The 72,089-nt window shown below is 44.8% G+C and overlaps 1 protein-coding gene across 7 annotated transcripts; it reads right to left on the minus strand.

Annotated features, from left to right (window-relative positions):
• Positions 1-26,619: 26,619 nt before the first annotated feature.
• Positions 26,620-54,749, minus strand: PANX2 (pannexin 2). 7 transcript variants are annotated; one of them, XM_075124470.1, is made up of 5 exons: positions 53,171-53,293; positions 47,691-47,762; positions 45,585-45,655; positions 31,067-32,518; positions 26,620-28,486 (listed from the first exon to the last, which is right to left on the minus strand). In XM_075124470.1, the coding sequence occupies exons 3-5, from the start codon at positions 45,595-45,597 to the stop codon at positions 28,125-28,127; spliced, it is 1,827 nt and encodes a 608-aa protein (XP_074980571.1). In that variant the 5' UTR covers positions 45,598-45,655; positions 47,691-47,762; positions 53,171-53,293; the 3' UTR covers positions 26,620-28,124. The 7 variants fall into 7 exon arrangements, with proteins under 7 accessions (XP_074980571.1, XP_074980569.1, XP_048692813.1 ...); XM_075124468.1 differs by having other exon boundaries at positions 45,585-45,652; positions 47,651-47,762; XM_048836856.2 differs by having other exon boundaries at positions 47,651-47,762.
• Between the last annotated feature and the right edge of the window lie 17,340 nt (positions 54,750-72,089).

Genomic DNA, 72,089 nt, shown 5'->3' on the forward strand with positions numbered 1-72,089 from the left:
CCACCACCTCCCTAGACTCTAGGGGAGCCCCCCAGCCGGTGGGAAAGGCCAGGGCAAGAAGAAGGGGAAGGGCCCTGCTAAAACCACCAGGCCCTCCGTGGCAGGGGCCACTCCCACTGCTGCAGCCCCACCACTGACCACAGCATCCCTCCCCGCTGCCCCCTCCACCGGCTCTGCGGGTGTCCCTCCCTCACCCCCCAGGACGTATGCCCGGGTGGCGGCAGCCCCCCCGCCTGCCGCCTCGTCATCTCTCCCACCCACTGCCTCCACCACCATCAACAGTGGCCGGGGCCCCTTCCCCACCATGACAAGGAAGCACGGTGTCCGATGCCTCCTGGTGCCCGCCTCACTCCATGTGGAAACCTACGTGCGGGCGTTGGCGAGGGTGGTGGGCCCCTCGGCCATTGTGGCAGCCTCCAAAATGTATGGGAAGTTCGTCTTCTTCTTAGCATCGGAGGCTGCCACCCAGGAGGCGGTGGAGAGGGGCCTGGCGGTGGGGAGGGGGGTTTGTCCCCCTAGAGCCGCTGGAGGACCTGGGCGTCCGCCTGGTCCTGACTTCTGTCCCTCCTTTTCTCCCCAATGCTGCCCTGTTACCCGCCCTTTCCACCCTGGGGAAACCTGTTTCTTTCATCAGGCCTGTCCTGTTGGGCTGCAAGGACCCCACCCTCCGTCACATCTTTTCCTTCCGCTGGCAAATGCAGCTTCTACTGCCGTCAGCGGCGCGTGACGGAGAGGCGCTTGAGGTGTCCTTCCTAGTCCCCCACCAGGGGGCCCATTACTGGGTGTATTTCTCCACGGGGGAAGCCCAGTGCTACCTCTGCCAGGCGTCAGGGCATGTCCGGAGGGACTGCCCCTTAGCCCGGCAAGAAGGGGCACCTGGGATCCCCGAGATCTGGCAGGACATCGGCCCCATCATTGCCAACGCCCCTGGCAGCCCGATACCCGAACCCGTGCCCCCTCCTCTTTGGACCACCATTTCTCCCGCTCAGGCCCAAGGGGCACCTCCCCTACAACGCCCAGACAAGTGGGAGAGCCCCGCCCTCGCTGCTGACAATCTGGCGGAGCCTATGGAGGAGGGTGTGGCAGAGATACCACCAGGCATGGGAGAGAGCCTGCCCCAGGGAGAATCCTCCCTCCCTTATGCCACCCCACCATCCACTCCGCAAGCCCCTGAGCCATCTCCTTTACCCCCTGACATGACCCCTGCTAACCAGCCCCCAGATGATGCCATGGAGGGCTGGGCCCTAGTCCAGGGGAAGCGAGGCAAGCGGAAGGCTCGAGCTCCACCTCATCTGCCCGAGCCGGAGGCCCCCCGGAAGATCAGGAAGGGGGGCACCGATGCCAAACCTTCCGCTTTGCCCATGAGTGTGTCCCATCCACTGGTGTCAGCCGGGAAAGACATGGTAGCACCGGAAGGTAGTGTCTCCCCTCCACAGGAGACCCTCCCCTCCGAGACCCTCGAGAAAGCCCCTTCTGTCCTGACACTACCCGAAGCCCCCGTGAACCCCGAGGCAACCGTCGTGGTGGGTGCCAGTGGGGAGAACCCCGGGGCGACGGAAAGTGTCCTCTCCTCCATGTTCAAGGAGATCAAGGCCCTAGATCTGACCCCGGTCGCCCAGGGGGAGGACGACCTTTCGCCAGCAAACATCAATTTGGGCAACCTCACTCCACCCCTCTTTTCCCCATGCTCTCTCCCCCTAACTGCTGCTTCCGCTCCCACCTCCGAGGAGCCCCTGGACTCCTCCGTCGACCTGGCCGCTGATGGCATCCTGCTGACGACCACCGAGCCTGATCAGGTGACAGCCGGCGCCACGCGGTCAGAACACAAGCGGCCAGGGGCACCCCCATTGGTGCGGAGCAATTGATTTCCTTCCCGGGCGGGGGCCCAACAGAAGATAATCCACCTTCTGATGCTGTAGCCACTAAATCCACCATAGAGCCCACGCCCGGTATCACTGAGAGGTCCCTCCCCACCCCTTTAACCCTCGAGCCTGATCAGGAGGTGCCACCATCCAGCTGCTTGCCTCCCGAAACCCAGAATCTCGCCTCTGCCCCTGCTCCTGTCCCTACCCCTATCCAGTCTACCTCCTGTGATGTTATCGCCGCCCCCGGGGCTGTCTTCTTCCCTTTTCCAACCGATGACCCCCAGGGAGCGGCCTTTGCATTCTCCTGCCCTGACCCATTAGGGGCTATTATTTTCCCTCCACCCTATCGCCCCAGGGCTTGAGGCGGGCCTAGAAGCTCCAGCCCATCAGGCACCCCATCGGGGGTCCGCACCCTGCTTGCCCGTTTTAGTGGACCACGGGGCTGCACCAAGGGCCCCACCAGGGAACAACCGGGAAACCGTAACCCCACCCCCCCATGAGCTGCGAGGAGAGCTGTGGAAGTTTTTAGAGGATGTCCATGGCTCCTGCAACAAGGTACAGCTTGCTCTCCAGCGATGGGGGGGATTTTTTTCAAATCCTCCGGGCCACAAGGGCCCTCATGGGGGAAGGTAAAGGGACGGGGAAGCAGGATGCCGCGGCCTACTGGCGGGTCCACATCTTCCGTGACCAATTATTCACCTGCGGGATGGGTCAAGGACTGTTGCACGGCCTGCTGGGGGATGCGAGAGTCCCTGCCAGTGAGGATCTCCCCCAGCCCTCCCCATGACACCTCTCACCATTGCAACATTGAACACCTGGGGCTGTAGGATGGCTCTCCGCAGGTTCCAGGTGCTCTCCTTCCTTCGGGAGGGAGGGTACTCTGTGATTTTCCTGCAGGAGACCCATACGGATCCAACTGCCGAAGATAGTTGGCGGCTGGAGTGGGGGGACAGGGTCTACTTTAGCCATTCCACGATTCGGCAGGCTGGAGTGGCGACCCTGTTCTCCCCCGACCTACGCCCCGAGGTGCTAGGGGTTGCCGAGGCCATGCAGGGTCACCTGCTGCATCTCCGGGTCCGTATAGAGAGGCTCGTGGTTAACCTCATTAACTTCTATTCCCCGACATCGGGCCCGGAGTGGCTGCAATTGTATCAGCAGACGTCCGCCTTCCATGGCACCTTAGATTCTCACGAGTGCCTGGTCCTGGGAGGGGATTTTAATACCACCCTCCAGGAGCGAGACCGCTTGGGGACCGAGCAGTGCCCAGCCGCTGCGGACACCCTCCGGGAGATAGTTGAACATCACTCCCTAGTGGACATCTGGCCTGACCACCACCCGGATGACACTTCCACGTTCACCTTTTTCCGGGTGGAAGCCCATCGGTCGAGCCACTCCCGGTTGGACCGCATTTATTTATCACGCTTCCATCTCTCACGAGCCCACTCTTCCAGCATTCGGCTGGCCCCATTTTCTGACCATCACCTAGCCACCGTGACAGCCTCTCTCTGTGCGGAGAGGCCGGGGCCGGCCTATTGGCATTTTAACAACAGCCTATTGGAGGATGAGGGCTTCGTGATGTCATTCCGGGAATTCTGGCTGGCCTGGCGAGGGCAGCAGCGTGCCTTTCCCTCGGCGCAGCGATGGTGGGACCTGGGGAAGGTGTGCACCCAGCTTTTCTGCCGTGACTACACCCAGGGCACCAGCCGACGGAGAAATATGGCGACAGAGCAGTTGGAACGGGAGGTCTTAGAGCTGGAGAGGCGTCTGGCTGCCAGCCCCAAAGACCCGCTCCTCTGCGGAGCGTGCTGGGAGAAGCAGGAGGAGCTCCAGGCCCTTGAGGACCATCAGGCCCGGGGTGCCTTTGTTCGATCCCGCATCCGCCTTCTTCGGGAGATGGATCATGGCCCCCGCTTCTTCTATGCCCTGGAGAAAATGAGGGGGGCCAAGAAACACGTCACCTGCCTCCTGGCAGAAGATGGCACCCTCCTCACGGAACTGGCGGAGATGTGCGGGAGGGCCCGAGCCTTCTACGCAAGTCTTTTCTCCCCGGATCCGACCAACCCTAGCGCTTGCAGAGTGTTTTAGGAGGAGCTCCCTACGGTGAGCGCGAGCGACCGAGACCGGCTAGAGTTGCCTCTCACTCTGGCCGAGTTCTCGGAAGCCCTCTGTCGTATGCCCACTAATAAGTCTCCAGGCATGGATGGGCTGACCGTGGAGTTCTACTGCGTGTTTTGGGACGTCCTCAGCCCAGACCTAGTCACCATCTGGGCCGAGTCTCTGCAGAGCGGGGTTTTCCCTCTTTCGTGCAGGTGAGCTGTGCTCACCTTATTGCCGAAGAAGGGGGACTGCTGCAATTTACGAAATTGGCGTCCCATCTCGCTCCTCAGCACGGACTACAAAATCGTAGCGAAAGCAATCTCGCTGCGGCTAGGGTCTGTGCTGGCGGATGTGATCCACCCAGACCAGACCTACACTGTCCCGGACCGCAGTATCTTTGATAACCTATTTATGGTTCGGGACCTTTTGGAACTTGGGCGTAGAGACGATCCGTCGTTCGCCCTCCTGTCCCTAGATCAGGAGAAGGCATTTGATAGGGTGGACCACGGGTACCTCCTGAGTACTCTGCAGGCATTTGGCTTCAGACCCCAGTTTGTGGGTTTTCTCCAGGTGCTGTACACTTCCGCAGAGTGTCAGGTTAAGCTCAACTGGACCCTGACCGAACTGGTCAGCTTTGGGCAAGGAGTATGGAAGGGGTGCCCCCTCTCGGGCCAGCTGTACGCTCTGGTGATCGAGCTCTTCCTCTGCCTCCTCTGCAGGAGGTTGACAGGGTTGGTGCTGCGGGAGCCGGAGCTGCAGCTGGTCCTGTCGGCGTACGCTGATGACATGCTCCTTGTGATCCAGGACCCTGGCGACTTGGCGCGGGTGGAGGCTTGCCAGGCCATCTATTCAGCAGCCTCCTCCGCCCAGGTCAACTGGGTCAAGAGCTCTGGCTTGGCGGTAGGAGACTGGCGGCAGGTGAGCTCCCTCCCACCTGCGCTTCAGACCATCCGGTGGAGCATGGGTCCGCTGCTCTATCTCGGCATTTACCTTTCTGCCACGCATCCCTCTCTGCTGGAGAATTGGGAAAATTTAGGGGGCGGGGTGATAGAGCAGCTCCAGAAATGGACGGGACTACTCCGATGTCTCTCCCTCCGAGGGAGAGCGCTGGTGCTTAATCAACTAGTCCTGTCCATGCTCTGGTACCGGCTCAACACCCTGGTCCCGGCCCCAGGTTTCCTGACCAACCTCTGGACATCGATTCTGGGGTTCTTTTGGTCAGGAACGCACTGGGCCCCTGTAGGGGTTTTTCATCTACCTCTGAAGGAAGGAGGACAGGGCCTGAAGTGTCTACACATTCAGGTCCGTGTCTTCCGCCTCCAGGCCCTACAGAGGCTCCTCTATGGTGCAGGCAGTTCGGTGTGGAGCACACTGGCGCACGCCATCCTGCGCCACATCCGAGGGCTCCGACATGACCGGCAGCTCTTTTATCTCCGTCCGGGAGGTCTTCCGCGAGACCTCTTCGAGCTGCCGGTCTTCTACCAGGACCTCCTCCGGACTTGGAAACTGTTTTTAATGACCAGGTCCATGGCGGCCACCGAGGGGGTAGATCTCCTCGCGGAGCCCCTGCTACACAACCCCCAGCTCCGTGTGCAGGTGGCGGAGTCCTGCTCGGTGCACCAGAACTTGATCCTGGCAGAAGTCATGAGAGTCGGAGACCTCCTGGACTGTGACCGGGGAGACTGGCTGGATCCCTTGACGCTCGCCCGGCACATGGGGCTCTCCAGACCTCACACCCTCCGGCGCGTACTTCAGGAGGCAAAAGCCGCTTTGCAGCCCGCTGCTTGAGCTTACCTCGACCAGGTCCTGCTCGAGGGCACGCCCCGCCCACCCTCTACCCCAAGCCCGCCGGACCTTTCAATTGGACCCCTGCCCCGCAGACCCAATTGACCCCCTCACCCCTTCACTGTGAGCCGGCTGCATGAACTGCAGCCGGTACGCTTCCAAACCGCGCCAAGGAAACATCTATACATGCTCGTGCTCCACACCCTTCACGCTCTCACCCTAGTGTCCTGCCCCGACACAAAGTGGCAAGACCTTCTGCCACCTTTGGAGGGTGAGCAGCCCCGGTGGGCCAGCCTATATTCCACCTTGGTTCCGAGGCCCGTCGGGGACATCAGTTGGCGGCTCCTTCATGGAGCTGTGAGCATGGGCACGTACTTGGCGCGGTTCACCCCCGTCCCAGATACTTGTCCCTTTTGTGGTGTGAGGGAAACCCTGGCGCATGTATATTTGGAGTGCGCCAGGCTGCAGCCCCTGTTCCAGCTCCTCACAAATCTATTACATTTTTGGTTGCATTTTTCCCCTCACCTTTTTATTTATGCACTCCCTATCCGTGGCCTCACAAAGTCGCGGGATCTCCTAGTTAACCTCCTCCTGGCCCTGGCTAAAACGGCCATCTATAAAACCAGAGAGAGGAGGTTGGCTGATGGAGTTTCCTGTGACTGTGGGGCCATTTTCCAATCCTCGGTCCATTCACGTATCCGGGCGGAGTTCCTCTGGGCGGCGTCCACCGACTCCCTTTATGCTTTTGAGGAGCGGTGGGCGCTGTCCGAGGTTCGCTGCTCGGTGTCCCAGTCCGGGTCCCTTTGTCTGACCCTTTGATTGGGGGAGAGAGTAAGGGACCCCAGCCCCAGCCATTGCCACTGCGGACACCACCACCTTAGAGCGGTCCTTTCACACGTGGGTGCACGTGCTCCCCCCCCTCCAGATTGTCCACCCCACAGCCTGCCCCTCTTGTTGGGTGCTTTCAGAGGAGGGAATTGTTGGTGACACTCGGGCGTGGCGCCTGGTAACTCGAGGGGGTGGAAGACCATGAGAGTTGAGGAAGCCCCCCGCTCTGGGCCCAGGCAAGCTTGAACACTTCCCTTCCCTGAAGCTAATGAGAAAACAATTGTGATTGGTTGCTGTGTTACAAAGTAAAAACAGCAGCATATGCAATGTGTAAGTGTGTTATGCAAATAAAAACATCTCTTGCTAAAAAAAAAAAAAAAGTACTCTCCTATAGCCATCTGGCCCGACCCTGTCACAGGTGCCACAAGTACTCCTTTTCTTTTTTTGTATTTGTGTGCCTGATTTTGTACGTAAGTAGATTTTAAGTGAGGTGAAAGTGGCCTTGCATGGAAGTACGCAAGACAAATCAGACTGCTGAAAGGAGTACTGTAGTCTGGAAAGTTTGAGAGCCACTGCTCTAAGGTGTTTATACAGTGCCCCCATTGCCACAGTATCTCTACTGCGATCACAAAGTGTGATGATAGCAGTCATATCTCCGACTGCAGTGTAGACATGCCCGAAGCAACTTGCCTAAGATCACACAAGAAGTCTTTGGCAGAGTAAGGAACTGAAGCCAGGTCACCTGACTCTCTGAATAGCATCCAAGCTTCTAGTGCCTAGTAGCTAATGCCTGTCTACCAGCCCAACGCTGAAGGGGATGAGGTTATTGGCTAGTTGTGCAGCGAATTCAGCAACTGCTTGGATGCGCAAGGAAGGGAAGGAGAGGCATTAGTAGCTTGGTCTTTTATTTTGCCATTTAGTACGGAAATATCATACACCTACATATATCTGTTTTACTTGCTGAGAGAGCAAGTGAGTAAGTTTCTTGATGGATTGTTAAATAAACAATATACAAGCTAACTTGGTGCTGTATTTACAGAATGTTAACTTTGTTATTGGACATCCACATAATTTTCTCATGAACATGGCCTTTCCTCTAGTTTTGCAAATTTCTTTTCCTGTGCAGGTGTCTGGTATTGGCCTCCCACTCCATATCAGCATTTTCACCAGAGATGTAGATGAAACATTATTTGGTTTGAAATATTTCAGACACAAATCTTTATTTAGTAATTTTTTGGTTTGGTGCTTTTTTTCCTCCTGCCAAAACCAAATGTATTAACTGAATGAGCTCCCATTTATCTGTAGGTAATGTCTGAAATCGTTGTTAATGATTTACAAAAAACATCCTCCTGGTTCATGGGTGAAAAGGTGTTTTAACTGGTTTCCCATCTGAATTCCTGTGTTCTATAATTAAGGGTTCAGTTATGTCATTTCACTTGTCAGACTTTTGCAAGGGGTGGTGTATTGGTTGATTGGCTCTGCTGGACAATGCATAGGGGGATGGACTAATGGCTAGGAACCCCCAACTTACTAGTGACTGAGTACCCCCTGCCATCTCTCCACTGAACACTCACATATGGGACAGGCAGAATATGGCTCTTAATGTTCAGTAGGATAATTATTTGGCAGTACAGCACCAATATGTCTTGAGTTACACTAGCCCAACCCCACTGATTTCACTAGGACTGGACCAGTGTAAGCGAGAGAACTGAACCTGTCATATTTTAAATGTTCACTTATGAAGTTCCTCTCTGAATTAATTTAATTGAAAGAAGAGGAATACATTTAATCAACATATGTGAACAAGTAGATGCTAACCTTAGCAGGTGCTTAAAATGGGTATTGAGAGGAAAATATTTGAAGAGGATCATTTAGAGGGGATGTATCAGTTTCAACTGAAAAACAGTGGAGTAGACAGTATTGTTGTTGTTTATGGAAAGGAATGAAAGAATGTTTTTAGCAAAAAACATATTGCTAATATTTGCTAAATAATAGGGACTCTTCCCTTGGGGTGAAAAGGGCCAATTGGCCCTATATCCACATTTTACTTAGTGGTCAGGTGAACTAGCTTAGCTGATTACCAAGTTTTTATCAGCATCAATGTTATATTTTTCATACATTTGCTGTGCAATTAACATTTTCACTTAGGGTATTTTATGGTTGATTTTTCCATATCTGCGTTCAGTTGTAGCTATTCCTATGTCATAAAACCTTTATGTATCAGCCATCCATGCTAAACAAGAGCCAAGCATTTTGGCTTTTCTATTCCTGCTATAAATCCACAGATGTAACACCATTAAAGGGAGCTATTTATGGAGGCACTTACCATGCCCAGCCTGACAGGCTGCTTAGCGCAATTACATGTTATTTGGACACATCTGGTGTCACTTATCAAACCATCTTTGACTATCCCAAGCATGCCCCTCCTCATGGTTCCTGTTACCCCCCCCCTCCCTCCCTCCCTCCCTCCCACACACACAATTGCTTCAGGCAGTTGAATCTCTGACACCCCCTGCTGCTGTCTACATATATCACAGGCAGCAGTTTCATATGCCGCTCTCTCGATGTACAATCAGGCCTGTAGAAGCAATGCAGTATGTGACCCTCTCTAGTACTAGGATACCGTTTGTTCTCGTAAGCTAGTCAAGTTTGGGTTGGGTCAGTTCTTTACCTGCAGGGAACACCTCCATACTACAAGAATTGTCAATGGAGATTCAGTAGGTGGTACTCATCCCTTTGAGTTATTCCCCAGCCAATGGGCCGGAGGTGCCATGTATTTGTCATTCTTTGTGATGGAAGGTGCCATACAAATGTAGAATCATAATGTTCTACACAAGTAATGGCACAATGAGGTTCTGGTCCATGATTGGGTTTCCTACATGCTACTACAATCCAAATGAATAATTAATAATAATAAACTTGCATGAGAGGAAAGTGATCAGGAACAGCCAGCATGGATTCACCAAGGGAAGGTCATGCCTGACTAATCTAATCGCCTTTTATGATGAGATTACTGGTTCTGTGGATGAAGGGAAAGCAGTGGATGTATTGTTTCTTGACTTTAGCAAAGCTTTTGACACGGTCTCCCACAGTATTCTTGTCAGCAAGTTAAGGAAGTATGGGCTGGATGAATGCACTATAAGGTGGGTAGAAAGCTGGCTAGATTGTCGGGCTCAACGGGTAGTGATCAATGGCTCCATGTCTAGTTGGCAGCCGGTGTCAAGTGGAGTGCCCCAGGGGTCGGTCCTGGGGCCGGTTTTGTTCAATATCTTCATAAATGATCTGGAGGATGGTGTAGATTGCACTCTCAGCAAATTTGCGGATGATACTAAACTGGGAGGAGTAGTAGATACGCTGGAGGGGAGGGATAGGATACAGAAGGACCTAGACAAATTGGAGGATTGGGCCAAAAGAAATCTGATGAGGTTCAATAAGGATAAGTGCAGGGTCCTGCACTTAGGACGGAAGAATCCAATGCACCGCTACAGACTAGGGACCGAATGGCTAGGCAGCAGTTCTGCGGAAAAGGACCTAGGGGTGACAGTGGATGAGAAGCTGGATATGAGTCAGCAGTGTGCCCTTGTTGCCAAGAAGGCCAATGGCATTTTGGGATGTATAAGTAGGGGCATAGCGAGCAGATTGAGGGACGTGATCGTTCCCCTCTATTCGACATTGGTGAGGCCTCATCTGGAGTACTGTGTCCAGTTTTGGGCCCCACACTACAAGAAGGATGTGGATAAATTGGAGAGAGTCCAGCGAAGGGCAACAAAAATGATTAGGGGTCTAGAACACATGAGTTATGAGGAGAGGCTGAGGGAGCTGGGATTGTTTAGTCTGCAGAAGAGAAGAATGAGGGGGGATTTGATAGCTGCTTTCAACTACCTGAAAGGGGGTTCCAAAGAGGATGGCTCTAGACTGTTCTCAATGGTATCAGATGACAGAACGAGGAGTAATGGTCTCAAGTTGCAGGGGGGGAGGTTTAGATTGGATATTAGGAAAAACTTTTTCACTATGAGGGTGGTGAAACACTGGAATGCATTACCTAGGGAGGTGGTAGAATCTCCTTCCTTAGAGGTTTTTAAGGTCAGGCTTGACAAAGCCCTGGCTGGGATGATTTAACTGGGAATTGGTCCTGCTTCAAGCAAGGGGTTGGACTAGATGACCTTCTGGGGTCCCTTCCAACCCTGATATTCTATGATTCTATGAAATACTAATAAAGCAGTTTGCCTTATAAGAATGATGAAAGTCTCCTGCTTCTCATCTTTTCACAGGCAAGCTGTACTTCTTGTGTCTCAAACTGCCTAATGGGTTGCTAATCATTGCAAAAATTAGATATTTCATGGGTTTTCCTTTAAATTTGGTTGCAATGCTTAGGGTAAGAAAGCAGATCTGGATTACTGAAAAATAAAATTAATTCATTTTTGCTCAGAAAGTCAGTACCACTCAAGCACAACAGGATTTTAACTATAAATATATATATATGGTGTGTGGCCAGAAGCTCCAGCGGGTTAAGAGCTCTCTACTCCCTCTATTGGTGAAAAGGGAAATGTGCTGCCATAGAGAGCTGCTTGTCCCTAGGCTACCTACCAACAGTTCCTCTAGTGACACTTGTGTCATCATCCTAATTATAGGTGAACCTGAATTTTTTCGGTGGGGAGGGGGAATTGAGCTCCCAGAGATGTGCAGGGGGTGGGAAAATTGGCCCCAGTCCTGTGGGGACTTTGGTGTGAGAAGCAATGCAGACAGATGACTTTACTGTGAGGACTGTCACAGATTAAGGACTTTGCAGCAAGAGATGATCCCGAGGACTCCAAGGTGAGAAATGATGCAGTGGACAACAGCAGAGCTGAGTGATCTCTGGTGAGCCACTGCCTACCCAGCACCTGAACACTGATTCACTGACCTGGGCTGAGGGGTGGCATCTCCAGACAGGACAAGGCAAGCAGCTCCACTGGGGCTGGAGACCAACCTGCAAAGAGACATGTGGACCAGTGCACCTCACTGATCCAAACTGTGTGTGTGTGGGGGGGAGGTTTGGTGGATGGGTGAGATGGTGCAGCCAATGGAGTATCCTGTGGGACTTTCTCCCCAGCAGCAGGGAAAGGAGTTAGACACAGCGCTGCCAAAGTTAGTGGAAGGGGATATTTTATTCTTTATATCTATTCTGCTGCTGCTTTCCCAAGGTTATGACTGTGTTCACTCTCCCCTAATAAAGATTCCTTTGTACAGAGTCTCCCCCAGTGCCTGTCAGTAGGGAAGTTCTGCTTATTAAAGGTATTTAGGGAGCATATGGTGAGTTTTTCCAGGTCCCTGGGTGGGGGCTGGAGCCAGTTTAGTTGTCTGTCAAGAGGGACCCCTAGATACATTGCACCCAGCCTTTTTTGTGGCTGCTAACCATCTGACAGAGGGGTCACATCGGGGTCATGTCAATATGGACAAATAATTTTAGTGCGAGGTTTGTATGTTAATGATATTTCTTTTTGTGACGTTCTTGACATAATCTGGGACCGTATAAATCATTGTTGCAACCAAGGTCCTGTAAAAAGAAAAGGAGTGCTTGTGGCACCTTAGAGACTAACCAATTTATTTGAGCATAAGCTGTAGCTCATGAAAGCTTATGCTCAAATAAGTTGGTTAGTCTCTAAGGTGCCACAAGTACCTCTTTTCTTTTTGTGAATACAGACTAACACGGCTGTTACTCTGAAACCTGTCAAGGTCCTGTAGTGGCACCAAATCTTGTATAAAGGGGGGGGGGGGTCAAATGAAGTGCCTGAGACAAGGTTATGGTTGGCTGGTTATGATTATGCTGTCTGTATGCGTGTATCATTTTGTCGTTAAAGTTATGAATATTGGCTCTATACGGTCTGTATTTCAAACGTGCTCTGCTTCTGGTGGACACCCCAGACAAGTTGGTGTCAGCTCTGCCTAGCTTGTTTGATGGCCCATTAAGGACCATCAGCTACACAACTGACCCAAAAAGAAAACGAGTACTTGTGACACCTTAGACTAACCAATTTATTTGAGCATAAGCTTTCATGAGTTACAGCTCACTTCATTGGATGCATGACCGACCCAGTGAGAGAAGGCAGACACGCCTTGTGACTCAGCAAAGTATCCAGGGATTTGCCCAGTTGACTCCAAACTCCATTTTGCTATAATTTTCCACAGTAAGAACAAAAGCGTTCTTACACCTGGAAAAGACTATAAAAGGCTGATGCCTCATCTCCAGCTTGTCTTCAATCCTACTTCTTACCTCTGGAGGAACTTTACCACACTGAAGCATTGAACAAAGGACTGAAAGACCCATCCCAGCTATGGATGTACTCCGGAGACTTGATTTGAACCTGCAGTTTATTCTATCACTGCTGCAAGCCTGAACCAAGAACTTTGCCATCACTGTATGTAATTGATTCCATTTAACCGATTCTAGCTCTCATCTATATCATTTTCCTTTTATGAATAAACCTTTCGATTTTAGAATCAAAAGGATGTGCAACAGCGTGATTTGTGGGTAAGATGTGATTTGTATATTGACCTGGGTCTGGGGCTTGGCCCTTTGGGATAGAGAGAACCTTTTCTTTTACTGGGTTATTAGTTTTCATAACCATTTGTCCCCATAACAACAAGTGGCACTAGTGGTGATACTGGAAAACTGGAGCGTCTAAGGGAATTGCTTGTGTGACTTGTGGTTAGCCAGTGGGGTAAAACCAACGTCCCATCTGTCTGGTTCGGTTCTCCTTAGAGGTGGGAAAACCCTAGCCTTGGGCTGTAACTGCCCTGTTTTAAGCAATTTGTCCTGAATTGGCACTCTCCGTTGGGTCCCGCCAGAACCAGCATCGTTACAGTTTTATATAGAGGATATGTTGGTAGCTGTTACACTAGCATATTCAAGGGTAGGAATTGGCCTTTAACTTTAGCTATTGGATAGCCTTGAACCCAATATTAAAGACGGCAGATCAAACTTATTTTCTACAGAATATCCAGGAAAAGAAGGGGGTACATATTATTAACAATACATCACTTTTCTAAGAGACATTCACACATCAGAGGATCACTAGGATTTGGTTTGGTTTACTTTGTCACATGGCTTCCCAAGGCAGATAGCAGGGCAGATTTAGGGACAACACATTTAAGGAGATCAAAGGATGAGGGTATATATTGTAAGGGGTACCTGGATGCAAGAGATGCTCATTTCAGTTTCTTCTATTTCACCGTTTCCACATTTGATGCTTTATGCTGTAGCTGACCTTTTATTATTTTCCTAATTTGGGATTCATCCTGTTCCATTCCCATTTTTTCCCATAGATTCCAAGGCCAGAAGGACTGTTGTGATCATCTAGTCTGACCTTCTGTGTAACACAGAACTGCCCCCAAATAATTCCTTGAACTTATTTTATAGAAAAACATTCAATCTTGATTTAAACGTTGTCAGTGATAGAGAATCCACCACAACTCTTGGTAAATTATTCCAATGGTTAATTACCCTCACTGTTGAAAATTTACACCTTATTTTCAGTCTGAAATTGTCTAGCTTCAACTTCCAGCCATTGGATCATGTTATACCTTTCTCTACTAGATTGAGGAGCCCATTCTAAATATTTGTTCCAATGTAGAAACTGTGATACAGGAAGGCCAGGGAGCAGTGGTCGAGGGGAAATATATAAACCCTAGGCTAATTAAGGTGTGGTTCCCTGTAGACTAGGGAGGGTTGCTACAGGTTAATTGGAGCACCTGTAGTCAATTAAGCCCTGTCAGGAACCTAATAAAACCCCCTGCTTCAAGCAGTCAAGGGAGAAGAGAAGATTGGAGGTGTGTTGTAAAATTTGAAAAACCAGTGAACTGAAGTAAGGGAGACCCTGCCCCAGCAGGGGTGGAGGGGGACTTTCTTCCCCCAACATCTAAGGACTGAAGGTTCCCCATCCAAGGGGGAAGAGGCTAAGATCCTGCAGGGGTTGAGAGGGGCTAGGGCTCAGAGTGAGGAGCAAACCCAGACCTCTCCCCTGCTTCCCTCCTCTACCACCTTCCTGGGCCACTATTGGGGACCTCACTGGCCCAAGAGCAGGGGCAAGGGGTGGTGTCTTAGCCCCCTACCAGGAAAAGCGCAGGACCCACCATACTAACATCGGCCATCTTGCCACAAAACTTAGACTAATCAAGTCACCGTTTAGTGTTAAGCTAAATAGACTCAAGCAGCTCAATCTATCACTCTAAAGGATTAGAAAATGTGCCTTAATCATTTTCATGGCTCTTCTCTGAGCCCTCTTCCATTTCTCAACATCCTTCTTGAATTGTGGGAACCAGAACTGGGCACTGTATTCTAGCAACAGTCACACCAGTGCCAAATACAGATGTAAAACAACATCTCTGCTCCTACTGAGATTCCTGTTTATGCACCCCAGGAGCTCATTAACTCTTTGGCCACACCGTCACATTGGGAGCTCATGTTCAGCTGATTATTCTCTTCCCCCCAGTCAAATCTTTTTCAGAGTCACTGATTCCCAGGATAGAGTCGCCCATAAATAGGAGTACATTTTTTTGTTCCTAGATGCATGCATTTCAATTTAGCCATATTAACATATTTTTGGCTTGCACTAGTTTACCAAGTGATCTAGATGGCTCTGAATCAGTGACCTGTCCTATCGTTATTTGCCACCCCCCAGCCAATTTTTGGGTCATCTGCAAAGTTTATCGGTGATTTTGTGTTTTCTTCCAGGCCATTGATAAAAATGTTAAATAGCGTAGGGCCAAGAACCAATTTCTGCAGGAAACACACCTGCTTGATGATCATTCCCCATTTACAATTACATTTTGAAAGGTGTCAGTTAGCCAGGTTTGAATCCATTTATGGTGTGCCATGTTCATTTTATTATGATCTAGTTTTTTAATCATTGAAGGCAGTGGGAGCAGAATCAGGCCCTTCATTCCAATGAAGTTCAATCCTGTATTGCGATATGACCATCTCGTTGATGAAAAAGGAGCCATAAAGCAGATGTATTTCCCCACTAGGGAATACTCCAGCTGCAAGGGGGGTTCCTGCACTGCGTAGAGCTGGTGTAGCCAGCTTTACATCTCCTGCTTCGTAGCATCTGGTATAGGGGTTGTGACAACGAAGGAAGGAACATCATTAAAATGCTGCTATGCTCAGTTTGTGGACAGCCCCTTTGAGTGCTGTCCTAAGGCGGCTCCAATTTATGCTGAGAGCCAGGCAGAGAATATAGGGCAGTTTACAAGGGTGTCTTAATGCCATCTTTATTCCCTCCCCAGTCCATGCACAGAGTATAGCTCACGAGGAATGCAGCATCTGCACACTTACAGTTTGGGGTTTTACTTAAATCTCCAAGTTAGCCATTAGAACAGAGTCACAGAATCTGTATTGTACTCCCTTAGCTATTCTCTTCTCCCTGAGACCTCCAGCCCTCCCAATGCTTGCATTCAGCTTCCCCAGCAATTCAAGCTCTCTTTGCTAAACCTGCATCTCATCTTCCATCTGTGCTCCTCCGGCTCCTCCAGCTGCTTTCAGTACTTCTGAGGCTACTCCAGGCCTCCTTCTCAGGGCTTCCCAGTCATTACAACATTATCTCTTGCTACCTTTAGGTCACTCTCATGCTATTTTAAGCTTTCATCAGCAGCCCGTTTGGGAATGTCTACACTGCAATTCAAAACCCACAGCTGGCCTGTGCCGGATGACTCAGCCAGAGCCCTGTTAGCCTAAGGGGCTGTTTAATTACAGTGCAGACATTCAGGCTTAGCCTGGAGCCCAAGCTCTAGGATCTTGCAAGCTGGGAGGGTCCCAGAACTTCAGCTGTAACTGGAGCCTAACTGTCTATACTACAGTTAACAGCCCCATTAGACCAAGCCCCATGAGCCCGAGTCAGCTGTCCAATTGCAGTGTAGATATACCTTTTGACTCTCTCGGATCCTCTGGTTGTTTGAAGCTGGCAGCTCTTCCTTTACTCTGCTAGGTTGCCAGTTTCCCTTTGGCTCTAACCTCTGCATTGATTTGCAGTTCTGTTCGTTTGCATCATCTCCTCTCATGCTTTTTGGCTCGTGAGAGTCACGCCTTCACTCTCTCCTTGATATCCCTTAGGCTTCCCCAGCAAAGTGCTAACATGCTTAACTTTAAGAACAAAGATCATCCCATCAAAGTCAATGGGATTATTAGTGTGTTTAAAATTTAAGCATGAATTTAAGTACTTTGCAGGACACAGCCCATAGACTACTATAGACTGCTCTAGGTTACATCAGAGGCTTTCACCATATTTGTACTACAGAAATACATTTATTATTGCTATGTAGGCAGTCAGAAAAGACAGGTTAGAGGCCACAGAGCCCCAAAGAGTCACTCTGAGAGGAGGCAAAATACATCCAATATTTCTACACCAACCTGCTGTCAAAACCAGCTATTAATGGGCAGGGGAAACCCCAAGCACCTCTCGGGTTAGGAGCCACCCAACCGCTTCAAAGAGGAGCTCCCTAAACATCAACATCAAACCTAACTGGGCAATTCCTCCCCTCAGCAGCAAACTTCAGTCTCCATGCCCTGCATTGTCCGCTTCTCACCCCATCCACTACCAAGTAATCCTTTGCTGGATGAGTGCACCAGGTTATTAATCCAGATTTAGAGCTGTGGTAACCCATCTGGTCCAAATAAACTCGGCCTGTGGAGGGATTCTTTAGGTGGAAGGATTAATCTCTGGGAGATTGCAAGGACTTTTTGGGACAATAGCCATGACATGGATTTCCTAGGAAATACTTGGGGATGAGGGGAATGCAAATGTTCTACTTCAAATCCATCCTTTTGAAGCTATGCTCTGTGGAGAGAAGTCAATTGATTACCGATTACCTGCTTCTGAGAACTCCAAAGATCCCACCCTGTATAAAAGGAGGAACTAAACTTTTCATGAGTGTGCCAGTTCTGAGCAACGGTTGTTATGAATTTGTGACCACAAAAAGAGACCCTTCTTGGGGGTTTGAAGGACTCAGCTGCTGAACCCCCAATTGGAGACAGTTGAGGTGATCTCTGATAAGCTTAATAGCATGTTTGTAGATTCTTTCATTGTTTTTTAACGTGTTCTCTCTGTAGTGCTTTTACCTTAAGAATAAAAGGCTTGCACAGGAAGTGCTGAGTGGTAACTTTTAACTGTTGGCAGTTACACCATATACCCTCTGAGCAGTGGCAGATTAGCCACTAGGCTAATGGGGCCTGTGCCCAGGGGCCCCAGCCAATTGGGGGGCCCTGGAAAAATGGGTGCCCCATCCCAATCAGCACTCCTGCCAGGACAGCAGGGGAGGCCCCCTGCCCAGATGCCATCAGAAGCATCAGGCAGGCAGAGCAGGGCAAGCTCCTGAGCCTCAACTGCTTTTCCCCAGCAGGAGCACCAGAGGGGAGGCAGGCAGTGGAGGGAGGGGGGGACTGCAGGCAGAAGGGGTGGGGAGGGCCCCCTCACTTCTTCTGGTCCCAGGCCCCCCAAAACCATAATCCACCTCCCTCTCTGAGGGGAGACATGAAGCAGACTGCTTACACAGGCGGTCTTTTCCTGGGTACAGCACAGTGAAGGCAGGTAGTAGTTCAGCCTGGAAATACCCCAGCCAGGGGCTGAGGGGAAAGTGAGAGCACAAGCTCTCGCTCTCTCTCTCTATCAGTTAGGAGGCCAGAAGCCCGAGAGTAGGTGCCATTGCTGGACCGCTAAGGGGAAATAAGGTGCAGTTGCTATGAACTGTGACACCCACTAAGACCACACATTTGTTGTGGTCATGAATCTCTCCCTGGTAGGGCACCCCCTTTAAGCTATGTGAGGAGTGCATGTACATGAGTCCAATTACATCACCTCCATCCAGCAGGTGCCACAGGGCATCTTCCTAGCAGGGCAGTGCTCACCTTCCAGCCATGGCCTTTCAACAGTATCATCCCTTGTCTGCAGCCCCAGTGATCCCACCAAACAATCCATAATCAGCAAAATGGGTTAAACAAAAGAAAGGCAGGAAAAAAACCTTGCTGGCAGCTCCTCCCAGGATATGGGCCTCTCACTTCAGAGAGGACCTAGGGGTATCAGCGTACATCTCAGAGCTCACTGGTTCTGGTGCCAGCCTCAGGTCTTTTCCCTTCAACTCAGGGTTCTGTACTCTCCTTCTGCAAGGGCAGAGCTCTGCAGATTGTCTGGCCTCCCTTCAAACTGGAGAGCCTTAGCAATCTGTTCCCTTCCCAGGACTGCCGTCAGCTGAGTGGAGTTCCCTCCTTTTAACTCCAGCCCTGGCATGATTTGCAGGTGTGGCAGGGCAGGGTCCCTCCAGCCCAAATCAGCTCCTTTACCCTTTCCATGCTACTGCGGGGTTTACATACCCCCTCACAGTTGTCAGTTGGATAGAACAGAGAGTTCTATCGGCCCTTAGATTTAAAGAAAACTAATTTCTCGAACCAGCAAAGCCATTAGATAAACTTCCTCTCCTTGAAAACCAGCCGGAGTTCCATCTCCATTGAGTCCTTCTTTCAGATTAAGCTGTCTACAGCTCCGGCCATACTCATTCCATATGAGAATTAATAAATCAATAGGGTTCTACTTCTTTCTAGATGTTGAACACCTGCTGCAAGGTGCCGAGCACACTCAGTCACCACTGAAGACACTGGGAGGGGAGCAGCATCTCTTAGAATCAGGTTTGCAGAGTGCAGAGATTTCTATTAGTGCAGCAGACTCATTTATCTTTTCTATTTGCATATTGTTGCAAAATGGCTCAGAAATGCTTCTGAAGCCATTCAGAGAGCAGCAATCGCTGTAAATTTGCTGCCAAATGGCCTGTAAATAATATAAATAAAATGGCTTTCATGGAATTAAATTCTGCTTACAGGCAGACTGGAGTGTCCTTTTGTAGATGCCAAGAAAAAAAATTGGACAGCGGATGGCTGGTCACAAAAACAAATGTCCCTTTTAAAATCCCTGAAGTATTTTGCATATTGTATTTCATTTGTTTCTGCCAGTAAATTCAGTCAGTGACCAGTTTTCCACAAATATTTCACTGGCCTAATGTTTTCCAGAAGAAAAGTAATTTATTGATCAAAGCATCACGCCTACAGATCTAGATCATCTCATAATTTACACACCTTCTTATAACAGAAGCCAGGACAGTGCAGTGGATAGTGCATAGGGTTGGGGTGGTCAGGGTCTATGTGACCTGGGACATAGTTGCTTCACTTCACTGTGCCTCAATTACCCCATCTTTAAAAGAGGGGCAACAGTGCTTATGTGCCTTTATACAGCTTATTGAGCTCTGTGGGTGAAATGTGCTAGCTGGCGTAAGTGCTCAGCCTTATTAATGATCTCTCCTCAGTTTGTTTCTGTTCGAGCAGACAAATCTTATTTTTCCTGCATGAAATGCTAAATGAAGTGCAGTTATGGCCCAATCCAGCTGCTTCTGAAGTCAATGGCACAATTCCCATAGACTTCAATGGTACAGGATCTGCCCCTTAAAGACTAAGAACTCAATTAAGGGGTGCTTTATGGCTCCTTTATGCTGGTGTAAAGGTTCTGTAAAGATGTCCTAAAGGCTACAGTAGGAATATCATCAGTGCAAAGGGAATCTCTAATAGGTGTAGGGCCCTCACACAACTCTGCATGAGCCCTCCCTGGGTAAAGGAGTGGTGGTTTGGGTATCCCTAAGCTATTCCTGGTTGCCAGAATGGTCCAAAAGGACTATTATCATCTGGGCACCAGTTAAGGTAAACTTCAGGCTGCTCTAACCTGCATCAGAGACAACCTGAGCTTTGGCAGCCTTTTGCAATGTTCCCTCTAATTTTTTCCACCCATGTGCAGAATAAATTTTGTTATGTGCACTGAGGTAATGTGTGGATGTGCACCACTAGTAGAAACAAAAAACCTAGATATAATATATATTTTTAAAATGTTACCATTAGGGATAATTACTCCAGCCAGGACAGGCTAGGCATTTTAGAACTCACTACTCAAAGAATTAAATTTAAGTGTAAGAGAAATAAAAATTATGAAATTCATAGACCAGTTGAAACACTAAAATAACACACTTTGAAAGCATAAAATTAGAGAGAATATATGTGCATTTCAGAAAGTACCAAGAAGTAACAACACAAGTATGTGTTGGGAGATGTATTACCACATCCGAGGTAGAAGCCAAACTCAAACAGCTTAATGGGACTAAATTGGGGGGCCCAGATCATCTTCATCCAAGAATATTAAAGGAACTGGCACATGAAATTGCAAGCCCATTATCAAGAATTTTTAATGAATCTGTAAACTCAGGGGTTGTACTGTATGACTGGAGAATTGCTAACATAGTTCCTATTTTTAAGAAAGGGAAAAAAAAGTGATCCGGGTAACTATAGGCCTGTTAGTTAGACATCTGTAGTACGCAAGGTCTTGGAAAAAAATTTTGAAGGAGAAAGTAGTTAAGAACATTGAGGTCAATGGTAATTGGGACAAAATACAACATGGTTTTACAATTGGTAGATCGTGCCAAACCAACCTGATCTCCTTCTTCAAGAAGATAACAGATTTTTTAGACAAAGGAAAAGCAGTGGATCTAATTTACCTCAATATCAGTAAGACGTTTGATACGGTTCCACATGGGGAATTATTAGCTAAATTGGAAAAGATGGGAATCAACATGAAAATTGAAAGGTGGATAAGGAACTGGTTAAAGGGGAGACTACAACAGGTCACACTGAAAGGTGAACTGTCAGGCTGGAAGGAGGTTACTAGTGGAGTTCCTCAGGGATTGGTTTTGGGACCAATCTTATTTCATCTTTTTATTACTGACCTTGGCACAAAAAGTGGGAATGTGCTAATAAAGTTCATGGATGACACAAAGCTGGGAGGTCTTGCCAATACAGAGAAGGACCGGGATATCATACAGGAAGATCTGGTTGACCTTGTAAATTGGAGTAATAGTATTAGGATGAAATTTAATAGTGAAAAGTGCAAGGTCATGCATTTAGGGATTAATAACAAGAATTCTGGTTATAAGATGGGGACACATCACTTGGAAGTAACAGAGAAGGAGAAGGACCTCGGCGTATTGGTTGATCACAGGATGACTATGAACCACCAATGTGATGTGGCTGTGAAAAAAGCTAATGCGGTCTTGGGATGCATCAGGAGAGGTATTTCCAGTAGAGATAATGAGGTGTTAGTACCGTTATACAAGGCACTGGTGAGCCTCACCTGGAATACTGTGTGCAGTTCTGGTCTCCCATGTTTAAGAAGGATGAATTCAAACTCAAACAGATACAGAGAAGGGCTACTAGGATGATTCGAGGAATGGAAAACCTGTCTTATGAAAGGAGACTCAAAGAGCTTGGCTTGTATAGCCTAACCAAAAGAAGGCTGAGGGGAGATATGATTGCTCTCTCTAAATATATCAGAGGGATAAATACCAGGGAGGGAGAGGAATTATTTAAGCTCAGTACAAATGTGGACACAAGAACAAATGGATATAAACTGGCCATCAGGAAGTTTAGACTAGAAATTAGATGAAGGTTTCTAACCATCAGAGAAGTGAAGTTCTGGAACAGCCTTCCAAGGGGAGCAGTGGGGGCAAAAGACATATCTGGCTTCAAGACTAAGCTTGATAAGTTTATGTAGGGGATAGTATGATGGGATAGCCTAATTTTGGCAATTAATTGATCTTTGACTATTAGCGGTAAATATGCCCGATGGGATGTTAGATGGGATGGGATCTGAGTTACTACAGAGAATTCTTTCCAGGGGGTCTGGCTGATGAGTCTTGCCCACATGCTCAGGGTTTAGCTGATCACCATATTTGGGGTCAGGAAAGAATTTTCCTCCAGGGCAGATTGGCAGAGGCCCTGGGGGTTTTTCACCTTCCTCTGTAGCGTGGAGCACAGGTCACTTGCTGGAGGATTCTCTGCAATTCGAAGTCTTTAAGCCACGATTTGAGGACTTCAATAGCTCAGACATAGGTTAGGGGTTTGTTACAGGAGTGGGTGAGTGAGATTCTGTGGCCTTTTGTTGTGCAGGTCAGACTGTACGATCATAATGGTCCCTTCTGACCTTAACGTCTATGATTCTATGACACAATGTGTGCGTGACACAGACTGTGTGAGAAACAGTGAGTGTGTGTGTGTGTGAGACACACACAGAGACAATGTGTGACACAGAGACTGTGTGTGTGTTGATTGTTGGGGAAGTTTCTGAGAGATGCCGTGTAAGGCACTAACTGAAAGCTCTCCTCCTCCTGAACCATGTTCCTCCTCCCCCACTCTGTGGAGATGGGGTATATAGGCAGGGGAAGAGACAGAGAGTCTGTGTGTGCGTGAGAAAGAGAGACAGAAATTATGTGTGCTAGCTTCTGGGGAAGTCTCTTAGAGACCGTGCGCTCTCTTTAGGGCACTCACCAGGCTTGTTCAGACCTTAGAGCTGCTCCAAGCCCTGTCCCCTCTCCTCTGCTCTGTGGAGATGGAGTACAGTGGCTGGGGGAAGGGGGACACCCTGACATCAGCCCTCTGCTCTGCACAGCCAGCAGGAGGGTCCCACAAGCAGCTACAGGAGCAATGTGGCTGCAAAGCAGCGGAGGGAGGGGTTAGATGAACACACGCTGCAGATGTGCACGGCTCTGCTCATCAAGTGTGTGGCCCTTGACTCTCTTCTGGGCAGCCGCCCAACTGCACAGCTTAGAGGGAACACAGAATAGGGGTGGCACAAAGGTGGTGTAAAGTCACTGGTCCCTGCACCAAACATTACCAGTGTAGGGATGAATTTTGCCCTTAGGTCCTGAGATCTTGCAAATGTTAATGACAAGTGCACTGTGCTCCATAGTGTTTCCAGGGTTGGCCCTCAATTCACAATTTGAAAAGCTAACTAGCAATGGATCTGATTCTGCAAGGAGCTGAGTGGCTTCCCCTTAGGTGCTGAGCACCTGCAAATTCCAGGAAAGCTAACGAGATGCACAGTAAATTGTACAATTGGGCCCAATGTCTCCTAGTGTGAAATAAACAGATCTCATTATTCTGTAACTTCCAACTTATCTGTGTGTGTGTGTGTGTCTATGTATATGTGTATATTATATATCTATATCTTACTATATGTTCCATTCTATGCATCCGATGAAGTGAGCTGTAGCCCACAAAAGCTTATGCTCAAATAAATTTGTTAGTCTCTAAGGTGCCACAAGTACTCCTTTTCTTTTTGCGGATAGACTAACACGGCTGCTACTCTGAAAGCTGAATATAGGAGATGCACTTACACTGTGAGGAAAAAAAATCAGCCCAACCAAATGTTGGCAGCATCAATTTTCAAAACATTAGTGCACACACAAAAAAATCCCATGGAAGCTTCTCTGCAACTGGCTGTCAGATGCAGAGTGCTGGCCTCCAGCTGGGAACAGGGGAGGGACAGGAACTAAAAATAGCACGAGATGCTTCTGCTACAGTTGCCTTTTCTGTTCCAAATTCTCATTTCCATTCTGTATAAAGTGGGGGAAAAAAAGGTTTCTGTGCTCTTTTAGGGTATGTCTACATTGCAATAAAACACCCTCGGCTGGCCCGGGTTAGCAGACTTGGGCTCAGGCTACAGGGCTATAAAATTGCAGACATTTGGGCTGCAGCCCAGACTCTGGGACCTTCCCCTTCATCCAGAGTACCCAGAGCTTGGGCTCCAGTCTGAGCCCGAACATCTACACAGCAATTTTATAACCTTGCAAGCCTAAGTCAGCTGATCGAGGCCAGCCACAGGTGTTTTACTGCAGTGTAGACATACCATTAAGCAGGGTCTGATCTTGCTCCCAGTGCACTAAATAGCAAACACACCATTGACTTGAGTCTGGCAGAATCAGGTCCCTAAAGAATGCTGGTAGACTGGTGTGGCAAATTGAAGAGACTCCACCAATTATTGGGCAAATACAGAGGCTAATGTGATTCATACTTAAAGGGAAATTTTAAAATGTGAATGTTTTTCATGTTTCAAATCATGTAGTGCAAGACTGGTGTTACCACAAGCCCTCTTATGGGACAGCCCATTGGTTGTTCTCCCTTTGCTCCAGGGAGGTAATAATTTACTATTGGCCCAAACTGCTACCTGCCCTGTCTTGAACCTGTCAGCTGTAAGTAACAAGTGAGCTCCACCCACAGGCTCAGGAGCGTGGGAGGAGTGAAACACAGCCTGGGCCACAATCTGACCCTTAAAAAGCAGTTATAAAGGATCCCGCTCTCAGTGGTCTCACTTGTGAGCTAGTCTATACATTCAGCAGCTTCCACACCAAGAGGAAGGCTGGTGCAGCTTACTTCCCGCATGGTGCAATGATCTGATCTGAATTGTGATTCTATGCCAGAGACTATTCTCTGTTCTGCTCCTGGGGCAACATAGCTAATCGCTGCCTCTTCTTTCTCAGGCAGATTACTAGATACCTGTTTAGCCCATTGACATTCATAGGAATTTTGATAACTTCAATGGGAGTGGAAGCAGACCCTAGGTTAGTAAAATATGTTTTCAGACCCAATGACATCTCAGAGTTTTGGGTATGCACGAATGCAGACTGAAGGGATAGAATGGTTGAATAATATGGGGATTTTGCAATATTCTATTGTTACAATGTGGGCCCTTCAGTGATTTGGGGTTTTTTAAATGATCATGGTCAAACTGGACTACGTACACATGTCCTGCAAACAAGTTAGATTGTCTTATTTTAAGTGTGAGAACTGAGAAGCTAGCAAGCACCAAAAAAAAAAAAAAAAAAAAGCCCCTCTCTTGACAAGAGTCACCCTTCTTTCCAATGAAGCACTGTAATCCCACTTCTCCTTTTCTGAAAGCTGCATAATAGAAACACATGTGCAAGTTATGTACGAAAGTTAACACCTTCTCTTATGCAAGAGCATGGATGGAACTTTTTACTTTCAGATTTTCTTAAGCAACAAGCACATACAAAACCCAGCAAATACAAAAACTAAGTTGATGAAAAGTAACACCTGTCAATATCTCTGAAAATTGGAACATCTATCAATATGGGCGGATCATGGCCATTCCCAAATAACAAGGGGGGAAATTAATTTTAAAAACCTCTTTATGAAATATGAACACACAAATCACTAAAAGCCCAACCCTGCATTCCTTGCCTACTGAAAATCCTCAGTGAACTTGCTGGCCCTTTCAGGTGTATCTGGAATGTTGGGTCAGGCCCTTAATTTTTGTTTAGACATGGTATACAAACACCTTTTGACCAGAGGCTGACAGGTTTGCAATTCCATTCAATATTAGGTATCAAACTAATCCAACACATTATAGAATTTTGCATGTGTGCATAATACTGTCATCTAACCCGTGAACATATGGGAAAACATTCATTTTGCTGGTTAAGTAGTTGCAACTTGAGTGACTGCAATGATCTCCTTAAACTGGTTGTAAATTTGGCCCATGATGCATTCTTTGATTCTGTGTTCATTAACAAATTCTGGATCTTTTGAGACAATGTTCCATAATTTCTCAAATTCTTTACTGGCATGCAAGACCCAGCGAAACTATAAAGATTTTCGTTTGGCTGAAAAATATTCCCTTTAACTGCTACCCACTGTATTGCATACATCCAGCAGAATGTGCCTGCAATGCAGATGAATATAGCAAAGCAGTGCATTTGTACTTACCAGCAAAGTCCTGATGTGCCACTGATTTCAGCTGAATGTGAACAGAATGCAGCTACTCAGCAGACAGAGTGAAGAACCAGCTTTGAAGTAGTCCCCAATTAAGTCCCCATTCCTGCAGTTTCTGTACAGGTAAAACTTTCTATTGCAGCAAGTTTTACCTAGACAAGTGGTTCAGAATAAAGGTCCAAAATATGCAACTGGACTTTTATTATTTAAAAACTGCAAACCACCTTCTCAGCCATCAAGTCAGAAATGTCAAATGTGCAAGGTGGAATGGGGACATCCACATCAAAACCATATTTAATAGGTTTACTAAAACACAGGGAATGGCTAATTTATATCCCCTATCCAATTGTATCCAGTTTAACTTTTTTCTCATTTTGTGGTAGAGGTGGGTCATTTAGCTATAAAACACTACACATTAAAGATATTCAGAATAATGTTTATTTATATTCAGTGCTATAGTTCATTAAATACTGGTATCATATATCCATGTCTGAGGTAATATAAATTAAAAATATATTCAATATTTCAGTCCCATACTTGTGCTCTCTAATTTTTCTACCATCATACAGAATTTTGAAGCAAACACAGTAGTTCATAATTTTGAATGCAGCTGTGAATATCATTTTAATATAGTCTCTTCTTGTCTGACTATACTTTTGAGGAGAATGATTATTGCATGATACATTTTTAGTACATTTTTTACTTATGTTAGAATTTTCTCATAAAATCACACATGTCCAAGTTATAGGATGAATGGGCATGAGGATGTATTTTGGGCTAAGGAAGACAGACTTTGAATCAGAATGACAGCACATGCTGCAGGATTATTGTCCGTATACATTATGGCCCAGATCCAGAAAAACCACTTAAGCATGTGCTTAACTTTAAGCATGTGCGTATTCTCAAGTGACTTCAGTGGGACTACTCACTTGCTTAGTTAAGCATGTGCTTAAGTGCTTTGCTGGATCAGAGTCCAGAAGAGACTGCAAACATAAATTAACAATCCTCTTTAACTCTGCATTGTTTGAAAACATTGCTGGTTTTACACTGCATCACCATTGTAGGATTTTTTCATGTTAGTGAAGCACCTGTGAAAGTTTCTAACTTGGTTCATAAATAGACTATGCAAAAATAAGCTGCTAGAATGACCCTCTTCTCTCCATTTTGATAAAAGCAAAACCTGATTTGAAAAGCTATTAAAGTAATTTTTCAATGGTAAAATATATTTAAGAAAATAAACTCTTCATTTCATCATCTTCCATTGACATATAAGCTTGTTAAAGGGCAGGGCATACCTCTCACCCACAAATTCAACAGACTGAAGCATTTCAATCCTTTTTGCACTATATGCTGGTGTTAGTAAGCCCTTATCCTAAATGTCCATCAAGTCCAACACTAGTGAGCCAAAGAAACAAAAACAAAAAAAATGTTTCTTGCATATGTCTTTTTCATAAAGTCCATGGAGAAAAAAATATATTTTCCTTATTATTAAACTCTTATTTAACTCCTGCCATTAAAATAGAAGATACACCTCACCAATATCTATTTAACTTTAATTAGCCATTGTAAATACAAAGATATAAGTGCGCTGTAAAAATCACTGTGACATGCCATCAAACTCTTTTAGCGTTTCAAAAATTGTATCGATCCATATTTAATTGATGAAGCTACAGCTAACTTTTTGTGCTTGGATACTCTTGGAGGTAAAGGCATACTTTCATCCAATTTTTTTTTTTTATTATTCTATTTTGCAAACTAGTGACAGTGGTGATGATGCTATCCTGAAAAATCAATTTGTAGTATTACCAAAGCCTATGGTCTGTATTAAAACTCTCCATGCTCATGCAGTGAATTGCATTGTTGAGGGTTCCATTACAGGAGTACTGGACCTGACCACCAGGTTCTATCCATGCAGCACTATATCTTTAGTACTCCACAGAACTCACTATTGCCCTTGGTTCTTCAAATGTTGCCATCATTATATGCTTTGGGGTAGGTAGGGAGAGTATTTCCCCTGCATCAGTTGGTGAATGAATACTGTTGTCTATAAGGTTGGAAACCTCTTCCTCGTGATCTTCATACAGTGTATTGACGTTCAGCAGAGGGTGAGTGGGATTACGATTCAGTGCAGCTGTTGGCTCTGGTTTGATGTGGCTCAGGGTTATATTTGTTGCAGCAGCAGTTGTTGCTGTATGATTGTGATTACATGAGAGGTAAGCCCCAGCAGCAGGGACAGTTCTGCATGTCTCAGATGAGTACAGAATCTCTTTCTCATGATTTGGGATGACTGAAAGAAAACAGAATACAGAGTAAATCACTGGGTAGTCTATTTTTCCCTACCAATCCGCCACATAGCTGATCCCATAGAATTCAATGGGAGTTTTGCCACTGATTTCAATAGGAGTAGAATTGGGCCCAATAAACAAGTTTTAATGGACTCTGAAAAATCTAAGACTACTTCTTCATAAGAGCTTTGACTTTTGAAAATTCTAGTCCTAGAAGCACATTACAGTGTGACTAACAAGTTTTGTAAATATCACTCAAAGCTACATTTCTAAGCATTGCCTATGTGAAATCATCCTCATTAAATGAACAAAAAGTCAATTTAAAAGGATTTAGGAATGTTTTACTATTTCCTCCATAGATTCTAGCCAGTGCTTTGCGAATGTTGTGATTTAATGTTTCAACAAATGTTAGGGATGCCTAAATACGCAAGTTGAAATATAAAAATACTGATTATATTTTCAATGGGAAAAAAAGAAGGGACACACACCATAAGCCACTATTCTAAATGTGTAAACAATGTGTAATCAATAAATATTTCTTTCCAGAACTTGCTCACTCAAAAGCATTCTTGGGTGGGGTTTAAGGTGGGCATAAAAGCAGCTGTTATAATTATTTTGAACTCACAACTTAAAATATCCAAACACTTGTTTAAGTAAAAATAATCGAGACCAGAAACCCCTGGTGGCTTCCGGGAGCTGGGAGTCAGAACAGGCTACTGGATTAAGAATGCTGTAGGAAGTCCTGCATGTGTATATTGGGGAGTTTGAGGACTCCAGAAAGGAACATAAGGATTTGGAAGTGACAGAAATTTTTAGACCTCAAATCACTTTTCTGCTGGGCAGGGAGGACACAGTAGCTGTCTGTCTGCTGAGGTCCAGAATGGGGGGGGGTCTTCTCTTATAAGGAACTGAGAGCCATATCTTTAACACAAAGTTTTCTATAACTCCAACTGCATATTTCATCTTTTATATCGGTCACTTACAGTAATAAAACAAGTAGATATCTAGTTATGGCGCCCATCACCATAGCATCTCCGCTCCTCACGATCACTTGAAATATTTGTCTTCGCAACACCCCTCTGAGCATAGGCACTCACTTTTATTTTTCCCCAAGGGTGCCACACCCCCGCTCTGCCCCAAGACCCCGCCTGCAATCCTCTCCTTTCCCCAAGGCCCCGCCCATGCTCTGCTCCTCCCGCCCGCTGCTCTCCACCCTCCCCAAAACACCTCCCCCAAACAGCTGATCAGTAGCACTGTGGGTGGTAAGCACCCACAGAGTCGCTCTGAGGTAGGGAAGTACTATTATCCGCATCAGACAGGTGGGGAACTATGACTTGTCCAAGAACGCACAGAAGTCTGTGGCCAAACTGAGAAATGAACCTGAGCCCCAGGGGGTACCTTCCACACAGACCAGCCTTCCTTAAAGCCAAGTAGGACAAAGGGAAATTTAAATTTGTATTAAGGACTACAACCCAGCAATAATCTGAGTTTTCAAATCGTCAAGATTCAGGGCATAAGCCAGCCTCTAACAAAAGGGGAGTATGAAGAAACTTTCCTCTGGGCAGACTATTCCGTAACTGCCTTCTGCACAGTTTCGTACACCTTCCTCAGTAGCTGGCACTGGCCTCTGTCATACATGGGATACTGGACTAGATGGAACACAGGTTTGATCTAGCATGGCAGTTCCTGTGTTACTGGAAAATGAGTGACGTTCCTTACGATGAAGTAGAACTGAGACATAGGAAAGGGTGGAGTATCCTGGGAGCCAACTCTCACTTCTTTTCCTGGCAAAAGTGCTGACATTTTGCATAAGGCCAAATGCAAAATTACGTGTAAAAATCTACTAATACAACATAAAATATCTGCAAAGCAGAAGGACATGTTACATAGCTCTGCCTTGCCACAGCTCTACTACTCCTTATCACAGACCTATACGGAGAAATTCTACCTAACCCAGGGGTCTCGAAGACATGGCCAGTGGGGTTATTTCCTGTGGCCCGCCAAGCTCCCCGCGCCCCCAGAGTTATTTCCTGCGGCCCGTCAGGCTCCCCTCTCCCTCTCCCCGCAGCGCGCCGTGTCCCCACTCCTCTGCTTACCTGCAGGCTCTTCCTGCTGCCAAACAACTGTCTGGCAGCACTTAGGGCTTTCCAGGGGGGAGAGGGGAGGAGCGGGGAGCCACATGCTCAGGGGAGGAGGTGGAGAAGAGGAGGGGCAGGGGCGGGGATTTGGGGAAGGGGCTGGAATGGGGGCAGGGAAGGGGTGGGAAGAGGTGGGGCAGGGCCTCATGGAAGGGGTGAAGTGGGGGCGGGGACGGGGACAGCATGGGGGGGTGGGCAGTGATGCGGCCCTCGGGCCAATGTACTAGTCCTCATGTGGCCCTTGTGGAGATTCTAGTTTGAGATCCCTGATCTAACCCATTTAAGAAGGCTACCTACCCTTATATTATTAGCTGATTAGAAATTTAACAAGATAGAGCAAACAGATCAGGTCACCTCTGAGTTCAACCTAGAGCAGACAGCTACTCCAAATTCTGGCCATTCAGTTTATCACTGTTGAGATGGTATTGCAATGACATACTGTACCTTTGAGAGAAGAGGTGACATGAACTACGACATTCTCCTCTTGGTTTAAAAATCCACCCTCTTGGCTTTTGGATGTAGGCATTGAGGCAATGGCTTGAATCTCTGGCTTGGGTTTTTTACTGCTAAGTATATATGGTTGAACATCCAGAGAAAAGTGCCGTGTATGTTTTTTTTCATTGCCTGTGCCGGAGATGGTGTTTGACTCAGTTTTATGAGATGATGATTGCTGTGAGGTTTTTGAAGTGGACTCTATCAGAGGAGCGACGAGGCTATCGGTTGCTGTTTTCCTGCGCACTGGCTTCGGCTTTTCAGGTTTGTGGTTTTCAACCTTCATAATAGCTAACTGCTCTTTGAATGGCTGAGGAAGTGGATTGCTACTTGGGATCCATTTCATCTTCTTCCTAGGTCTCTTGATGATGAGCTGTTCATTGGCATCGATGTCTGCTGGATCGACACTGGGGTCTACAGTCTGAATCCCTGAATCGCGCATGGTGGGTGTGACGTCATGATTAGACTGGGCCAGTGCTGCAAGCAACTGGCGCACCACATTATCATACATCAGATCACTTTCATTTGTTATAAAATCCAAGCGGTTCAGGGATTTTATGTGGTCTCGATTTTCATTGCAAAACATAGCCAGAATATTGATGTCACAAAACTGAGACTTTTGCCACTGTTTCTTGGTCTTTATTCCAACCTTGTTCAGTTTATCAAATATGAAGTTGGACTTGCGGAATATGAAAAGGTGAACTAAGTTGATGAGAATGATCAAGTTCATAAAGCAGAGGAGGACAATGTCTACTCCAGCAATTATCCGTTGCAGCTGGACAGCTGGAAGCTTGCAGTTCACCCTGATGTGCAATTTGGAGCTGCTCGTTTTGTCAGGAGGCTCTCCTAGTGCACATGTAAACTCATTTTGCTTCTGCGTAGCATAGTAGGTGGATAAGTATGTAATTGGTATAATGCTTAAAAATATGATAAATAAATGTCTCGCAAGATAAAGTTTAGCCAAAAAGTTACTTCGCCCTCTTCTTTCCAGGTATTTTTCAAACAAATTCTGCTCAGGGCTTTTTTCCTTTTCTGCATTCTCAATGATTTCCCTTTTCTCCCTTTCTGTGATCCCAGGGCCTTTGGATTGTATTTGTTTTTCTATTTTTGGTGCACGCCCTTCTGCTGCACGGTGGTAGCAGTTATCGATCTCCTGAAGCAAAAAATTAAGCTCAGAAGTCAGTCTGGTGGAGGCTAGAAACTCCCAGCCAAGAGCTGGAATGTACATTATGCCAGCAAAAGCCAGCAGTGCATAAGGAAGGAACTTATGCTCAAACAAGGAGGGCCAATGGCTGGCATCAACTCCTGGCAAGGCATCTTTTAGTTCTGTCCAACAATATCCTCTGGCATACAAGGCTTGGTCACGGGTGAAGTTGTGGGGTGTGTAACAGTATATTGGCTCCTCTGTATAACAGAGAGAAAAGTCACTGCTGTGCATTTAACCTACAAAAGGAGCTCTGTAAAATAAATATTTCAAATTATATCAATTTTCTTTTACTGTTTCTTTACATGACCATCAAGACCACAAAGATTTAATATTAGATAGTTACAACCCGTTCTGCATACACCCCAGGCAAAACTATCCGCTTGAAGAGCTTTAATAAACCTGAACTGGAACTGTTAAAAATAAAAGTTTTATAAATTGCGTTGGCTACCCCTTCCAAAGTAGAACTCCACACTGAACTCTGGACAGCTAATGAATGGGATATCCTTAACCACTGTACAGTAGCTGAGACTGTTGTATCAAAATCACATGGCTTCCCTATAGAAATAAGCATAATATATAACTCACCTTAGTGAAATATTTTTTCATTAATAAAGCCAAATTAGTTGTAGTTGAAGTCAATGAATCTAATCCTGTGCAAACTCACAGTAACAAGGACTACTGTACTGAACATGACAGAGAAAATTTAAACTTAATAACATCTAAATACTGGGTCAACTTCATCTCAAGTGTATCTTCTTTGATTTCAATGGAGATACGCCAATAGAGAATCTGTCCAGTTAACAGTGTATTTAGCACTGTAAATATTTAGTTTTACCTTCAGATATTTACTATTAAAGATTTTGCAAGACTAGCAATAAAATATTCTATAAAGTCTAGTGAAAGTTGGAATACTGTTAGTTACTCACAATGACACAATAATGACCTTGACCTAGACAAGCTCTTAGGGGAGAAAGCATGTACTATATCCATGTTAGCTCAATGATATGTCTCTAGAGAGTATTGGATATGGAGTAAATTTTTATAGTGTTTGACAGGCATTACAAGAAGCAGATGCCAAATGAGACCCACGTTAAATAAATATTTTTCTTCTTGAACACTGAATGTGCCAAGAACATCAAGTTTGTTTCCATTATGAACACATAACCTGGACTCAATCTGGAAGCAACAGGATTAAACGGTTTTTAAGGGTCAGTTAAGGCTGCTGGGACTTTAAAAATTGTAACACTCCTTGAGAGTTGTTTCATTTGGTAGCAATGACTAACGATTCCATCTACAGTGTTTAAACCCTTCCCCATAAATCACATGCGCAAAGAACCTCTAATCTTTGCTGCAGCAGTAAGCAAAAAAAAAAAAAAAAGAAAATAAAAGACCCCCCACCTGCCAAATTTACTGAGCCTTGCAAGGGAAATCGAACAATTCTCTTGTGCTGTGGAAGGATCAAAAGGCACATGCACATACACTGATTTGGTTACAAGACCCAGTATCAGGATTAGTTTTTAGGTGTTTTGTGTGTGGGGTGGGGGGTTGTGGGGGTTTTTTTTTTGAAGCAATGCACTGCAATAAAGATTAGTTTCTAAAGTACAACTAATCTGGGTGGAATAGTTACAATAAATGCTACTAAACAATACAAAGTCAATTAATTTGATAAGCCTAATTAGTGATAATTAAGTACCTTTACAACAGAAAGAAAGACAATACCTCAAAATGATTCAGTTCCAATCTTTCAGAGAGGGCAGTTTAAGAAGAGTATGTTAATGTTACTCAACTTCTCATTTCGACTCATTTTTAAGTGTATTTCCAGAGTCTCTTTACTCAAGTATCTTTTCTGGTTGCACGATCCCCAAATTCCAGCAATTAGAACAAAATCCCAGCTGTAGTGTCTACCACCTATTTCTACTAGGAAAATGCTCATTGGCTCCCTGGTTTTCGGCAATCACATCACATCCCATTACCGATCATGGGAGATACGTGCCGAGAAATTCCAACTCCTGCCATCAAGGGGTTGGTTACTGTTACTACCTTACTACTAAGGTTTCCCTAGAGATCCAGTAGGTTCCTATGGAAGAAAAGTTTCAGTGAAAAAAAGTAGCACAGACACTGAATGCAGTTTCTTATATCCAGAAATATATGAAAAGATCTTCCACTCGCTAAGCCACACCTGTCAGCTCCAAGTTAAGTTTCAGAGAAAAACAATTTATCCTGTGGCAAAGTATGTGACTATTTCTCATAGGTCACAGTACGTACTGTACCAGAAACATGCAGTCAAGACTGTATACAACTGCTCACACAAACCAATTGCATTTATTCCGGATCCATGCACCAGCTGGTGTTATGAAATAAATCAGGAACACTGTTTTTTTGTTTTTGTTTTTCCACTGAGGCCCCACAATTAACTATTGCAATATTTCAACACAGAATTGCAATGCAATAAAAACAATCTCAATTAAAGGTCATATACTTAGCATTATTTATGTGCACACACCATGGATTGGGCACATATCTCAAACTTGGCACAGGGAGTGGTATACTCTGATATAATCGTTTAAATATACAAACTGTACAACTATGTATAGCACATAGGGGAGAATGTAGAGAAAAAGAGAGGGGGACTGACCATAATGACATTTCTATGTATTTCAAGAGTCATGACAGATCAACATCTAATTGGGCTCAATCCAACCTAATTGGGCTCTCTGGAGTCTTTTCATTGACTTCAGTGGGCATTGGATCAGGCATAAAGTACTCTACAGGAGCACATCTCTATAGATCATGTATAGGAGTTCTTACTCTGCAACCATTTCATTCACATTGGTCAGAGATAAAAATCTGAAGAGTTGCACTACGATGTTTGACCCACAGAGTCTCATTTATTAGAGATGACTTCAAATACGAGTTTCTCCTGTCGAGAAAAGAAAGTCAAAGTTCTCCTTGTGGAAATTCGCTAGCTCTTCCACTGTGAAATATCTGTTTTTCAGCTGCTCTCACTGTATGGTGTGAAGTGGGAGTTTTGTAGTTCATTACAGTTATTGAGCACACTGTACTATTTTTAACTGGTGTTTTGTTTATTGATGCTATTTATTTAGGCTAATGTATTGTTTTACATATTTATTACTTTGACAGGCTTGCTATGAATAGTGATGCAGTGTTTAAATAATGAGGCACAACAGCCACTCAGGGTGAAATCCAAGTGGGAATTTTGCCATTGACTACAATAGAGCCAGCATTTCATCCTCTCTGGGTACATTTTTAGCAAGAAATAACCTATGTATACAACCTACTGAATGAGATGTTCCTGCAAATGTATTTTCTACAACGTATGAGTCAAACTCAACCCCAGTGTAATGCCACTGATTTCAATGAAGTTACTTTAGGAGTGAATTCGGCTCAACATACTATACCGACTTAGAAAATTAGTATTGATTGACCATGTTTAACCTAAATAGACATATGTAATCATACCATGATACGATATGTATCCTATGGGCCTGACTGTTCTCTCACTGAAACAGGTGTAAATCAGAGATAACAGATAAATCAGGACCCTATAATAACCTCAATAATTACAAAGCCAATGGTAATGTGTGTCTAGATCACAATGTGATATGAAGAGGATGGTTCGAGTCAACCCCAGTCAGTTCTTACACTGATCTGGCTATCATTTCAGACACGAGGACTGGGCTTGCACAAGGGAGAGGGAATAGGCTGCTTTGTGTGCCTGCTGAAACTGCCCAGGCTCAGATATTTTTACATTTTCTGTTTTAAAGTGCTTTCTGGGTAGGTAAAAAGCATTGGCCTACAAAAAAGAACAGCAAGAGTGTTAAAATCCCAGCTCCAACACTGACATCAGATACATACAAACCTAGGTTATTGGGTTTTAACTTTGTAATAACAATAATCTTCTTACATGTATATATCAACTTCCATCGTGAAAGTTCCCAAACCACTTTAAAAAAATTCCCGTTTCACCAGTAGTATAGTCAAGTATAAGCACAGGTAAATAGTTTACTCACTTCTCATTTGGTGAATATGGAGTTTAGTTTAAGTTAGTTTATCCAATTCTTTTTTTTACCACTACACCGCTGCTTTTCAGGTAGTCACTTCTACCACCACTGAAATGCAGCTCCTCTGGGATAAAACACAGTGGCTACTTAACTGCATACAACAATACTATACAACTGTTTAGGAAAGACAGCGAAGAAAGATGCTGAACCAACTGAAATATGGTCAGGACACCAGAGGCAACACACTGCTACACTGGCAAAAAGTGTCATGGGATCTTTAATGACTGAGGGTGGTCAGAACTTTGATAGGTTTCAGAGTAACAGCCGTGTTAGTCTGTATTCGCAAAAAGAAAAGGAGTACTTGTGGCACCTTAGAGACTAACCAATTTATTTGAGAGTAAGTCTCATCCAAAAGACAGCACCTACCTATCACCATTGATAGGGCACTAATTCAGAGCTGGCACAAATGGAAAAATGCTACTTCCATATATACTTGATCCCACACATTTTCCTGTAGCACCTGTATTCTGGTGGGAGTGGGTTTTTTTGGGTGGGATGGGGAAAGAGGCATCTGGTTTTTTTGGGGAGTGGTATGGGATGGTCTCCCATCTAGGCATGGACCGAGCCTGCTAAGCCACAACTTCATTGATTGAAATGCCAGCAGTTGATGTTCAACATAACTGTTCTAAAGGAAAACCACTTTGAAAATCTAGGGCTAAATTCTGTTTTGATTACACCCACAAAACTCCCTTGTCACTGTAGTGTTCCTTTAGGACAATTGTTGATAGAATAAATAACACTGTGCAAGTACCATTGTAAGTGATCTTACTGCAATTCTTTATTTTAATACATTGTATTGTCTGCTATCTGCTAAGATTCAGTGTCCTTTTCTTCTGATATTTCGTAACAAAAATATCCATATAACTTTAAATTCTTCTGTATTTTGACCACATTTACAGCAACTCCGCCTTTGTCCAATTCAACTCTCATATGCAAATAATGGGTCAAATCCTGCTCAATTTACTCATAAGTAACTCTTGAAGTCCATGAGACAATTTGCACCAATAAAGTAAGCAAGATTTGGTCAGCTCTTACTGAATTTTTCAGCCAAATTAAGATAATCAACGCAGAACTTTGTGTTGATATATGTACATACGGGACTATGTAATACTATTCGTTATGCTACATCACTTAAGAATTATAAATTCTTGACAGCTTAAGCTATAGTTGTCAGGCTAGAAGTGGTAAGCAAGAAAAAAAATCTTATATTTGATCTTTTGTAAATAATAAATCCTGCCTCTACGATATACACAAATAGCAACTTTAATCTTGGAAGATCCCTCAGTACTTTACAAACTCTAAACTATATCCTGCAATCATTCCCCATTGCAGAACTCCCACTGATGGCAGGGTCTGGCTCCTATTTATACAGGAATCGCTTCACCCCACCACTGACATGTAGCCATTTGCACTAGCAACACTACACAACAGACTTTAGGAGAGGAAGGGAACGACAACAACTTTCTTTAAAACTTTAGGTAACAAGAATATAATCACCCAAGTTGGAGTTCGGCTCAAAGCCCAGGAGTTAACAACCCAATGCTTGGAAAGAGTATTGATGGAACTTTCACAGCTAGTGCTCAGTATTACATATGTAATAAAAAGTAACCCGGTCTACAGTATATTGAGAAGACACTGTCAAGACTGGTAGGAGCTCATCTTTCTTTGCTTTTGTAGCAACTTGCGAAGTTCATGCAGTTTTTACAAGGTTTTCTTCAAAAAGAGTGAATTTCACCTCAAATAAACAAGCCATTTCTTTTTTTAAAACCTAATATAATGAATATTGGCATCTAAACATTCATGGACAACGACACAGTAAACAAATCAAGCCCCACTCCTGAAAAGACTTAGGGTACTCCACCAATGGTGGCAGCGTGTAGAGTATGTGTTGCTACGCACTGCAGTGAAAAAGAGGCTGCATCCACATTGCGGTGTGTACCTACATGCAGCAATGAAAGGCTCTGGCAGCTTTCCGCTGCCAGAGCCTGTCCCCACCACAGGGAGCTGCCCGAGTCTTTCCTCGTTGTGGGAGCCTTTCCCTGTGATGGGGAAAGACTCCAGCAGAGGAACATTACACTGCTAAAAATAACAGTGTAGATGGAGGAGGCACTGCTTGGGCATGCAGAGAGCTGCATGGGGTACATACCCTACGGATTCAGGCATGTCTTTACTCTGCTCACCTAAGCACTGCCTCACCACCTACACTGCTATTTATACCCATACTAGGGAGGTGGGAAGTGCATGTACTCTACATGCTGCCATAACGAGCGTGCAGGAGTAAGCAAGGGGTTAACTTTATGCACTGGACAATCCCTTTGAAGCCAATGGGATTACTCACAGTACATGAAGTTACTGTGTATCACTCTGAAGGAATGTGGCCTTAGGTCCAGATTCAGCAAGGTGCTTAAACATGTGCCTAACTTTAAGCCATGAGTTGCTCGACTGCATTCAAATGGACTTGCTTAGTGTTAGGAATGGTTGAGCACCGTGCTGAACTGGGGCCTATCGTGTATGGAGCACAAAGGAAAAAGGTATTATGTAAGGAAATATGGTTCAGTTTCAAGCTTCTAAGAGATTATAATAAGCAATACTCAAAGGTATTTTTAATAAGTATGGAAAATGTATTGATTGTGATTTTAGTAGATATTTAAAAGAAAAAAGGAATTTAGTAATAATTTATCACTGTCTGCATAAAAGAACAAATAGCCTTTTACACCTGATTTACACCCCAACTAAATGTAGTGCGCTCAACAAAAGCAGACTCAGGACCCTACTAATGAAAGATTTACACCCCATTTATGCTCACGTTTTTGGAAGTTACCCTGTAACTTGTATGAATTCACGTCCTTCAGCAAGGATTCAACAATGGGGAAGGGATCAAACAATTCAATAAGTAGAAATAGAAAAATGCAAAAAGGAATAGAGTGACCAAGAATAAACAATTTAAAAATGAGAAAGTCAGCTAAAAGTTGTTATCCATGCTAGTCTAGACAAAGCCAGGCGGCACTTGTACAAATAGCTCTTTTAGTGTACAATTTAACAACATAGTTACACACATTCATGAAAGTCCATGGGACTACTCACATGCTTAGCATTATGCATGAAAGCCTTGATGAATCAGGGCCATGGGGCTTAAATCTGCAACATGCTGAAGTCAGAGAGAGCTGAAGGCACTCAGCACCTCCACAGATTGCTTAGCACCTTGCAGAATCAAGCCCTTCTTAGGCAATGCTACAGAAATGTATTCCACAATACAATTCCCTTAGGCTTCAGGGAACATATAAAGATCCCGTGCTTTAAACAGACATTAGTCACAATCCAGATTTACACATATGAATAGGTAACACTGAAACACAGGCTTCTGCTAGATAAGCCAGATGAGAAGCTTCATGAGCTCAGCTAGTACAGAACACTATCATACACTGATAGGTCTACCATAATGCAGTAGAATACCATGCCACACACAGTGCATCCACAATATATCACAGTATCAAAATACATGCAATCAAACTGCCACAGGCATGCATCATTCACACTAGGTACATAACTCAGGAATAAATGCGCAATAAAGCATGTAACCAAAGTATTTTATTTTAAGAAAAGTAACTAATTTTTTGTGTTTTTTTTAAAGTAATGTTTAAAGGAAAATGGCTCTGGATCCTCTTCTCTCTGGAAAAAAAAAAATCATGTTATTCAGGTTAAAAAGTTCAGTCTCATGAAAAATCACATTACCTAACCAATAACCAGATCTGCCTTCCCTATCAATACTTCTGATATTATTTAAACAATTACTGGGTGAAATCCAGGTTCCATTGAAGTAAACAGCAAATCTTCCATTGACTTCACGGGGCCATGAGCTCAACAGCGGTATTTAAAGGACAGTTATGAAAATATAAATTCCACATAAGGACCAATGCCTGCAACAACTTACACACACAAGTCTTATCACATATGTAGTCTTACCTAACTCAGAGGGTAAGGTTATGCACATGCATAAGTGTTTGTAGGATCAGGCCCTAAGCTAGTTCTATAAATTGTAAGTATTATTACTATTAATAAAATAAAAAGACAGCAACTTTACCTTTATTTAGGAGTACTGTCCTACACTTCAGAATACAGGCTCCACGCCTGGTGATTCAGTTTGTCTTCCTGAGGCACAATTTCCCCCACAATGAGAAAGCCTAAGTACAGACATTTATTCTCCTTTTCTCTAGATCCAGTTGGCCTGTTTAAAAGAAAAATAATTGAAAAAAAAAACAAATCAAGAAAAGAGACTACTCTATTGCTAATAGTTCATAATGTCCCAGATTCTACACGCCTTACTCATAACTGTGTATGATGTACATAAGCAGTCTTGATGTTTAATAGCCAATGGGCTACCCACACAGATAGGTACAATTGAAGGTAAATAAGGGTGGCAGAAGCAGGCCCAATATTTATAATTGCGGGCATCTTCTCATGTAGCGTCGATTCTCTATTTACATACATTTCAAATCTACACAGCATAGTCCTACATTAGCACTACATAATTAACATACACACAAAGTTATTTGGGAGAGTATTTGCTACAAAATATTAACTACATATAATAGACATTACCTTTTCTAAAATTAACTACACAGCACATGCTAAAATTCACTTACCAGGGAATGAGGCGTAAAAGCCTCAACAGTGCCTTGTAATGCCTCCCCCAGGGAAAGAGAAATATTTTTATCTGGGTCCCCATTGAAATGCAGAGGCCCAGTGTGAGAGAATTAGTTCAGAAATAGCAATTGTTGCAGTAGGGGGTGTCAGAAAATTCCTAGTTGAAAGCCCCTAGACTGTTTCTTATGGGGAGACATTTTTTCAATAATGAGCTATCATCCAATATGCGATGACCATGTTGCAAGATGATAATATCATTGTACAGAGATGTTCCATGGTGATGTACTGCTGCATCCCGCTTCAACTGTTTCCTCCTGTGCTATACAGAACTCTGCGAGGAAAAAAAAAACATTTGGAGGGAAGTGACATGGCTTACCCTCATAGCCACGTGTGTTTCTGTACTGTAATCTTGATTTCCATGATGGAAAGATTTAAGGGACAATATCAGAAGAGAAGTTTAGGTTTTGGAGAATGACCCAAAATGTAATCAGTGAAATTAATCCTATACACAGGGCCCAAAGAGAGATCTGTGCACTGTTTACTTTTCAATTCAGCCCTAATTTGAGGAATTAAATGGTGGACAGGCCTTCTGCCTAGAGGTGAATTTCACTCAAAGTGAAAAAAAAATCAATTACAATAATTTGTAGCAATTTAAAAATTCCTCTCCAGTGATCCAAAGTCCAAAGCAACTGTATAAATACTCAGGCCTGGATCCTAAAAGCTATTTAGGCATTTAGCTCCCATTGAAATCAGTGAGAGTTAGGTGATTAAATACTTTTGAGTATCTGGGCTTCAGATTTGATCTGGGCTTATACTGAAATTGGAAAAGGTTCACAAAAGGGCAACAAAAATTATTAGGGGCACGGAACGGTTGCCATATGAGGAAAGATTAATAAGACTGGGACTTTTCAGCTTGGAAAAGAGACGACTGGGAGGGATATGATCGAGGTCTATAAAATCATGACTGGTGTGGAGAAAGTAAATAAGGAAGTGTTATTTACTCCTTCTCATAACACAAGAACTAGGGGTCACCAAATGAAATTAATAGGCAGCGGGTTTAAAACAAACAAAAGGAAGTATTCTTTCCCATAACGCACAGTCAACCTGTGGAACTCCTTGCCAGAGGATGTTGTGAAAGCCAAAATTATAACAGGGCTCAAAAAAGAAGTTCATTGAGGATAGGTCTATCAATGGCTATTAGCCAGGATGGGCAGGGATGGTGTTCCTAGCCTCTGTTTGCCAGAAGCTGGGAATGGGTGACAGGGGATGGATCACTTGGTGATTACCTGTTCTGTTCATCCCCTCTGGGGCACCTGGCATTGGTCACTGTCGGAAGACAGGATACTGGGCTAGATGGACCTTTGGTTTGACCCAGTATGGCCATTCTTATGTAGATACATTAATAATGAACACCACAGAAATACCTATAAGTAAACTGTGCTTGTGTATGAAATCCCAAAGTGAAATGAACTCTGACCATAAAGTAAAACTGGTTATATACAACCTGGTCTGGTTTCACAGTCTAAGCAGGTCAAGTGCACAAAATAAACAGCATAAATGGTGGAAAATATCATATTTGTTATATTGTTTTATTCTTCTTTATAATAATGATCAGAAGTGTAAAAGCTGGCTTGTATCAGACGCTTTTTTGCCCAGGTATAACTCAAAAATAGTTTCAGTATAAAAAAAGAAACAAACGTCAAAAAATGAGCCCATAAGGTAGTTAAATTGTTGTAATCTCTTCTAGTAGGTTGGTGGGGGTTTTTTGGAAGGGGAGATGGAAGACCCTAGACTACTGCCCTTTAGAAAACAAGTTGCTCTGTATGTAAAGAAACTGTTTTTTTGCAAAATGTCACTGCAGAGCCATGAGAATGTCATTACATAGCATCACAATCCCACTGCAGATGCCTCTTGCCCTCCTGAACTGTCTGCCCACTCCACCAGCTATACACATTGGAAAGAGGCCATGCTATCCCTCCCAACTGGCTTCCTCAAGCCCCGGAGCCTGCAAATGGTGAGTTCCCCACAACCCCTAAATGGATCCCACTCCTTCATTCAAAAAAAAAAATAATAATCGTAAGTAATGACTTAAACATGTCTTTAGATGGCTCTGCTCTGACAGTGCCCCAGGAATAGTGGTTGGGCTCCAACCCTCAACCAAAACACTGACTGGGACTTCCCAGGGGACTGCCTGAAATGCTGATCCCTCAGCTTCCTAATGTCTGTGTGATGGGCCCTGGGACAGTTAGAAAAGTTGCTGCCACAGTTCTATTGCAACATTGTACTTCCAAATTCAAATACAAGTGCATAAATATGGGCCTGATCCAAAGTCCAGTCAGCCAATGGAAAGACTTCCTCCGTGGCCTTTGGATCAGGCCCTGTGTGATGCAAAAGAAATCTCCAAGAGAATCATATCAGTCTACTAAATAATATGCCACAATAACGTTTATACATATTTGACCTTTAACTCATGCACCACACAGATCTTAACGCTGACAATGAGGTGAGGCTGATTCTTACTGAAGCCTTTTTCAGCCTCAAATACAATACGGGCTGAGATTTTCCCAGGATATCTGGATGCCGTTCTTATGAAAGTTAATGGGAAATAAGGCTTCTAAAGCCCTCAGGTGGCTTTAAAATCCGAGTCTATGAACTTCCTGGAACTTCAGTCATACCCTCAATATTACTTATCCACATGTTTTCCTCTTGAATAAGACTACTGAGTAAGGTAGCATCTAACAAAACAGATAGCTTAGGTCAGTGTGAATTCCTTCAGCTGTCTGTAAGTGCATGTTAAACTTCACCTTATTCACACTTCAGTCCTCAATCGCAAGCATCTGACACATGAAGATGAAGCTGTCACTAATATAGACAGGGTCACCCACACAGAGATCCCATGAGAAGAATAGGATGCTTATGTCTCCATCCATTTTCTGAGAACTGGAAGCCTGGACAGATAACTGAATGTCGCTTCCAGAAATACTGTATGTAATCTTCACACTATTCCTCAGAATTGTTTTTGACTGTAGTAAACAACTCTACTGGATAACTATACCTTTCCTCTTGAGTTAAGCTCATGACAGGCAGGGGGGCTTGCAAGGGGGGAGAAAGCAGGGGCATGGACACCCTTGCCCCAATAACTGGCAGAGGTACAAAACTCCTCCAGCCCTGGGACTGCAGGGGCGAGAGCGAGCTCCTCCGGCTCTGGCACAGAAATGCCACCCCAAAAGTGGTCAAATTGCCCCTGACGACAGGCCAGCTTGCGTCTATCCTTTATTTGTAAGGCCCTGCCAAATTCATGGCCATGAAAAACACATCATGAACCGGGAAATCAGATCTCCCCTGTGAAATCTAGCTATTGGAGGGGCAGGGCTGGGGACACCCCAGCGTGGCTCCAACTGCTGGTCCTGGCGGGGCTGAGGAGGGACGGGACTTCCTCTTCCCCTGCATGGCCACTCTTGGGGAGAGCTCAGACCCACCTCCAGGTACTTTCCCTGACTACAGGAAGCTCCGTGGCTGCTGCCAGCTCTGAAGGCTCCCAGCAGCACGGGGGAGATCAGACCCACCTCCACCTCCTGAATCTTCGCCAGCTGAGGGAAGTTCCATGGCTGCTGCCTTCGGAGCCCAGCTCTGAAGGCAGCACAGAAGTGAGGGTGGCAATCCCACAACACCCCTACATCAGCTTTGTGACCCCCCGTGATCCTCTTTTGGGTTAGTACCCCCACGGTTACAACAGTGTGAAATTACAGATGTAAACATCTGAAAACATGGAACTGACCAATTTTAAAACCCTCTGGCCATGAAATTGATCAAAATGGACCACGAATTTGGTAGGTCCCTATTTATCTATGAACTATCTTTAACCTTTAGGTGAAATTCCCCCCAGTGCAGAGAGCCTGCAAAAGACTCTATGTACCATTTATACCCTGTGTAAGGCCCTGATTCTACAAAACATGTAAGCATGTGCTTAAGCCCATTGCTACTCCTTTCATCCTATTTGCTGAATCAGGGCCTATGAGTCTGTTATAAGTAGAAGTGGGGCCAAAACACTTGTGCAAGTCCTTTGCACCTATGCACAAATTTCTGCCCTTAGTTATGCTTTCATGTAACCAAGACAGAATCTGGCCCTGTACTCTTAGCAGTAGTAATAAAAAAGTCTTTTGCACTTTACTGCTATATGCTGCTCTAGGTGCAACCAGAGAAAATTTTGAAAATAAACACTTAAAATTAAAAGCCACTATATGCATATGTCAGATGACTTGAGTATGTGTAACAAACCCTGCCCACATCTTGAAACAAGAATATTAGTAAGAAAAGTTGATCAGAGATACCAAAAAAGAGAACCTTATTGTGTATTAAATAAATCCTCAACAAACACAATTTAAAATGTACTGTAGATAATGAAATGCATCAAGACACATTGAACTCATGTAGAAACTGTACTACACAGTGAAATAAACATCATTTATGCAGAAATGATTACATATCAGGAATTAAAACATAAAACTTGAACTGACTCATCAGTCATTTAACTTACTGTCTCCTTCCATTACTTCCTCATGAGAATTTTCTAGCAGAAGGGTGGTAGAGGGCTGAGCTAGGTAACTGCTAAGAGATATAGAAATACAGTATTTGTGAGCAATGTTTGGTATTGAAGGCATTAATTTATAAATTTAATCAAAAGGCCAACACCAGAGCTTGGCTTTTTGACCAAAACGTAAATCAACTGGCTGCCAATGTTCTGCTTTATTAGAAGTATTTAGCAGCTTTTGAGGGGAAAAAGGAACATGTGATAGTTGACTGTGATATGAAAATTATCATTGACTGCGACTGGAAAGCACTGGATAGCGTACATTATAAGAAAATTAATGTGATTTGGCAATTCTTGGACTCCATCATTAACCCTAAAGCTTTTGATAGATCAGAAATCAAACATTTCAACACCTCGACATTTAAAATGGAACGCAACAATTCATTCATTTCCTTTGGAGCCTGCGTTTCAGCTCCTTACTCAGAAAATCTCCCATGGACATCAATGAGAGCTTTGTCTGAGTAAGCAGCCCAGCACCGGGCCTGACCTGTTCAATGGAGAACTTTTCTTTATAATATTGAAACCACTTAGGAAAATAAAACAATACACACAAACTAAGCAGCTAAGAGCAAGGACCAAATTCCTCCTAATCTAAGGTAGGCTGAAGAACTTGGTGTCTGGGAGGATGAGGCAACAACACCATAAGTAGCCTCTACTCTAACTGCAGAATCACTGTCCTGACAATCATATTGCAGCTACCCACAGAACAAACAACTTCAGCACCTGCCAATGAAGAAAAGCATTCTGCACAGACTGTCCTCTGGGCATGTACATTTCTACCTCGGATGACCTATTTGTGGGTGAGGTCCAGGTCCATGGGTTTCATGGCTAAAGACAGGTGGAACTGAAGGGAGAGTTAAAACAGCGTTGGACACAAAATGATGCACTTCAGAGTCAGATTTAATGTTGTATGTATAATTCAAGCTTCCAACACTTCAATTCTAGACATTGTAAAAGGGACCTATATACGGTAATGTGCCTGTAGCGCATCCAAACATTTGGGACCCTTTAGATCGAGATCCAAACTTCACAGCTCTGACCTGTCTCTAGAATGGGAGAAACAGAAACATCAAATGCAAAACAACTGCTGAACTTTGGGGTAGAGTGGATTTGGGTTTGATTCTGGATTAGAACTGCATGTCTGTCCTGTGGTTACAGTACTAATGTGTCATTAAATGGAATTTCGTGGTGGCTTATTATTTCTTTACATATTCTTCCAAGAAGGATGCAAAGGTAGGAGCAATAAAATTCTGGTTCAATAAGAAAACATTGAAATTGTCACTTTAAAAAGAAAAATTGAATACCCCCTAGTAATATGAACATACTAATCCAGTGGGCTCTGACATTTCACATATGGAAGGCCATCAATAAAGAGTGTATAAATTGCACAAGTGACACCATAAAATTATAGTCTCACAGCCTGTTTCTAGGCTGTTTGGCACCTTGTATAGTCATTTCCATCTGTACAAAGTGGGGGTACGTTCCCTCCATTCACACACCTGTTTTGGGGGACAACCTGCTTTCTATTTTTGGATTCTTGTGTGTTATTCCTGAATTTTAGGAAATAAAAGTAGTGTTACATTCCCACCCTGCAGCAAGGGTATTTATGTTTTTATCTAACTTCTCTGTGTGTATGCCATGAACATATAACAAGGTGCCAGACAGCAAAGAATCAGGCCTGTGGGTATGAAATGTTAAGGAAAAACAGAAGGGCTTCTGACCCTTCGAAGGGTCATGTACGAACATGTACCATGCAAGGAGATGTATATGAAGTTGACTGTGCGCTGGAAACCCGTGTATTAAACTCTCTTATTAACATGAATAGGGTATTTTAACAGTATTTTAACAGAAATACAAATAGCTTTGACAATAAAGGAAAGAGTCCAAACATGCACAGATGGTAGCTTTCATCTTCAATTAAAAAAAATCATCCTTTTGTTGTCCTTAAGTTTCAGACAGTAATTCCTGAAGGAAAACACAGAATAAAAACAAGTAAATTCCTCTGGGCCTACCAGCTGTGTGCATGTGGACTTGTTATCCTCTGTGTATTACCTCCAACACCACAGGAGCCGACTCCTCAAGACTTGGCTGTTGTATGAATCCTTGTAAACAAGGCTCTAAGCCCTGAAATTTTAGAAAACAAATCTTGGGTTCAACTTAAATTCAAATCTGAACCCATTCAGTCAAAGAATTATAGGCCAATTCTGCTCCCATTAAAGGCAAAATGCCCATTGATTTCCAATGGCAGCAGAATCAGGCTCTGTGTGAGATGCAATTTTTCTAGGGCTGGAGTGTGAGGGTCAGAGATGAGGAGAGGGCTCATGCCAGTCCTTTGGACTCTCTCTCTCAAGTGCCCAGATTTTTTTGGTAGCGTAATAGCCAAGTATCTTTCTTGGAGGCCTTTGTACCCCCACTGCGGTTACTGTGTGCCAACTATAAACATGCTATGCACAGCTGTTGACTCACCCTCTGGAGAGCTTGCTTTCTAGGAATCATGCTATTTTATTTCAAAAACATTAAAAAACTGGCAAGTTCAGTAACAACACTGTAAAAGGGACTATATGTGAGCAAGTGTCCACAGGTGTCTCCTGAAAGATGTCCTGAAGAGCATAAGCAAAGGGTGAATTTGACCTCTTTGCAGAAGGTCAGCACAAGGACTATGGTATGCACCATGTAAGCCTTAACTTATGACCTCAGAGTGAAATCCTGGCCCCAGCAAAGTCAAGAGCAAAACTACCATTGACTTCAATGTGGTCAGGATTTCACTCTCAAAATCATATTGGGCTTACAGTGTAGAGAAGCCTCATGGTGTCCCTCTGCACAGAGGTGAATTTCACCCAAAATGCATTCCCATCTAGCAGTGAAGTTTGGGGAGGAAATTATTTTAGCTCTCAATAGATTTTGTTTACATTCCAGTTTCTTACATCTGGCAAACATGAACTGAGATGACAGTCTGTCTTTGACACAAAGTCAGGAATAAAAGTTCATAAAGAGTGACAGCAAAGGTACCTCTGATGGAAGGAAGGTTCTTCCATATTTAAAGCAACACATAAAATATGAAGCTCACCTAAACTGTGGTCTTATCATGGAATTAACATAAGACTTAGTTCAGTGCCTGGTGAACTACTAAATCCTTCTTTATGTGCCAATATAATTATTAAAACAGTAAATCATATTCTTAATTTCTCAGTGGTGATGTAAAGATAAAAGCACTCGGGTACCAGGGCAATCTGTGTGGAATAAACTGCCTAGATAAACAAAGAGAAAGTTATGTTAACTTAAACATTTGGTTTATGAAATATACACAGTAGTAACATCATAAACTAACTTTCTCTTTACTTTACCCATCAGGAAAGTACAGTACACATTAAATCATGCTACAGAGATAATAACCTTTAAGACTGGAGATGGATTATTGCCTTTTAAATAATTGTCTCTGTCATGACATTTTTTGTTTGTCTGGTTATCTAAAGTATAATTGTGCTTTTCTGTATTCACTTTCTAGGCCAACGAGGCATGGGCTAATGCTGGGAAACTCAAGTTTTCTCTTGGGGCATTCCCTTTTGCAAGTCACTTGTACAGCACAAGCAAGCTGTCCAATCAAGTGGATGCTATTCCACATGCTCCACTGGACTGCACAGACACTGTTGACTCCCTGCTTGGTCCTGCACGCCTAAGTATTGGGGTAGAGAAGGGATATGAGGGGCTATGAGGGGGATATGAGGGGCTCAACTGCACTCCACATGCATTCCACATGCTCCACTGGACTGCACAGACACTGTTGACTCCCTGCTTGGTCCTGCACGCGTAAGTATTGGGGTAGAGAAGGGATATGAGGGGCTCAACTGCACTCCACATATTAGTCATACAGACCCTTCCTACACTAAGCAAGATATGTTGCAAGAAACCATTGTTCTGAGCTCACCATACTTGTATAACACCCGTATTTACATACACAGCACTAAAGTGTTTTACAAGTACTGGTTGCATGAGCCTGGAGAGATCTGCCCATAGGTTTCTTTTTATTTAGGAAGATTACACTGGCTTTAAATGGCTTTTCATGGATATTACTATTTCCGGGAATTAGAATTCATAAGTAGTATCAATTCTTATTGTTTATTCTGACACAATAACTTCTGCATTCAAGGGCACAAAGCAGCATTTGGGAAGCTGCCATGGTATTTGCGATAAAGATACAATAAAAAAACACCCCTTTTTTGCCAGCAGAGTTTGCATTTTCTGTATCTACTATCTAATTTGCCAGAAGGTATGCAGCAGAATCCAAAGCAAAGAGCATAGCTAGACTTTGAAAACGATAGTGACAGTACATAGGTAAACCATAATACGAGCATCAAAAAGCGGGGTATGTGCTAATAAATATCACTTAGCAATAAGGCATGTATTCAGCAGGACTAACATAATTAGTGAACGCAGTGTAGCAGGACTAACGTCATTAGTAAATACAATGTACAATCTCTCTGAACAAGTGTAATTTCACTAAGAAGTCTCAGTAAATAGAGCTTTGGTAATTAAAAAAACTAGGGTCTACTCCTGCTCCTATTAAAATGAATGGAAGTTTTGCTACTGATTTCAATGGGAGCAGGACTGAGTCCTTAGTAATTAGAAGCTCTGATCCTGAGTTGTTAGCTCCCAAAAAGAAGACAATTTTGTTACACCAAGTCCATGCTGAGCTTACATTATAGTTTTATTATCCACTCTATTTTTTTTTTCATCCAGAGTGTCTTTTATTTCCCACCCCCCTTTTTATGTTTTGTTTTTCTGAGTTTTGGAGCATCTGAGCAACCCAGTGACATCACTGGAGAGCAAAATGTGGCCCATTTTTCCAGTACAGTATAATGGTGTCCTTTGTCCTGAAAGGTGAGGTTTGTTCTGTCTATGCTTTTATCTTTCTTTGGACCAACTTCTTCTGGTAGAAGGTACAGGCTTTCAAGCTAAACAGAGCCCTGCGTAGCTTGAAAGCCGTACCGCCCACCAAAGGAAGTTGGTGCAATAAAAGATTACCTCATTCATATCCTGGCATCGACATGGCTACATCAACACTGCAAAAACTGCATTTAGCATAAGCTACAGCTTTGTGATCCCAAGGTGAACTTATCATATAGACTCTGTGTCTAGACTCAAATGATTTTGTTTTTGGTCTATCTGAAAAAGTTGTTTGACTCTTAAGGATACAGACTGCCCCTTGCACATATAAATCTTTCCAAGGATAAAATATGTTCCTCAAACTGCTGAGTTAAAGGCAGATTTTCCCCCGCAGGGAGTGCAGTTTAAGCCAAAAGGGAAAATGAAGGATTTATGTCAGTAAAATCAGCAGATCCGCTAGATCCACATGCACTTGTTTGTTTATCCTTGCATAGTGACATCCAGTCTGACAATCTCTGAGCCTCCCCTCCCTTAATCACATGGTTCCCTTTGGAATTCTTTCTCTGAAAGGACTGTAGACACGGAGGTAAGTTCCTACTCCTTTCACCAGTTAAGTCATGGATAGATTCTACTGGGAAATCCACATTATCCAGAGGGAAATTATCAAACTCCTTCCCCTCCCTCTCCCTCAGAAAGTTATCTCTAAAGACCCACAAAGCCTCCAGATGTCACACAGAAGGGCACTCGCAGTACAGGAGGAGCATGCTACAAATAGGGTTCCCCCTTCTACAGGGCTGGTTGGGGTTCTGCCCTATTTTGCTTGCCTCCACACCAAGCAGAGGAAGAGAAAAGTCTAAACCCTTACATTCTGTGGTGATGATTTTCAAAAATCACTAGCGATTTTGCTTTCTCAATATGAGTGACCTTAAAGGGGGCTAATTTTCACAGGATTAGCACTCAGCACATTCTGAAAATGAGGCCCCTTCAAGGTGTCTCAGGTTGGGCATCCAAAAACTAAGGCACTAAATATCACTATTCATGTATAAAAATCTTGGGCTATAAATATATATTTTTTAAAGTAACTGGTTTAAAATTGCTTTCATTTGTAACATCAAAAATGTCTTTCTTTTAAAAAAAATAATTTGTCAAATAGTAAAGCCTTCATATGGTTTATGAATATTTAATAATGGAACCAAATAGAATATAGAGTTGTAAAAGTAAGCCCCAATGCATGCACAATACAGGCCTGATTTTGTCATGCTTATCTGACAAAACTTGAAGTCAACACTACCTACTAATGCTACTAGCTGCAGACTGCACAATCAGTTCCCACATTTTTGAAATACAAATTTAATATTGATTTGAGCATGCAGCCTTAGATCACTTGTGCAGTGGTCAGATTAATACAAAAAAAGGCTTAAAAGCTCCATTCATCAAGTCCATATTTCACAACCTAAGATACATTTACTTGAGAGACTAATGACTTCAAAAGACCCATAACAACTTATGAGTTCCCAGTTTTCAAAGTTCAGTGTGAAGGATTGATTTCATAGACCATAAAGGCTCTGAAGGGGATGCTACGAGCAATGTAGTTGAAAATAAAATGTTTACAAGCATCTGAATACAGGTTTTCACAATAGACAGTAACAACCTAGTGGGCAAATAGTAGTTATTTTCATAATCACAATAGGGCCTACCACAATATGGATGTAGTATACATCTGATGAAGTGAGCTGTAGCTCACGAAAGCTCATGCTCAAATAAATTGGTTAGTCTCTAAGGTGCCACAAGTACTCCTTTTCTTTTTGCGAATACAGACTAACACGGCTGTTCCTCTGAAACCAAAATTACTACTGTTCACCTAACAGTGCAGTTAAACATGCACCCAATCCACTAGTAAATTTGCATAATAAAGATATGTTTAAAAGTCATTTTTGGTAGATCAGCATAGCTTCTGTTTAACAAATACACAAAACACACTAAAGTGGCTGCCCCAGCTCATGTTTACGCTTGGGTCCACCTGCGGCATCATAGCATAGAGTAAACTCCCTTCAACTCCAGCAAGTTCCCCTGAGAGCAGAGGAGTAACTGATCAGAAGAATGGTTTCAGAGTAGCAGCCGTGAAAGAAAAGGAGGACTTGTGGCACCTTAGAGACTAACCAATTTATTTGAGCATAAGCTTTCCTGAGCTACAGCTCACTTCATCGGATGCATATTGTGGAAACTGCTCTGCAAACACAGGCTAGGGCTTGCAGTCCTATTGGTTTAAAGGAGGCTGCGGGAATAAGAAGAGTGGAACTGGGCCCTGCATCTTTCTCCCTTGGGGGTTGCCAAGTTTGGTTGGAGGTATTCCTGGAGGTTTCACCACCTGACATAACCTTTAATTAAAGATTAATCTTTAATTTCCAGGATAACCCTGGAGTGTAGGCAACCTATTTGTTCCCCTGTAGAGCTTTATCTGTCCGCAGAGCGCTACCGATCTGTAGGCCCGCTATCCACAGAGAAAGCTGCACAATGATCTCGCCATCTGCTGCCCCTTCCCTCTCCCTCCCGGGTTCGCCCACCCGCGCTCTAGCTCGCCCCCCTCCCCGGGTGGGCTGACGTGCGGAGCGGGATCATGGTGGGGGTGGGCGCCCTGCTGCCCTTACCGGCGAAGTTCTTGGTGAAGACCAGGGTGACGAGCAGAATGGGGATGAGGACGGTGCCGATGGTGACCACGCGGTCGAAGGGCAGCTCGAGCTTGAGCTGCAGCAGCAGCGCCGCCAGCGAGCCGGCCTTGTCGTCCTGCTGCCCGGGCAGGATCAGCTCCTTCAGCTTCTCGCCCGCCAGCAGAGCAGTAGCCATGTCCGGGTGGTTATCGATGATGTGTTGCATAAGCGGCTGCGGGCGGCTTCACGCCACGCCAGGCTCGCCGGGGGGTGGCTGAGCTTCGCCCCTGCGTGACTCTCCGGCGGCGCGGGCGCTCCCAGCCTACAGGGTGACACCGACAATGAAAAGAGCCCACGCGGATGGGAGCCGCAGCCAGGGACCCGCGCAGGTGGGGCGGCGGGCGGGCTTGCAGCAGTGGCACCATCTCTAGCTCGCAGGAGATGCTGCTCCTATTGAGACTGCGGGTCTGCCGCCCGGAAGCTATCCCGGGCATGCTCCGCGGCTCTGCACGGGAGAGCACGCACCGGGACCCCGGCAAAGCCGGGCAACCAGGGCGATGCAACAGAGCTATAGGATCGGGGCAATGGCGCAACCAGAGCCGCACGGTGGGAAATCAAAGAGCAACACAGTGCAAGGCAGTGCAGTAACATTCAGGGAAGAGCCCTGCAAGAAAAGGCCGTGAGAGGTGGGCAATCAAAGGCATTCAGTGACAAGAACAATGCAACGAGCTCTGCAATAAACAGCCACACAATAGAAGCCGGCCAGAGCCAGGCTGCCCCAGGTAAAGTGGTGCAGACGCAGGGAGGAGGGCATTTACCTTGTAACTTTGGTCTCTTCAGCTCCAAGCGGATGGTGTGACCCAAACGGTGACGTTGTAAATAACTGCAGAGGCGAAAACAACTTACCCCCTCTCCCCGTGCCAGGAGGAGGAACCGCACCTCCCACAGTCATACAATCACCCCCAAACTGGGGGGAATGGGGGGTAATCTATCGGTGCTTGTTATTGCCGCTGCTGAAAGGCGCTTGCACGGAAATCTCCATCTGCACCGAGCGGCAGCGACGCGCAGAGCGATTCAAGAAGGGGCTTGCAGCGGCGGGAAGGAGGCTGCCGCCCAAAGGCGAATGGGCTGAACGCAAGAGGTCCGTTCCGCTGTTAGACCGAACATCTGGAGCCCGCCTAGCTGGAAGCAGGGGCGGCGGGGGCACTTGCAGTGGCGGGGCAGCTGGAGCGGCGCTGGCTGGTACCGGGCGAGCACAGCGCACGGAGGGGCTGCAGCGCTCGCGCTGCCTCGCGCTGGGGCTGTGGCGCCGCAGCACGGCTCTGGGGGGCGAGCAGCCGGATTTGGTACTGGGCTGTTGCCGAGCATGCTCAGTAGCCTCGCCTGAAGTGGTGGCGGGGGGGGGGGGGGGGCGCCCTACCTGGGCATCCTTGTCCTCAGAACCGCCTTCCTCAGACAGCGGGCGGGAATCACAGCGGCGGCGCGGGCAGCGCTTGTGCGGGGGGACAAAGCATGCCCAGAGGAGGGTCAGAGACATGGAGGGAGGGAGCCAGATGGGCAGACTCAGGGACGTCAGTCCCCGGTTTACAGGGGCTCCATGGAGCCGGGCACATGCTCAGACGGGGCCCTGGCCTGCTCCGCTTGCACTGCGGCCCCATACCCCGCTGGATTCCCCCACCCACCACTTGCTCCTCTTGGCCTGCGCGCTTGCTGCCTCCTCAGCCCCCTCCCCTGCTCGTCTCTGCCCCCGGCCAGACCCCAGTGCAATTCCGGCTCCAGGCAGTCTCTGCTTCCCACCACCTGGGGGGCCCCACCTGTCTCCCCTGAGCTGAGGCGCCTGGGACTGGTGCAGAAGCCTGGCCAGTCTCAGCTCCATTGCTCCCCTGGGGGCCCACAAATAAGTTTGGCGCCAGGCCCACAAAAGGTTAATGGGGCCCTGGGGACAGTGCAGGAGATGAGGCTGAGAAAGGAGGCGATGGACTGCAGGAGGAGTGGCAGAAGCTGGGGGATAAGGAGGGGGTCGAGGGGAGAAAAGTTACCAACCATGGGGTGAGCAGATTACATTGATGGCCAGAATAGGGCAAGGGCAGCACAGAGGTTGAGTTCCTGGTTGGCTGATCTCAGCCTCCCCTTCCCAGAGGGGAAGGCAGAGGGTAGCTCTGTGCCTACAGAAAGCAGCTCATTATCTGAAACGATGCAATGACCCGCCAAAGGAGACTTGGCTCAGTACAATATTTAGGCTCTCCAGCTCTTGCACTTTTTAACAACCCTAGCTCCAGGAATCATATTACAGGAGAGCACAGCCTTCATTTAAAATATTAAGTTTCTAGTCCTCATGCTTTTAGAGAAAAGCTTGAAATGTGAAGCAAGTGCACCCTATAAGTGCTCAACAGCCAGAAGGTAGATTTAAAAGAGCCCAACATTTAAAAAAAAAAATTTTTTTAAAACAAATCTCATGATTTTTGGGAACTAGACTCTTTTTTTGAAGGTTTGGGGAGTTAGCAATACTGAACACACACAAAAAAATCATTCATTTTTTGGCATTTAAAAGAATTCCGTTAGTTTACATAGGTGTAATATGTCTGTCATATCTGTTCACAAGTGTCATGGTTGCTGTTCTGATTGCCTGACTGTTCCTTGTCACTCTGCTCAAAACATAGGTTCACTCCTAAAATGCATTTATTTAAAAAGCAGTATTTTTTACTTATTGTCCTTAGCACACTATCATATATCTTGGTTAACATTGTACAGATGGATGTTGTTATGTTACTTAATTTATGGGGTTAATAGCAAATAATCACAGAAAATAATAATGCTAGTAGTTAAGCAGTCACCTCTCCAAGTGTTTTCTGATGTAAAATTTCCCATGTTCTTATTGTGATTTTAGTTTACAATTTTATATTTATTTTCTTTTGTACAGCACAAGTTTATTCTTTGTCATTATACAGCAGAACCTCAGGAATGCAGGTTGTTCTTAACTCTCAACAAAACATTCTGGCTTTTCTTTCAAAAGTTTACAACTGAACACTGACTTAATAAAGCTTTGAAATTTTACTATGCAGAAGAAAAATGCTGCATTTATTTTTTAGTAGTTTATGTTTAACACAGTACTGTACTGTACCTGCTTTCTTTTTGTCTCTGCTGCGGCCTGATTGTATCCGGTACTTCCAGTTCCAAATGAGGTGGGTGGTGATTGGTCAATTCGTAACTCTAGTGTTTGTATCTCTGAGGTTCTACTGTATAACTTCAATGCTATCCGTTTTTTCTGGGTTGTCATAAGACTTTTTCCTCATTCTCTTTGATCCACCTAGGAGAGCTACCTTTCTCAAACTGTTATTTCGCTTTTCTCCACCAACTTAATGCTTTTCCATGTCACCACTTGTGTGTTGAACTTACTCCTGAAATTCATGAAGGGCCCCATACTACCTAATTTGAAATATCTCCCCAAACCAAAATTTCTACTGAAGTTTTTACTAAACATAGATATATGTTTTTGACTACCTAGACTTACATGACATTGCTATTAATAGGAATATCTGTATCACAAAGTTAAGCACTAGTTTAATTTTTTTTTTCTGGATAGAGGCTTTAGTTTGCATAGTGGTACTGCAACCACTGAGTTACCTCTACATATCTGAAATATTAGGTCATGTCTATTACATGCAATAGTGGTTTGGTCTTCCAGTAATATGTAAGATTTTTCTTTTATTACAAAACAAATTTTATCTTTAAGAAATTCCCCAATCCTGCATAAACTTATGTGCAGGCTTCTTTAACTGTAAGCTTGAAAATCATATGTTTTAATAAAGGAACTCACAGTAGAATTTGATAATGGTCACGAGGGCCCTGCTCCACCCCATCTTCTTACCAGCAGAAACTACCCAGAGTCCTCCAAGTGTGCTTCTGAGTAAAGCTTCATTTCCAGGCCCCTTCACCAATATAACCACAGTCCCCCATGCTCCCACCTATTTACAGTGTTTGCAAGGGTTTAAGCCTTCTCAGCAAGATCAGCATTCTCCCCTTTACACTTCCTTCCTGTGCCTTTCATCAGCCCTGGACTGATGGGCCAATTGAGTTCATTACCCTTAATCAGCTTCTCCTGATGCACTAATTAGCCTCCAGAAAGAAAAAGGAGTACTTGTGGTACCTTAGAAACTAACACATTTATTTGAGCATAAGCTTTCATGAGCTACAGCTCACTAGTTATTAATGGCCTTCAGTATGCTGATAACTGTGCTATCCTTAAACACACACTGAGGCTGACTTGCAGTCTACCCTAGATCTCTTCTCAGGTGCCGATCATAAACTGGGACTTTCCCTCAACATTGGGAAGTCTAAGGTGCTCCACGAGCCTGGCCCCATTCTCCCTCAAATTGTCATCGGTGGTGAACCCCTGGAAAACATTGAGCATTTCACTTAGCCTGGTAGACACCTCTACCAGACAGCCAATCTTGATCTGGAGATTGAACATAGGATCTGTTGTGCCAGTATATCCTTCAGAAAGTTGCTCCATCGTGTCTTCATTGACAGAGATCTGCAGATGGAAACTAAGGTCCGGGTCAACAATGCAGTACTCATCCCCACTCTTCTTTATGGGTGCGAGACATGGGTGACGTACCAAAGCCATCTTAAGCATCTGGAGTGGTACCAACAGCACTGTCTTAGGAAGATTATCCATATCAGATGGGAAGACCATCACACCAATGCCAGCATTCTCTCTGCAGCTAACATCACCAGTGTTGAGGCAAAGATTATGAAATATCAACCTCCCTGGACTGGTCATTGTGTGCAGATGGCTGAGATTCATCTTCTGAAGCAAGTCCTCTTTTTTTCCACTTAATCATGGTAAGAGATCCATGGGGGACAGAGGCAATGCTACAAGGACACCATGAAAGTATATCTTTAGAAGGGAGGCATTGACTCCACAAATTGGGAAGAGCTGGCTAGCAAGAGACTGTAATGGCATCACATCATACATCAAGTCTCAGCCTGTTTTGAAGAAAATCGCCTTGCTTAAGAGGCTGAGAAATGGCAGAGGGGGAAGGAAAGGGTACAGCATCCCAGCCAGCAGCTGTGCTCTTTCCAAGCAACCATGGAAATACCTGTAAAGCATGAATTGGACTCCTCAGTCATCTTAAGTCTCATCAATGATTTTCTCCTGGCAGATATCATCTTCCTATCAAGGGATAGCTGCCGCTGATGGTCTCTATGAAACTCAGGTACCGAGGGTTTAAGAGTGCTCTGATGGAGGTGCTGGAGTTCGATGCTTAGATTTGTATGGTATCAATGGTAGTACCAGTGGAAGAGATGTATTTTGTCTGAGGAATGTTTTTCCTTGTCATCTCTGTTATGTCCGGTTGGTACTGAGACTCGCTTGGAGCTGTGTTTGCTCTTGGAGCTTCTTGGGTTTTGGGCCCTGGCAGTTTTGGGCCCTGGGTTTTGGGCCCTGCAGGCTCCTCCTAATCAGAGGAGCCTGCAGCCTCCATGTTACTGGATCTAGAAAATCAACAATTCTGAGACTGCTGACTTAGTAGAAGAAAGAGATCTCTTTGAAGCAGACGCATTCTGCGGCAAGTCACAGCCCATTTTCCTGGGGCCTTTGGAGATCTCTGACGTCTTTCCCTTCTTGGGGTAGTGATGGACCGAGATCTTAGGGGCATTAGATCTGCTCAGAGACCAATATACTGGGGTGGGGGCGGGGAGGGAGGAGGGAGAGTTCTCCTGACGTGGCTCTGACCTGGGCTGAAGGGAGCATTCCATCATAAGTCTCAGTTTGATCTCCTGATTCTTCCTGGCTCTAGATTTCAGGGTTAAACAGAAGTTACTCTTCTGTGAGATGTGTGATTCTCCAAGGCAGTGGATGCACTTGGAACGGTGGTCTCTAACTGGGACATTTGAAGCCTGAGTAGCTGAGCATACTCTTCCGAGAAGGCAAGTCTCCCTGATGGGAGAAGAGAGGAAAAAAGGCACTCCTCTTACTAAAATTAAACACTAAGCTACTATTAAGATAAAAAGAAAAGACAGTAAGACAAGACATACTGGAAGTGGGCACACTACGGCTATGTCTCAGGCCAAGGAGGTTGAGAGAGAACCAAGGGCAGTTCATCTGTGCAGCTCTATATAGCTTGGGCACGAGGGTGTGTAGGGAGCATACATGGGCTGAATAGACATTGCTCACGAAAATCTCCGATCAAAGGTGCATGGGGCACATCCACACCTGATGAAGTGGAACACCTATGGGACATTACTCAAGAAGACATCAGATTTCTCTTTTCATAGTCTTCCTCACTACAGAATCATTTAGTTAAATCATTGATTTTGCAATCAGCTTGGAGAAATACTGCAGATATTGCAACTACTTTGATTGCCAAAATGACAATGAAGATGGGATGTTGGTGAGAAACAAAAAATTGGGGTATATGTACAGCATATGGTAGGGTAAATAAGGAAACACAAAATGGCTGTCCCTAGCACAAGAACAGGTGTCATGGTCTAGTACCCAGAGAGTAGCATATAAACATGGACACTGTGGAACAGCCTAGATCATCATGCGTGTGGTAATAATTCCATGCTAATAAAAATTTCGCATGGTGCTGATAGTCTGATTATGGATCTCATGTATGTAGAAAGTGAAGATCGTATGAATTAACTAGAAAAAGTTCAAAAATGGGAATTTTATAATAATGTACAAGCTAATTCAAACATTTCTGAATAATCCATTCTGTGTCAATTTAAAATGTATAACTTTTCTGTGGTAATGTGTGACTCCTGCAGGAGGTGGGTGGCTGTGTCCTGCCTTCTGGACAGAAACAATCAAGAGATCTTAAACAATAAGGAGAGAGTACATCTGCATGAAGTTCATAGAATTGTGATGTTTATATTAATGCACATGTGAGTGAATAACTCAGTCTAATTGTTATTTGCTAAGATTGTCATTTTTAAATTATACAATTGAAATAATGTACAAGGGAATAAAGAAAAGCACCATTTAAATTTTTGTATTAAAATAGATGTTTATATTTTTGTATTTATATCTTGTTTTAATAAGAACTATTAAAATTAGTCAGATATTGTTTGCATATTTTGAATTTACACTTCTGAAATTAAAAAGCAAGTGCTCGGGTTAGGGAACGGTCAGAGTAGCAAATTCAGCCTGGGAGCTCTCCAGTTTCCAGAATTTGTACCCCTGTGCCTATGCCTTGGTCTACACTATGGGGCTAGGTTGAATTTAGCCGCGTTAGGTCAATTTTAAAATGACTGCGCCTACACAACCAACCCCATTCTGTCAACCTCCAGGGCTCTGAAAATAGACTTCTGTACTCCTCCCCAGTGAGGGGAGTAGTGCTAAAATTGACCGTTCTGGGTCGAATTTGGGGGAGTGCAGACCCATTTCAACGGTATTGGCCTCCAGGAGCTATCCCAGAATGCTCCAATGTGACTGCTCTGGACACTCTGATGCACTAGCCAGGTACACAGTAAAAACCCAGGGAAATTTTGAAATTCGTTTCCTGTTTGGTTAGCATGGTGAGCTCAGCAGCGCAGGTGACCATGCAATCCCCTCAGAATCGCAAACGAGCTCCAGCATGGACCGAAAGGGAGACACTGGATCTGATTGGTGTATGGGGAGAAGAATCTGTGCAGGCCAAACTCCGATCAAAAAGAAGAAGTGCTAATATATATACCAAAATCGCACAGGGCATGGTGGAGAGGCTACAACAGGGACACACAGCAGCGCCACATGAAAGTTAAGGAGCTCAGGCAAACCTACCAAAAGGCAAAGGAGGCAAATGGTTGCTCTGTGTCAGACCCTCATACATGCCGCTTTTATGATCAGCTGCATGGCATTCTAGGGCGGAACCCTACGACTACCCCACCACTGTCCATGGACACCTGCAAGGGGGGAGTCTCATGCAACAGGGAGGAGGATATTGTGGATGAGGAGGAGGAGGAGAATGTGCAGCAGGCAAGTGGTGAATCCGTTCTTCCCGGAAGCCAGGACCTTTTCATCACCCTGGAGCCAATACCCTCCCAAGGCAGGTTTAAAAGCAATAGTGTTTAATGTTTGATTTGCCCTGAAGAATTGGGATGCATTCGCGGCCAGTACAGCTACTGGAAAAGTCTGTTAATGTGTCTGGGCATGGAGCGGGAATCCTCCAGGGACATCTCCATGAAGCTCTCCTAGAGGTACTCTGAAAGCCTTTGCAGAAGGTTTCTGGGGAGGGCTGCCTTATTTCATCCTCCACGGGAGGACACTTTACCACGCCAAGCCAGTAGCAAGTAGTCTGGAATCATTGCGGCACAAAGCATGGCAGCGAATGGTCCTGGGTTTTGGTCGCATTCAAGCAACCTTCGGCCTTTATCTTTCTGTGTTAGTCTCAGGAGAGTGATATCATTCATGGTCGCCTGGTTGAAATAGGGGAATCTTTGTAAGGGAACAGTAAAAGGACCCCATTCATGCTGGGTTGTTTGCGCTTGGCTAAAAGGGATTATCCCAGAGAATAGCCATGTGGTGGTAGTGGGGGGGGGGGGAGGAGGGTGTATGCTGCACATCCACCCGAAAACTGCAGACCCTCCTTTTAAATGTGAAGCCCAACCCATTGGGAAAGGATGGTGTTGCAGTTTGAAACCATTCCCACATGCTATGCGTAAGAAGCCAACCCTGCATACCAAAAGGCTTACCATGGCTGCCTGGAAACCGAATTCTGTTGCCCAGCCGTGTGTGATGTGTCACCATACCGGCAGGTGCTCCATATAAAAGGCAAAATGCGATCTTGTACCTAAAGCACATGTGCTGTGAATTGCTTGATTCACTGTGAAAGAGTCTCTCTTTTTTGTTCTCAGAAATGTATCATCTTAAATTTTACTCTCCCTTTTTATCTCCCCCCCCCCAGGTGCAAATGTTTCTATGCTCCTCCTATCATCTCTGTCCCTGAGGTTATCGCAGATTAGAAGGTGAAAAACCTGCACTCACAATGACATGTTTTCCGAGCTCATGCAGTCCTCCTGCACTGATAGGGCACAGCTGAATGCATGGAGCCATTCAATGGCAGAGACCAGGAAAGCAGTAAGTGAGTGTGAAGAGCAGAGGCAGGAGGCGATGCTGAGACTCATGGGGGAGCAAACGGACATGATGAAGTATCTGTTGGAGCTGCAGGAAAGCCAACAAGAGCACAGACCCCTGCTGCATCCATTGTATAACCGCCTGCCCTCCTCCCCAAGTTCCATATTCTCCTTACCCAGGTGCCCAAGAATGCAGGGCGGGAGGCTCTGGGCACCCAGCCATTCCACTCCAGAGGATGGCCCAAACAATAGAAGGCTGTCATTCAAACAGTTTTGATTTGTAGTGTGGCTACAATAAGCCATGTGGCCTTGTCCTTCCCTCCTCCCGCACCCCAACCCACCCGGGCTATCTTGTCAGTTATCTCACTTTTTTTCTTTAAATTAATAAAGAAAGAATGCATGGTTTCAAAACAATTGTTACTTTATTTCCTTTGCCAGCTGTGATCGAAGTGGGGAGGGTGGTCGGCTTACAGGGAATTAAAATCAACAAAGGGGGTGGGTTTGCAGCAAGGAGAAACACACACGCAGCTGTCACACCATAATCTGGCCAGTCATGAAACTGGTTTTCAAAGTCTCTCTGATGCGCAGCGTGCCTACCTGTGCTCTTCTAATCGCTCTGGTGTCTGGCTGCTCAAAATCAGCCGCCAGGCGATTTGCCTTAACCTCCCATCCCGCCATAAATGTTTCCCCCTTACTCTCACAGATATTATGGAGCACACAGCAAGCAGCAATAACAATGGGAACGTTGGCTGCGCTGAGGTCTAACCTAGACAACAAACAGTGCCAGCGAGATTTTAAACATCCAAAGGCACGTTCTACCACCATTCTGCACTTGCTGAGGCTATAGTTGAATTGCTCCTTACTACTGTCCCGGCTGCCTGTGTACGGCTTCATGAGCCATGGGAGCAATGGGTAGGCTGGGTCCCCAAGGATAACTATTGGCATTTCAACATCCCCAACGATAATTTTCTGGTCTGGAAAGTAAGTCTTCTTGCAACTGCCTGAACAGCCCTGGGTTCCTAAAGATGTGAGCATCATGCACCTTTCCCGACCATCCCACACTGATGTCGGTGAAACATCCCTTGTGATCCACCAGGGCTTGCAGCACCATTGAAGAGTACCCCTTGTGGTTTATATACTGGTTGGCAAGGTGGTCCGGTGCCAAGATAGAGATGTGTGTTCCGTCTATCGTTCCACCACAGTTAGGGAACCCCACTGCAGCAAAGCCATCCAGTATGACCTGCACATTTCCCAGAGTCACTACCCTTCATAGCAGATCAGGGATTGCATTGGCTACTTGGATCACAGCAGTCCTCACAGATTTGCCCACTCCAAATTGATTCCTGACTGACAGGTAGGAGTCAGGCGTTGCAAGCTTCCACAGGGCTAATACCACTCGCTTCTCAACTGTCAGGGCAGCTCTCATCTTGGTATTCCTGTGCTTCAGGGCGGACGAAAGGAACTCACAAAGTTCAAGGAAAGTGGCCTTATGCATGCGAAAATTTTGCAGCCACTGTGAATCATCCAATACCTGCAACACTATGCGGTCCCACCAGTCTGTGCTTGTTTGCCTGGCCCAGAATCGGCGTTCCACTGTATCAACCAGCCCCACTGCCACCATAATGTCCCAATTGCCACAGCCTGTGCTTTCAGGAACGTCTGTGTCCATGTCCTCATCACAATCGTCCTCGTTCTGGCGTCTCTTAGCCCGGTTCTGTACATACTCCAAGATAATGCGCAAGGTGTTTACAATGCTCACAACAGCAGCGGTGAGCTGAGCGGACTCCATGCTTGCCGTGGCATGGTGTCTGCATGGGTAACCCAGGAAAAAAGGTGCGAAACAATTATCTGCTTTCACGGAGGGAGGGGCGACTGACAACATTTACACAAAACCACCCGCGACAATGTTTTTGCCCCATCAGGAGCTTAACCCAGAATTCCAATGGGCAGCGGACACTGTGGGAACTGTGGGATACCTACCCACAGTGCACCGCTCCATAAGTCGATGCTAGCCACGGTATTGAGGACACACTCCGCCGACTTAATGCACTTAGTGGGGACATACACAATCAACTGTATAAAATCGATTTCTAAAAATTGACTTCTATAAAAATCGACCTAATTTCATCGTATAGACATACCCTATGAAGAAGGGGATTCACTTTCTGAGAAGCAATTTTGAACTTTATCTGCTGACCTAGCTCAGCAATCTTCACAGGGGCATCTGCCTGCTGCTGTTGCTGATACACACCTTCCAACATCAGCATCATCCCTGCCTTCCTGTCCGCTTGCTTTAACGTTGCTCTACTGAGCATCTCATCCTGTCCCACAGGTAAATGTCTGGCATTATAAAGGGCAGACAAAGAGCTGTGGGAGGCCAGACGGGATGGTGAAATATGGCTGTGAGGCTGCTGGGCAGTGAGATGAGACTTTGTAGCCATTGGCAATGAGAAAGCATATAGGGAGTGGAAGAAGGGAGGGATCAGCAAGGAAAGCTACCTTACTGAGGTCAGAACATATAGGGATAAAGTGAGACAGGCTAAAAGTCAAGTAGAATTGGACCTTCCAAAGGGAATTAAAACCAACAGTAAAAGGTTCTATAGTCATATAAATAAGAAGAAAACAAAGAAAAAAGAAGTGGGACTGCTAAATACTGAGGATGAAGTGGAGGTCAAGGATAATCTAAGCATGGCCCAATATCTAAACAAATACTTTGCCTCAGTCTTTAATAAGACGAAAGAGGATCTTAGGGATAATGGTAGCATGACAAATGGGAATGAGGATATGGAGGTAGACATCACCATATTTGAGGTAGAAGCGAAACTCAAATAGCTTAATGGGACTAAATCGGGGGGCCCAGATAATCTTCATCCAAGAATATTAAAGGAATTGGCACAAGAAATTGCAAGCCCATTAGCAAGAATTTTTAATGAGTCCGTAAACTCAGGGGTTTTACCGTATGATTGGAGAATTGCTAACATAGTTCCTACTTTTAAGAAAGGGAAAAAAAGTGATCCGGGTAATTATAGGCCTGTTAGTTTGACATCTGTAGCATGCAAGGTCTTGGAAAAATTTTTGAAGGAGAAGGTAGTTAAGGACATTGAAGTCAATGGTAAATGGGACAAAATACAACATGGTTTTACAAAAGGTAGATCGTGCCAAACCAACCTGATCTCCTTCTTTCAGAAAGTAACAGATTTTTTAGACAAAGGAAACGCAGGGGATCTAATTTACCTAGATTTTAGTAAGGCATTTGATACTGTGCCACATGGGGAATTATTAGTTAAATTGGATAAGATGGGGATCAATAGGAAAATTGAAAGGTGGATAAGGAATTGATTAAAGGGGAGACTACAATGAGTCCTACTGAAAGGAGAACTGTCAAGCTGGAGGGAGGTTACCAGTGGAGCTCCTCAAGGATCAGTTTGGGGACCAATCTTATTTAATCTTTTTATTACTGACCTTGGCACAAAAAGTGGGAGTGTGCTAATAAAGTTTGCGGATGATACAAAGCTGGGAGGTATTGCCAATTTAGAGAAGGACAGGGATACCCTACAGGAGGATCTGGAGGACTTTGTAAACTGGAGTAATAGTATGAAATTTAATAGTGAGAAGTGTAAGGTCATGCATTTAGGGATTAATAACAAGAATTTTAGTTATAAGATAGGGACGCATCAATTAGAAGTAACGGAGGAGGAAAAGGACCTTGGAGTATTGGTTGATCATAGGATGACTATGAGCCACCAATGTGATATGGCTGTGAAAAAAGCTAATGCAGTCTTGGGATGCATCAGGAGAGGTATTTCCAGTAGGGATAAGGAGGTTTTAGTACCGTTATACAAGGCACTGGTGAGACCTCACCTGGAATACCTGGAGTTCTGGTCTCCCATGTTTAAGAAGGATGAATTCAAACTGGAACAGGTACAGAGAAGGGCTACTAGGATGATCCGAGGAATGGAAAACTTGTCTTATGAAAGGAGACTCAGGGAGCTTGGCTTGTTTAGCCTAACTAAAAGAAGGTTGAGGGGAGATATGATTGCTCTCTATAAATATATCAGAGGGATAAATACCAGAGAGGGAGAGGAATTATTTAAGCTCAGTACCAATGTGGGCACAAGAACAAATGGATATAAACTGGCCACCAGGAAATTTAGACTAGAAATTAGATGAAGGTTTTTAACCACCAGAGGAGTGAAATTTTGGAATAGCCTTCCGAGGGAAGCAGTGGGGGCAAAAGACATATCTGGCTTTAAGATTAAACTCGATAAGTTTATGGAGGAGATGGTATGATGGGATAACATGGTTTTGGTAATTAAATATTCATAAATAGGCCCAATGGCCTGTGATGGGCTATTAGATGGGGTGAGATCCGAGTTACCCAGGAAAGAATTTTCTGTAGTATCTGGCTGATGAATCTTGCCCATATGCTCAGGGTTTAGCTGATCGCCATATTTGGGGTCGGGAAGGAATTTTCCTCCAGGGCAGATTGGAAGAGGCCCGGGAGGTTTTTCGCCTTCCTCTGTAGCATGGGGCACGGGTCACTTGCTGGAGGATTCTCTGCTCCTTGAAGTCTTTAAACTACGATTTGAGGACTTCAATAGTACAGATATAGGTGTGAGGTGTTTTTTTTGTAGGAGTGGTGGGTGAAATTCTGTGGCCTGCATTGTGCAGGAGGTCAGACTAGATGATCATAATGGTCCCTTCTGATCTAAATATCTATGAATCTATAAGTGCCCACTGACCATGAGCTGTGACTATGGCTGTTGCTGAGACAAGGCTGTTGGCAGTAAGCAAAGGCTCTGTGCCTACCGGCAGCGAGAAATGGCTATTGAAAATGAGATGTGACAGTTGGCAGCGAGATGTGGTTGCTGATGAGGTGCAGCTACATGGCATCTACAAACTGAATGTAGAGGACTAGTTTGCAGCAGCACACTCCTCTCTTTGAAGTTTTACAGCTCAGATCTCTGCAATCCAGTAGGTACCTGAGTGTTTCCTTCCCACCCTCCTCTTAAGAACCCTCATCCTTTTTACTTTCTTTGTGACTCTCCACTGAGCTGTGTTAGTTACTTGCCAAGCAGAGATGAAGATTTAAAAAACAAATTCTGCATGATATACTATTTTAAATCTACTCCATCAAAAGAGATACCAACCGCTGCATTGAGCATTTAGAGAAAGTGCATCTGCCTGAGTCCCCTTTAATGTTTTTTCTTCACTTCTTTTGTTGTTGTTTGATTTCCTGCTTTTAAATGGTTTTTTGCAAACCATAAAAACAATAGAGGATTGTGCATGCACGTGGCTGGGGACAGTCTGCTCCCTCTAGCTCCTGGTACTTCTTTTCTGCTTCACCTTGCAGAGGAGTCCCACAGCGGAAGCACCTGATCCCAGCCTCTAATTCTCCGCTTTTCAATGTGAAGAAGTTATGTGGCCTTGGTTCCTTCCCCCTGCACCCAGTCTTGCCCTCCCCCCCAAGCCTATGCTGGCCTTCCAGCATTGCAGAGTGGTTAAAGGAACAGCTTCAAGTTGATCTTCTACTCCGTCTACCAGCAGTCTTTCCATTCATCTTCCTCTTTGTTCTGTGAAAGGCGTTGGGGAAAAATGGAGACCTTCTTTGATCACTATCTTGGCTCCCTACAGAGGTCGTGGGGTAGAGAGACACCCTTCCAGCCACTTCTGTATGCTTGGTTCTGCCTTCTGCATGGCAGGGACAGAACCTGCAACTGCTGGCATGTGGTGCAGGTGTTTTTAATGTTGTGTCATTACAGAATTAGTCAATATATCTCATCCTGTCACTACTGCTTGGGGCTAGCCAAAATGGTGCATAAAGCTCAAGTATGAATGGATTGTTAGGTCCCATTCCATAAATTGGAGTCAGTGGGACTGGGCACCCATATGCTTCAATGATGGGAGTCATAAACTACCTAGACAGATATGTCAACCTCTTCATGCCACCTTGAAGAAAAAATTCTGGACAAATGCACCATGAAACCAATGATATGCCAGAGAAATTCCAATGATATTTTCATCATCTCAACAGATGCCTTAAGTTCCCAGATAGATTTCTACCACAACTTCAACAAGGACCACCCATCCATTAAAATCTCTCTAAACACTCCCATACTAGCATCAACTTCCTGTTCACCATGATCAACTTCAACAATGGAACCCCACAGACAACTACATACAAGAAACCCACAGATCACCACATCTACCTTCATAGATCCAGTAACCTCCCCACACACACCAAGTAATCTGTAATCTACAGCCTGGCATTCAAATACCACAGAATATGCTCCATAGGAGGAGAGATTTAAAAGACTGAGCCTTTTCAGCTTGGAAAAGAGATGACTTCGGTGATATGATAGAGGTCTATACAATATTGACTGGTGTGGAGAAACTGAATAAGGAAATGTTACTTACTCCTTCTGTCATAACCATACAGCTAAGGGTAACCTGTAAGGGGTTAAGAAGCTCAAATAACCTGGTTGGCACCTGACCAAAAGGACCAATGGGGAAAGAAGATACTTTCAAATCTTGGGTGGGGGCTAAGGGGAAGACTTTGTTTTGGTGTGTTCTCTTGGGAAGCAGAGAAGCATCAGGTCAGAAAACTCCTTCTCCTGTAAACCATCCTAAAAAACTCTCTCATATTACAAATTGTAAGTAAAAGCCAGGCAAGGCATGTTAGATTACGTTTTGTTCTGCTTGTGAATTTTTCCTTTGCTGGAGGGAGGTTTATTCCTGTTTTTTGTAACTTTGAAACTAAGCCTAGAGGAAGTTCTGTTGTGTTTTTGAATCTTTTGTTACCCTGTAAAGTTATTTTCCATCCTGATTTTATAGAGGTGATTTTTACCTTTTTAAAAAATAAAATCCTTCTTTTAAAAAGCTGACTGATTTCTCTATTGTCCTAAGACCCATGGGTTTGGGTCTGATCACTTTGTAACCAATTGGTTAGGATATTATTCTCAAGGCTCCCCAGGAAAGGGGGTATAAGGGCTTGGGGGGATATTTTGGGGGAATAGGAACTCCAAGTGGTCCTTTCCCTGATTCTTTGTTAAATCACTTAGTGGTGGCAGTATACCCTCTAAGGGCAAAGAATTTTTGCCTTGGGGAAGTTTTAACCTAATCTGGTAGAAATAAGTTTAGGAGGTCTTTCATGTGGGTCCCCACATCTGTACTCGAGAGTTCAGAGTGGGGAGGGAATCCTGACACCTTCTCATTACACAAGAACTAGGGCTTACCCAATGAAATAAATAGGCAGTAGGCTTAAAACAAACAAAAGGAAGTACTTCTTCACACAATGCACAGTCAACCTGTGGAACTTTTTGCCAAGGAACGTTGTGAAGGTCAAGACTATAAGAAGGTTCAAAAAAGAACTAGACAAGTTTATGGAGGATAACTCCATCAATGGCTATTAGCCTTGGTGGCAGGGATGCAACACCATGCTCCGAGTGTCCCTAGCCTCTGTTTGCCAGAAGCTGGGAATGGACGACAGGGGATGGATCACCCAATGATGGCCTGTTCTGTTCCTTCCTTCTGTAAAAAATACAAATGTTTAGTACAGAAACTCCCCAAGATAACAACTTTTTGGGATAGTGACAATGTGAGATAATGACCTTGGCAAATAATGCATTTTAAAAATCTTGGTATGCTAGGAAATGTATATTTATATAAGTTTCCCAGTCACAAATCTAGCATTCAGGAGCGAAGTCACTAAAAAATAGTCCAACAAACAAATGTTCCTTTACCGTGCCCCTCCCTTCTCCTTCTACCACACCCCACTCATAGTTGTCCTTGGTCAGTGGAGACCCAGAGTTTATAGGTGTTTTCACAGGAGTTCACCTCCCACCCTGGGGGATGGGAGGGAGAAGCCATCTTGCTTATTCCTCCAGCTGCTTGTTGCTCACTCTAGCTGCTGTTTTTCATTGTGCCACCATTCACTCCCATTCACTCCCCTGCTCCATTGCTGATGGCCCTGCGCCATCACCTCCTGCTGCCACCTGCTGCTGTGACGCCTGTGAGTTGGTCTCGAGGTTCCACCCAGCTCTCAGCGACTTCAACTCTCAGTGGGGGAACCTCGCTGTCAGTGCAGGCTGGGCCGTCTCTTCCACAGAAACACTGTCCCGCAGCAGCTCTAAGCACTTAGACCTGATTATCAGTGATTTCAGCTCTAGTGGTCACTTAAAAAAACCCAGGAGACTCTCTATGGAGCCTAATGTGCTCTGTCTTTACAGAGGGAAGAGGAGCAGGTCAAATAGTGCCTCTTAAGCAGAGCCCACACCACCAAGCAAAACACCTGTCCCACACTCTCTCTCTCTCTCTACTGGGATCTGGCAAGCAAACCCCCTGCTTAGTGAATGCAGTTCAGTTCAGGGTGACCAGTGCTTAATTTGTAATGAAAGAAGTTCTGGGGCTCAAGCAATTAGGTACTGGGCCTCAAGCAAGTTTTTACTTTCATAACTGATGTGGCAAGCCTGGGGTCCTGGAGGCTATGAACTGACAAGCCTAAAGGTGCTGGGCGACTCAGGCCTGGCACAAATTAAGCACTGAGGGTGACCCCCTCAATCAGGACAGGCTAAGTACAGTTCTGTTTCCCTTTACTCATACAGTAAGAACAACAACATTACCCCCGCATTCAATACTAAAGTTATTTGTAACCCAACACCAGCCAAAATTGATCACTTGGGCAACACAGCTCTGTCTGCTGGATACCTAGGCAGAATAGGTGTGTTCAGGTAAATACATTCTCCACCACCCTCCAGCTCATCACTAGCTGTCAGGGGAGAGCTCATCAGACCTTGCTTATAAATCATAATTTGAAATTATTAGCTAGGCCAACATCGCCGAAACGAATGCGCTGACATGGTCATAAAAGCAATAGCTGTGTGAAGAAGCTAGTCTTTGTTCATCCTTTTCAAGCCTATTATCCTTTGAGGTCTGAGTATTTTATTATATACTGTACACGCTTTTAAAGTGTGTAATAAATGTTTCAATTCAAATTTCCAACCAATGATTTAATTGGCAACACTGCCTAGACGACCACTGGAGAGGTATGGTGATGGGGAAATCCCTGATCATCCTTTAGCTCGATCCCTGATCGAGCCCTTTAGCTTGAATCCCATGAGCCTGAGTCCCCTGGCACAGGCCACCTGTAGGTTTTAAATTGCAGTGTAGACATACCCTGAGTAGCTCCAAATCGTGTCTCTCAACCAGAATTTGGTTCATTAAAAGATATTACCTCACCCACCTTGCCTACTTAGGCAGATAGATTACTCATGGTAGTAAATGTTCACAGAATTAGAGTGTGTAGGAAAATTGTGCATGCTGACATGAGATTTGGAAGTGAAACTATCAACACAGAATTGAGTCAAACTTTATACAGAGAACTGTCAAGTGCAGAAAATAACACTGAACAAATTAGAAAAGAACTATTTTTATTTCTTTCAATTTTGGCAATATATAATATTATGTGAAACAAGAGCAAATAAATTTGAAAAAGTAATTTCATGTTTGAGTTGACAGTGTCTCTAATTGTTGCCAGAGAAATAATGTCTACTTATTCCATTCTCCTGTTAGAAAATTCCAAATTCTGACTAAGGGAATTAAAGTATGTACTGAACTGCTTTGCTGAATAGGGCTTTAGCCACTGATATCCTTCCAACCTCCAGACTGCAGTTTACAAAATAAAGGCCCCATCCTGCCAGGTTCTGAACACCTGTGTAGTATCAAGGCATTCAGCACCTCCCAGACAGCATTCATAATTTCACAGGGTGGTGTAAAAAAGGGGTGTTTTAAAGTGTCAGTAACAAGCAATTTTATCCAAAAATTTATAGCCTAAAGAAACAAGAAAGGGTAGAGGCCTGAT

Source organism: Caretta caretta, chromosome 1 (assembly GCF_965140235.1).
Source record: "Caretta caretta isolate rCarCar2 chromosome 1, rCarCar1.hap1, whole genome shotgun sequence".
In the NCBI taxonomy this organism is placed as follows: domain Eukaryota; kingdom Metazoa; phylum Chordata; order Testudines; family Cheloniidae; genus Caretta; species Caretta caretta.

Coding starts and splice junctions, on each gene's coding strand:
- PANX2 (XM_075124467.1), bottom strand. CDS start 53,396: ATGCAACACATCATCGATAACCACCCGGACATGGCTACTGCTCTGCTG. Junction 32,519..53,170: donor CTTCACCAAGAACTTCGCCG/GTAAGGGCAGCA, acceptor TCTGTTATACAG/AGGAGCCAATATACTGTTAC. Junction 28,487..31,066: donor TGTCACCTCTTCTCTCAAAG/GTACAGTATGTC, acceptor GTTTTCTTTCAG/TCATCCCAAATCATGAGAAA.